At 44.5% G+C, this 72,089-nt stretch overlaps 2 protein-coding genes across 8 annotated transcripts in view; one reads left to right on the top strand and one right to left on the bottom strand.

Moving 5' to 3' along the window:
* Positions 1-4,861, top strand: part of nfixb (nuclear factor I/Xb) — a 342,103-nt gene extending 337,242 nt beyond the window's left edge. For all 7 annotated transcript variants that reach the window (XM_068021133.1, XM_068021132.1, XM_068021135.1 and 4 more), the window contains one exon: positions 1-4,861. This exon is cut by the window's left edge and continues 4,688 nt beyond it. The gene's annotated coding sequence lies outside the window, so the exon portion shown is untranslated.
* Positions 4,862-22,419: 17,558 nt separating this feature from the next.
* LOC137355696 (protein lyl-1-like) lies at positions 22,420-65,787 on the bottom strand. Its single transcript, XM_068021130.1, has 4 exons — positions 65,579-65,787; positions 53,283-53,841; positions 27,832-27,926; positions 22,420-26,609 (listed from the first exon to the last, which is right to left on the bottom strand). Exons 2-4 carry the CDS (start codon positions 53,753-53,755, stop codon positions 26,071-26,073), a joined length of 1,107 nt encoding a protein of 368 aa, XP_067877231.1. The 5' UTR covers positions 53,756-53,841; positions 65,579-65,787; the 3' UTR covers positions 22,420-26,070.
* Between the last annotated feature and the right edge of the window lie 6,302 nt (positions 65,788-72,089).

The raw sequence follows: 72,089 nt of genomic DNA, 5'->3' as shown, positions 1-72,089 counted from the left end.
CGGTCAATCTTCACCACACCCAAAAGAGACACCCAGTAGAGTACCCTCTTCATTTTCATCTGGTAGCAGCTCTCATCCCCTCGCCAGGGAACCTTTGAAGAGATTGACGTTTGGATTTTGTGTTGTGAATATTTCAATTTGTAGAACCTTTGGAATACGGTGTGCAAAGATGGACAAAAGGGATAATGTCTCTCCATACAACTCAGTCAAAAGCTGAAGACTGTAATGCCAACTGACACATTTGCCTAAATTCATTCTTTAATGCCAGCCTATGCCACCCTCTTACATGTAACCCTCTCCGTTCCAATGGTTGAGATGATCCAATCAGCAGACATTATTCTGGATCCCAAAGGATCGGTCTGCTTTTCAGCCAGTCTTGTAGGAGGAGGACTTTAGAGGCATGGGAATAAACCCCTCCTTCCTCAGTCAGTTTTTTTTCCCTTCCTCATTTTTTAAACAAGTCATTAAGACTAACTAGCCATGCCTTGGGTAGCCTAAGGAAATGTGCCAGTTAAGTTCCAATCTTAGGTTGGCCTTAAAACTTACTTTCTATTGCAAAACAAGGGTTTGACAACCCACAAGGGGATTCCTGTAGGAATCTCATAGGATCAAGCTAGGTCCTGAATGGTAGATTACAATGTTTCACAGGGTTTACTGAACACCTCATTTCAAAACCATTGCGTTCACAGTGATAACCTTTTTATAGCTGCTACGTTTTTGCCAGGGCTCTTTCTCCTGGGATGAGGGCAGCATTGGGCTGGGCTGATATTTCTTTAATTGGATTGTCTACCGTCCAATCTAAGAACAGTATCCAAATGGTAGGGTAGCTAGGGAACAATTATCCAATCAGAAGTCCACACCTTTAGAAGAGAAGGGAAGAAAATTGGAGTATTTTGTTTTAAGCTCTTTTTTCAGTAATGGAAAAACTTTATGCGCAAGGTATTAAGTCTATCCCAATAAGCTAAATAGTGAAGAAAGCTCAGTAGTCAGAATTTTGATAGAAAAAAGTGATCCTATTCTATTACTCCCTTGATTTTTGAGTTGTCAATTAATGCATTCGACCCCTGCTTGCTCTGAATGTGTGGATGGCCAACTTGAAGCTAGTGGCATGCTGAAACCAAGTGCTAGAAGGGTAACTCAGTGTCTGACTTACCTCTGGGAAAGCCTTTGTCCTCTTTCTGGTTACCCCATAATGTTTAACTCAACTTCTTAGGGAGGCCATTCATAATTTTGTTGGTCCTCCCCATAAACAATTGGTTGAGTGCGGTGAGCATGATGGTGTGGGAATTTTCTCCGCTTCCTCTCCCAAGCAAAAGAGCACAGATACCCCAGGACTGTTACTAGCCTGTCAAGGGTTGCGAACGCTGGTCAGACATAGTCCTGGAGTTTTCATCACGTGACCTCCCTCCTCCTGCCCATGCACTACTCTCCTGCCATTGGCTATCCGACATGTCATCTCACACCAACTGGAAAGTGAACAAACTCTGTTACCCAATTGGATGATTCTTGAAAGTCAGTCAAATAGTCCTTTGTCCCTCAATCCCTAATAACTTGATAATATTCGAAGAAAATGAAAAAAAAAACACAATTATTTTTAACGCCCTCTGAATTTTCTCCTGGGTTGCTCACAGATGTGTCCTGGAGATTAACTTTTAATTTCTGGAGCCTCCTGGAGGCTTGTTAACCCTAAGCCTGTCCTGATGGGGGTAGGTTGGTTAGTCTGGACAAATAATTAACTGGTACTGGCATACGTACCGTACATTTCTCAGTTGCCATTACAGTCTTCACCTCACACTATAACAGATAATATCTCCATAGCAATCTCTCACACACAAAAAAAATTAAAAAACAGAAAAAAAAACAGCCGCTTAAAAAGAATGTCGCCCGGTGACAGGAAAATGTTCTTAAGCACAGCAGATATTATAAGAGGGATGTGCAAACAAGGAGGGAAACCTACAGGAAGAAAGTACACTACAGAATAACCCCTTTAGAAGTCATCCACAAATCACATATACAAATCCTAGCAAAGCTATTTTTCCAGGATTTGTATAGGATATACTGAGATCTAATAGTGCAGATGTCACCTATAAGGATTCTCTCTGTAAGGAATCATTGATATACAACTGAGATGAGATGATGCACCCTCAAATATCAAATTAGGGATAAGTTCAGTTAACTTGGCAGTGTCGCCTCAAACACATCAATTTAGAGATGACTTCAGTTTCCTAGGCAATGTCCGCAAAATAATGTCAACTTAGGGATAGTTTTAGTTGGCCATTGGTTTCCCACCTTGGTTCTATCTGCACGCACCCTCCTCACGCAGTAAAAAGTCAGTACAACACAATCCACTGCTTCAGCACAATAGCTGATTGCGCTAAATAATTTTTTTTTATTTTTTTTTAAATTAAGAAATGAATCAAATCTAAAGGAAAATTTATGAAGGCCAGCCTGCTTTTTCTTTCATGATGGAGATTGACAAGTATTTTGTCGAAAGAAAAAGTAACAGTTGTCGATTGAAACCAAGTGCAATGCATTGGATAGTTGAATATCTTTGTATGTTAGAGATTGTTAAAAAAAGAGAATTTTTTTTCTATTTTTTTTTAAAAAGGTCTGCCTTTTTTTTTTAAGTCCAGTTGCCCCGGGACTCTAAACGAAAAAGGGGCAATACTATCCCAGCCTTTATAAGTGTGGGGGAGCTATTAAATTTCTTCTCTTCTGATTGTGGTTTTTTTCCGCGTTTTTATTTTTTTATTATGAATGAATCTGTACCCCTTGGGGGAGGGCTGAAGGAGAGAATTAAAAAAACAAATAATTATAAATAAAATGGTGCTTTTTATGATATAAAGTACATTCAATTCTACGATTACAGTATATAGGTAATGAAACAATTAATTGTTATTGACGCTCACTGTAGGGAGAAAAAGAAATCATTATTGTTTATCTTTTTTGTTATTTCTTTTGGAACAAGTCTCTCTCTAGGCTGAGATATACAGTGTAGTACTAATGGAGTTTGGTGTTTTTTCCCTGTTTAATCGCTTTCCACTGCAATGGAGTACAGTAATCATATATGTTATTCTAAGGGTTTCTGTGTTGTAGCGGAATGCAGTAATCACATATGTTATCTCATTGTCTTATAACCTCACATGGTATCCATGCCGATCTCTTCAGCTTATCCATCAAACAGCTAAATAATTAAAAAAAAAATGTAATATTAAAAAAAATGTTTTAAAAAGAGAAACTCCAAGCAAAGAAAAAAGAAATCCTTACATACCATGTTCATTGGCGTGTTCAAGGGGTGGGAGGCTGGTTGAAAAGATGGGGATGGCAGGAGTGCGGAGGGCAGTGGGTAATGCCCCTGTGCTTATTGGCGTGGCAACGCAAATGGCAATGAGGCCGCCAATGCTACATACAGTCTTAGCCCCCGCCTCTCCTCCTTTCCCACACACACAAAGGGTGGGTAAGATATTATGCACCTGGTTAGCAACTTGCAGACTGTACCTGAATCGAAAATCGGAGCCATGGCCTGCTTAATTATTTCACTGTGGCATTGTGATAGGAGCAGCTCCTAGCCTGCGTATTGCGTATTCATCATGTCTTACAATGGTCGTCCTTTGCTGATACGACTCTTTTTAAAATCCATTTCCCTACCATCCCTACCCCTTCATTCATGGATCTCTCCCATTCCAAAATTCAATCTCTGTCAATATCCAACCTCCTCTCAAGTCTCTCCTGGTGCTGCTTTTGGTACGAGAAAAGGGATGAGAGATAAATTTGAGACCTTCTAGGGTTTCTCTCTCCCTCTGTGGGGCAAACACCTGGCCTTTGTTTGATGAATGTGGCCGAGATAGGGAACTCCGATTTCTGCCCTAGTCTTCCCTCAATCCTTTAGAGCCTGTTGTGCCAGCATTACTGAGCTAGAAGATCGTGGGATCAAGTTCCACCCAAGAGAGTCGGGAACAAAATCCAGGCTAACGCTCTAGTGCAGTACTGAAGGAGCACTGCACTGTCAGAGGTGCCGTCTTTTGGATGTGATGTTAAAGCAAGACCCCATCTGCTCTCTTAGATGGATGTAAAAGATCCCATGGCACCATTCAAAAAAGAGCAGGGGAGTTCTCCCTAATGTCCTGGCCAATATTAATCCCACAACCAACATCACAAAAACAAATAATATGGTCAATATTTCATTGCTGTTTGTTGGAGCGTGCTGTGCACAAAGTGGCTTCCACAGTTCCTACATTACAACAATGACTACACTTCAGTTGTACTTCATTAGCTGTAAAACACTTTGGGATGTCCTGAAGCCGTGAAAGGCGCTATATAAATGCAAGTCCCTGTACTGCAACAGTGAAGGATTATTTCACTTCCAGACTGCTTAAGAGGAAACAGTTAATGTCACAGTGAAATGCTTAAGTCCAGGAGGAATAAACAGGCACACCTCCTAAATGTACACGTTTAAAACAATGCAGAGCAAACTGGATTGTTGATGAATATTAAATTATGATCTAATGAATATTAATTTGTGACCTATAATGTGTCAAATTTGGATCTGGTATTTTTGTTTAACACATTGAAGTATTGTATCCACACAGGCTCGAAGGTCATGTTGCGGGGGGGGGGTGGGTGGGGCCGGGGAGGCATGGTGAGGGGCATGAGATTTAAACCTGGGTCAAAGTCAAGCGGCTGGGACACTAGAATGTTGTTTGGTTTTGAGCCTAATCCTGGTCGGTGTAATCAAGCCTTAATCCGAACTACGACTATGCAATTATCGGGGATTTCAGCACCTTATGAAAAAGATAAGAGACCAGAATAAATACGTTTTGTTAGGTTACGCGTGGTTCACAGCAAGGGGGCTATTCAGAGGTGGGTGTTGGGGGGTGGCTTGGCTGGGGGGAGGGGGGGTGGCGGGGGAAGGGGGGGGGTGGGGGAGTGGGAAGGTGAAAGGGTTAACCCCTTCAGCACCAGACGAGTCTTTGATGCAAGTCAGTGGGCACAGTGAGTGAGGGCAGTCTGGGTCAAGAATGCCATCTATCACAGATTGGCGAGAGTGCCTGCCCCCCGACACTGCTGGGCATGGGGATTTTTGAGTCACAGACCCTGCCTGATACTTGAGTATATTGCAATGCTGAATGTGAGGGAGTTAGTGGGATGGGCAAGGATTTGAGAAGGTGGTGGGGGGGAGGGGCAGTGTTAAATTTGATCCATTCTCAACTTGATAATTGGAGGGTTTCTGCCATGGGGAGGATACACTGGCACCTGCAAGGCCCCTTCTTTCAAGGATAGCCAATGTGCCGGCCTAACCACAGAACAGGCAAGGAGACGTCACCTCTGAGAGTCAGTTCTGTTTGTGGCTCCAGAGGCCTGTGCACCAATAACAACAGGACCAGCTTTTCTTTGAAGTGAATACATTACATATTGCATTCAGTATATTCAGGTATGCTGCATGCTGAAGAGCTTGTGGTCTATGGTGCAGGTGTCAGGATACTCCTCTCGCCCCAAGGCAAACCCAGACCCAGGCTCTTGCTGATGTTCCCGTCAACCAGACAAGGCCGAGAGGCTGATCTGAGTCAGGCCTTAGATGGGCTTTGGAGTTGAGAGAACCACATGGAGGCACATCAACCTTCCTGGTCTCGAGGGTGGATTTGAGCTGACCTGGAACTGTCCTGCAAGGGTTGTTGGGGGAGGCAATGGAGATTGGGCAATGGATTACTGGAGGGGGGGAGGGGGGGTGGGTGGTGGTAGGGGGAGAAATTGGCTGAGGTAAATTCACCCAAATCTAATCGGAGTTAATTCTAGGGAGGGCGAGTTCTTGATATTTTCCTTCGATTCAACTCTTCTTTGATCCCTGCACTTGGGGCTTGTTGGCGAGTGGCTGCTCCTCACTGATTGTCACCATCCTATCCCAATGGACAGGAAACTCAATGATTATAAGCTGAGCATTGTGAGGGCTGGGTGGAGAGGGGGAGGGGGGGAGGAGAACCTACCACTTGCCAACCCACCCTCTCTCCCTAACTGAAGGTCATTGATACCCATGGGGCGGTGGTGAAGGGGGTGGGAAGAAACAAAAACACAAAAATAAAACAAAGGAAATTTGGACTTTAATGCAACTTGAAATTGTACCAACGTTTCCCTAATGATGAAGCATAGTGCTTGACCAGTGCTATCCCAGGAACCCCCTGTGCACGCCTATTTCCATGGTTTAATGCATGTTTAATTACAATTTCTTTCTCCATAATAAAACAATTTTATAGATCAACACTTGTTTAACTGATTGAATAAAAAAGATGTTCTTGACTGTATAAAACTGTGTGTCAGTGATTTGCAAAAGCGTCGCGTCTTCTGGGTGGTTTGCTGCTGTTGCCGGACTCCGGTTGCTGTCTTTCTTCTTTACTCTCCTCGTCCAATTTGGTTGCCTCCACAACCAACAGAACATAAGAGCAGGGGGAGGCCATTCAGTCCCTCACACCTGTTCTACCATTCTATGAGATCAAGGCTGATCTGCGATCTGACTCCATATACCCGCCTTTGCCCCAAATCCCTTAATACGTCTGCTTAACAGGAATCTATCAATCTCAGATTGAAGGCTAACAATAGAGCGAGAGTCATCTGCCATTGCGGAAGTGTAAGAGTGTTGCAAACTTCTACCACCCTTTGTGTGCAGAAGTGTTTCCTTAGGCTGCTGCCTGGAGGTGAAGACTCTTTAGTTACTATACCTCATGTCTAAGCCTAAACACCCAAACTTCAACAAGGCTTTGACTGCTTGAGAATCATCGCCAACCTCAATCCTGACTTTGCCAGTGGGCCACCAACTTTGCACAGGGTTGGGGGCAGGGGGTGGGGGGGGGGTGATGCAGTGGGTCACTCGATTGGCTATTTTTTCTTTCCCAAGTAAACCAGGTCTTTGTGGCAAACTGCAACACCTAACTTCTTCAATGACGAGGATTAGTCAACTTAGCACAGGTCAGAGATTGAACCAGGGACATTGCCGAGTATCGCAGCAGATGATAGTACTCCACTTAACTACTTTTTAACTTGTTTTCTGGGTTTCAAGACACCTGAAACACGTGACCACCAATGCAGCTGATTGGCTGGGCTCCGAGTTACCAGTTACCACCAATGCAGCTGATTGGCTGGTCTCCTAGTTATCCTTTGGTTGCCACTAACGCACTCAGAAGTCCTCGAGGCGGCCAACATCCCCAGCTTATACACACTACTGAGTCAGTGGCGCTTGAGATGGCTTGGCCATGTGAGCCGCATGGAAGATGGCAGGATCCCCAAAGACACATTGTACAGCGAGCTCGCCACTGGTATCAGACCCACCGGCCGTCCATGTCTCCGCTTTAAAGACGTCTGCAAACGCGACATGAAATCCTGTGACATTGATCACAAGTCGTGGGAGTCAGTTGCCAGCGTCCGCCAGAGCTGGCGGGCAGCCATAAAGGCGGGGCTAAAGTGTGGCGAGTCGAAGAGACTTAGTAGTTGGCAGGGAAAAAGACAGAGGCGCAAGGGGAGAGCCAACTGTGTAACGGCCCCGACAAACAAATTTCTCTGCAGCACCTGTGGAAGAGCCTGTCACTCTAGAATTGGCCTTTATAGCCACTCCAAGCGCTGCTTCACAAACCACTGACCACCTCCAGGCGCTTACCCCATTGTCTCTCGAGATAAGGAGGCCAAAGAAGAACGCACTCAGTAGCCAGTTAGGATGAGGCACCATGGACTGCTCAGATGTGGCTCTTCTCTACATATGATACTTCCCAATGCTGAGAATTGTCACAGTCTTTGTTCAATCGCAAAAAACAGCAGAGTTTCCAACCTGCATCAGTCCCTGATCTGGGATCCTGAGGTGTCAAGAGCAAATGCTTGGTACCACTGCAGCACGCACATTTATTTTTATTTTTTGGGGGTGGGGGGGGCAGTTTTGAGGGCATTAAGGTGCCAGCTGTGGCTCAGTGAGTCGCACGCTTGCTTCTGAGTCAGAAGATTGTGGGTTCAAGTTCCACTCCAGAGACTTCAGCACAGAGATCTCGGCTGACAACCCAGTGCAGTACTGAGGGAGTGCTTTACTGCAGAATGTGATGTGTTAAAGTGAGGCCCCGTCTGCACTCTCAGATGGATGTAAAAGATCTGTGACACTATTTCGACGATGAGGAGGGGAGTTCTGATTGGTTTTAAAGTGCTTTGGGACCTCCTAAGGCCTGGAAGAGCACTAGTTCTCTCTTATAATTTTAGTGGCATCACTCCACCTCAGTGTCCATAAGTTGAGGGCCATCACTGCAGCCAGAGATATCACAGGGTAAAGACAGCTAATGGTATACTAAACTCTGCAAGCTAATCACACTTGAACACATGATCTTTATGGGGATAGCCTTGTGCATTTAACTGAATGAAGGCAGGTGTGCTTAAATATAAGTTGATTTGATGACAAGAGTTGATCACAGGCACGTGAAAGACAGCTCAGAGGTCTTCATGGTTGCTAAGGAAGCGAACAAAGGATATGCTTTGAACTTGGTTGTCTTGAGCCTATGCACTCAACAACTTCAAAGACTCTTTCAAATCTCTTTGATTGCCCCTTGGTCCATTCACTCAAATTCCCTCTTACACCTGCCTGGGTTTTGTGAGATGCTTTGCCGTATTGAAGATTTTTTTTTACAAATAGAGTCACCGTGTACGGCAACGGGCCCAGTTCACGTTCCACTCAGGTGGCCACACTTCTCACAGGAAGATTAAAAAAAAAAAATAACACGTGCGCTTTTTGCTCAGGAAATGCACCCCGTGTAGAAAACTGCAATCGTTAGCTGGTTGCTCATATGAGGCAGTCCAGGCACTGGGCTCAACTACTACTCCCAGTTCCCACGGTAATATCAGTAGAAAAACAAAAGGATGTCCATCTCATGCAGAAGACTTTTAGCATCTGCACATGAGTTTCAATGAGGGAATCACAGTACTAACAAAGAACATCAAAGCCAAAGCAAATTTATAAAATTAAACAATAATAATGTTATTCCTATTATCCACAATCCATTCCAGTCCCTATGGTACCCACTAGATGTGGCAGGGTCTCTTCTACCTGATTGCTTTAAGTGTCAAATGAAATGAGCCTTGGCCAATTTCCAATGTTAATCCTGTAGCCATCCTACAAGACAAACCTGGCCTGAATTTAGTGCTTAATTGGTACCAAAGTGGCATTGTGCATTGGAGGACTTATCAACAGTACTGATTAGGGAATTGGGAATGATCCACTGGTATAGTTGGGGGCTTCTTGCTTAAGGCTCTGGGAAGAGCAGAGACAGATTTACTCTATCACCTGCGTGTATTTGAAATTGCTCAGTACAATTTGTGTGGAGTACATTATAAAATACTGATATCCTGCAACTTCATGGAAATTCTTCAATATAATAGTTGCTATAATTTTAAAAAAAGAGGCTTCTGTTTTCAATATTTAAGTGGAAAATGATAATTGGTCAAGGCTGATGGACTTTTCACTACGTTCCTCGCACCCGCACTCATTCAGCAAATGCAAGGCATCTTTGTCTGTAGGTTGCCATGGATATACTGTTGCATCTTGGAAAGTCTACCATCATTCGCAGGAAGTTCTGAGTCGACCGTGAAGAGAAGAGGGTGGGACATCTTCAAGTAAGTTGGGTTTTTCCAATTTCTTCAATGAATCAACACCTATCTGGGTGGATGCCTATATGATTTTGCTGTTTCATTTTCACCTGAGTGGTCCTCAGGTTGGTGTGTGACTTTTATTTCCCTTATGTACAAAGTCTGTGGTCCTAGGCTGGTGCTAATAATGAGTTCAAACACAAATGCCTGTAGGTTTATTAAGGATTAGATGCCATGAATGAACAATACCAAAACTACATAGGATGCTGCTGCAGAAGAATAGTTCATTATCGTCAGCTGAGTTCAATTCACTTGCTCCAATTTACCCCCCTGCCTCAGCCCCCACTACATTTCTATCGTACACACGCCACTGTTTAAACTGGGTCACTGACCAGGCCATTGTTGTATAGATATTCTGGGCTATTGCCTATCACAGTATCCATAGGTATAGATTCAGGATAGGGGCAAACTTCCATTTCATTTCTTACACTGCATAGTTTTTAACCATGCTGGCCATTTTTATAAAGACGGAAGGAAAATACCACAGACAGGAATCCAACCCAAATTCTAAGGATGGTGCACAGAGCAAATGAAATGTAACACTAGAACTCATCAGGAAGCAGGAAGAAATTGCCATAATCTGGGCCATGTGTGGGGTTTTGTTTTTATTTGTTTGTTTGGTGGTTGGGGTGAGGAGCCCATTCCAACATTTAAAGGGACAGTGTCTCTGGAAAGAAAAGGACAAACCTTTTCTTGTCTGAGGAGGGAAAAGAGCAACACGAGTGAATTTTGCAATAATGCTGGCACACACGAGTTATTTCATTGCGTGCTTGTTGACGGTTCCACTCTTCATCACGATTGGAAGAAACTAAACAAGGAACAACATGTTAAAGGTGTTTAATTGAATGGATCCCATTGACCATGAGGCAATGTCACTGTTCTCCTGGAGAGGGCAGTGTAAGCTTCTTTTCTCAGGTTGACCGCAATTGGAATCAGCAATTGAATCAAACTGCTCTACATAAACATCAGTCTCAATCAGTGGGTGGGAATCAGAAAGTTTCCCGATCCAATCTGGAGTCAGACAGGGCTGTCCTTGCTCCCCTGTCTTGTTTGTTTGCTGTATCGAACCTTTTTCTGAGTCCATTAGGAAGGATGCGGGCATAAGAGGGGTGACAATCCCAGGCAGCGGAGGCACTCAGGTTAAAACCTCCCTGTACATTAATGACGTCGCCGTCTTCTGCTTGGATCCGCTGTTCGTTTGCAGACTGATGAGCATCTGCGACCAGTTCGAACTGTCCTCAGGAGCCAAAGTTAACCACGGCAAGAGTGAGGCCATGTTCTTTGAAAACTGGGCTGATCGATCCTTTGTCCCTTTCACCGTCCGGTCAGACTACCTGAAGGTGCAAGGGATATGGTTCAGAAGTGCCGGGGCATGTGCCAAAACCTGGGAGGAGGGAGTAGCCAGGGTACACCATAAACTGTGCATGTGGGGGCAGCGATCTCTCTCCATTGTGGTAAGAACCTGGTCATCAGGCGCGAGGCGCTCACCTTGTTGCTGTATGTGGCACAAGTGTGGTACATACCCCACTCCTGCATCGTGGTGGTCACCCGAGCCAATTTCCGCTTTATCTGGAGATGGACCGGGTCCGGAGGGAAACGATGTTCAAACCTCTGGAAAAGGGCGGGAAAAATGTACCCAATGTCATCCTCATCCTGATGACCACTTTTGTGTGCGACTGTATCAAGCTGTGTGTACAGCCCCAGTATGCAAACACCAAGTGTCACTACATGCTGAGGTTCTATCTATCCCTGGTGCCGCAAAACGCTCCAAGCAATTGGACCGTGCCGTACCACCTATTCTTCGTGGAAAAGTTTCTGCGGAAAAACACCTTTGACCACCAATCCATCAGGCAGTAGTCTGCACGGAATGCCCTCAAGGCCCTACAGGAAAAGGGGATGGTGGACCCTGTCGGATGGTTCCCCGAGCAGACCGCCAAAGTCATTTGGCAAAATGCCTCATCACCAGAACTTTCAAACAAGCACCAAGACATAGCTTGGCTGGTGGTGAGAAGGGCCCTCCCCATCAGATCCTTTCTGCACGCCCAGAGTCTCACCCCCTCTGCATAATACCCTTGAGGTGGCTGTAGTGGGGAAGAGACAGTTGCCCACCTCCTTCTGGAATGTGTCTTTGCAAAGCAGGTGTGGAAAGAGATGCAGTGGTTTTAGCCGAGGTTCATCCCAATCAGCTCGGTAACACAGGAGTCTGTGCTCTACGGGCTGTTCCCAGGGACGCACACCGAGACAAACATCAACTGCTGTTGGAGGACCATCAATTTGGTGAAAGACACCCTTTGGTCTGCCTGAAACTTGCTGGTCTTCCAGCGCAAAGAGTTGTCCACCACCGAGTGTTGCAGACTAGCACATTCCAAGGTCCGGGACTACGTGCTGAGGGACGCAGTAAAGCTTGGGGCAGCCGCTGCAAAAGCTCAATGGGGAAAAACCACTGTGTGAGGTCCTCCCACCATAGTGAACTGAGGGGCTGGAACCCATGGGAAACCCTTCGGGCTGTATACACCAAATATGGGTTTGCTGTAAAATGTACATGGCATGTAAAATGGAATGGAAGGGTTGTGAGGCAACTCACTCCTGTATTGAAGAAAACTGATTTCCTTTGCACTTTTTGGAATGTCAACTTGGTGCTGTTTTGTAATGCATTTTTTTGCAGATTTTTATGAATAAAGTATATTTTTGGGAAAAAATATTAACCATCTTGCTTGTTGCTTGGGTGATGCTTGAATAGTTCCAGGAAAGTTAATCTTGCTATCTCCCAATCTAAACAACAAGTTTACTCAAATGGATACCTCTTTAATAACAGTTTGAAGGCCATTTGCACAAGAATTAAGTGAGTAAGCTATGCTCCAAAATCCTTCAGCCATTGCTCAGGAACTTCCTGACAAGAATTTACTGTAAATGTCAGCGATTATCCTTTGTCCAGAGAAAATTAAATTGTCGACCAATGTTTAAAGTGACCCTGGAGGAATACAATTGTACAGGCACTTATAAAGATGTGTTTTTTTTCCATTGAACAATTCTGTTCATTAATGACAAAAGTATTGGGGATGAGGGAAAGGAAGACTATTTGACTGACAGTCGAAAACCGTCAACTGGGGAAATGGAGAATCTATTCGCTTTCCAAATGGTGTGTGGATTGACATGTTGGGGGACCAATGGCGGGAGAGTTGGGGAGGGGGTGGCTGACTGGAGGCAGGAGAACATTGGGCATATTCCTAAAGGAAATGTCTCAATCAGAGTTGGTAACCTACTCCTCATTTATGATAAGCATTCGGCATGAATTTCTAGCTTGCAAGCCATAATTCTGGTAGTATGGTGTCCTTAACCCACTCGGCCACTTCACCCCTATGTGAAAGTGTCATCGATTCAGGATTGGGACAGCACTCGATATTAGCGGCACTCTGAGAAAAGGGGCTCGATACAAAGCCTCGCTTCGGCAGATGGATAACAGCTGCACCTTGGAGATAATTTGAAGGCACTGCCCTGTGGAGAGCTATCAAAACAAAGCAGTATTGAGTATTTAAGGGGACGGTTCTAAAGCAGGAATGAATAAGCCCTTTCTTCAGTTCTCTAATTCATTGAAAAACAAGTTGTTTTTTTCCATTCAACCCACTCATTAAATGTTGAGGGCATGGATAATTTTGTAGCCCAGGACAAGGCAGGTCTGAGTCTTCCTTGTGAGGCATGATGGAGCACTCCTGCTACTCAAGAAAATGAGAAGAATACATTTTAAACTTGTCTTCTGGCCCAGGATCCAGCTGTCGGCAGGTTTTGTCTGACAGGGAAGCCAACACTGCCCCCCCATCCCCATATTGTGTTTGTCCTCAGCTCGATATTGGTAAGGTTGGGCCCCGATTGCCTCCTCCTGATCACGGTTTGAACAGAGCACCCATTCCCTCCTGCAGGGGTCCCATCCGAGGTCAATGTGGGGACATGCAGGAAGGAAGCGGGGTAAGTGACTCTCAAATTCCAGCAGGTGGGGACAGTTAAAATCGGGACCATCGCATCTTGTTGCATTGCGGTATGCGTTGAGATACGCAGTTGCTTCCTGCCTAGGTTTGTGCGTTGGATCTCCCCTCCCAGCTTCTAAAAAAACACTTTCATTTCTGTAGGACCCCCTCAAAGGGCTTCACAGTTCAGTGGATTACACTTGGTGTAGTCACTGTCCACATAATGTAGGTCAATTTGTACACAGCAAGATCCCACAAACAGCAACTGAGCTGAATAACCTGATAACCTGTTTTTGGTGGTGTTGGTGGAGACGGCTCCTTCCTCTTCAGTTAATGCCTTCCTATGAGACCTTTCACGTTCACCTGATTTAACACCTCATCCACAATGCCCTCCCTTTTGACAGAGCAGCACTCCCTCAGCACTGCACTGATATTAGCCTCGATTATGTGTTATCGACCTTGGAGTGGGGCTTGAACCCATGACATTAGCAACGAGAGGTGAAAGTGCTGCTAACTGAATGCAAGCTGACTGAGATTGCCCATCCATGATGGGACCTTTGCCATTTTCCTTCCACATTAATGCCATTATGGTGAAAATGCAAATGTATTCTCATCTCCAATGGGAAACTCATTGTAGATCCTCCAAATATCCTCCCTAGTTGAGTATATGCATCATGTGGTGTGATTCAAGTGCTGTGCCCTACGGAGCAGGAGGATGCCATAGGAGTTGCATAGAGTCTACAGTGAAAAATGCAGGCCATTCGGCCCATCCCAGGGTTTATATTCCACTCAACACTCTTCATCTAACCCTATCAGCATAATCTTCTATTCCTGTCCCAACTACTCCGTGTGGCAGTGAGCTCCACATTCTATCCACTTTCTGGTTAAAACGTTTCTCCTGAATTCCCCAGTGGCTTTAATAGCAACTCTTTTATATTTGTGTGCTCTACCTTTGGATTCCCAACAAGTGGAAACATCTTCTCCACCTTTACCCTATTGAACACTTTCACAATTGTAAAGGTGTCTGTCAGGTCACCCCTCAGACGTCACTGTTCTAGACAAAAGAGCCACAGCCAGTTCCTGATAAGTAGGTTCGGAATCACAACTAAGCCAGCAGTGGAGTCGCTGGAGTTGACTTTAACATTCACACACTAAGGAGAGGAGAGTGTTCACTCTGATTCCTGCACCTAATTGCTGGAAGTGCATATGTGCAGATCATTGGTGATGTGTGCCTATAGCTGTGTTCCTGCTATGTGACTGAATTGTTTGTCATCACACATTCACATGTTTAAGAACATACTTTTCTTTGTTACGGTATAGGGGTATATGGAACCTAGGCGGATGGAGATAAGATACGGATCAGCCATGATGAAATAAATGGCGGAACAGGCTCAAAAGGGCTGAATGGCCTCCTCCTGTCACCTGTAGAGACTGTAGGAGGGTCGGGAATAAAATCAATCTTAGCCCTCAACACAAAATGGCGACGTCTGCAAATTCTTTGCAATTTGCACAGACTCCACCAGTAATCCTGTAGGAACCCTACTATTGTGTGATGCCAAATAGAACACTTTCTGTTTGAGTATTTTCTTTGGGGCTGAGGAAGTTGTTGCGATGACAAAGCAGTACTGTTGACAGCTTTGGTCGCTGGTGCCAGTGGTATAACGGCCCTCAGCGAGTACCCACCCTCCAGGTGGCCCGGGCTCCTCGGGAAAACGGCCTTGTCATTTTTTTTTGTTGTAACATTTGGTGCACTCTGTTCCATGTTTAAACTCTTCAGCTGCCTGCTCGCTCACATGGAAAATGGCTCTTGAGAGCGGGGCCTGGGAGGAGCTGGCGACAGAAAGCCATGATTTGCAAGAAGGTTTTCGGAACAAAAGCTGGGGCAATGTGGCAGATAAGAAGATCTGCCGATTGCAGAATTGCAACGACAAAGAGCAGTAACAAGTCCTGTAGCTGTGTCTCCTTTTAAGAGGCCCTGTTGGAAAATAAAATCCTCTTTGCCCAGGTTTTGGTTACGCCGTCCTTATCTCCTTATGTGGCTTGGTGTCAAATTTTGTTTGTTAACACTCCTGTGTAATGCCTTGTGAGGTTTTACTATGTTAAAAGTGCTATTGTCTAAACTGTTAGAATGGCTAGTGACAGTGTAAATATCTTCCCGATGCTGTCTCCTGTTTTATATTTGCAATATAATCTGAAGCATACAAGATGTGGAAAAAGCATGGAGATACAAACACGTTACTGATGTCACTCCCACTGCATTACAGTTTATTCCTAGTGGTTTCATCCTCTGTGGGATGAATGATTGAGGGGACGGGGAGATGGGATGCTCCGAAATCTACGTTGGATACACAAACGTGTGACTTTTAAAATACAAGTCCATTTTCTCCACTCGTTCATGTGTTTTGTGCTAATTATCAAAGATATTTAGTTCACTTTCATCGGCTAAATCAATATTAAAACTCTCTCCCTCTGCACTGCCCCAACCCGTTGTTCAATTTTGAAGTTAAATGATATGGGAGGGCGGGTGGGGGGGAGTCGGTGGGGGGAAGCTCAGGAAGGGGAAAGGGAAAACAACCAGTAGTCTTGGCAAGGTAGCCATCATTGGTTCATGGGATAGGGGAGCCTGGAGTTGCAGTGTAGGGACCTCGCGATCAGGAGTCAGGACCAGTGGAGGGGGGTGATTTGGGGCCGGGAGCATTGAGAAATGTAGGATCTTGGGGTCAGTGAGGGAGGGAGATTCAGGGCTTTGGGGATGGAGGGAGGAAGGTGATCTCTGGGCTGGAAGTGATGGGGACTGGAAGAGTGGCAAACTGAACCAAAAAAAATTTCTATTTGTTCAACTTACCTGGAGATGGTGGGAGCAGCAGAATAAGCCTGACTGGATAGGCCCGATTGCCAACTAGAATGATATGCTGATGGGGTGAGATGAAGTATGGTGGGAGGGGGGTTTGTGAGGAGTATGAACCCCAGCATGGACCAGTTGGGCCGAATGGCCTGTTTCTGTGCTGCAAAATACTATGGAATTAATATTTCTAAAGTTAAACACATGCACCGATGGGTGACCTTCTGTATCTGGTCACCCGACTTCTGCATTCTGATATTCTTGGCCATTTCACTGCGTCTAAGTAAAGCTTGCGGGAGGGGGAGTGTAAAAACAAGAATGCATTCAGCAGAATCCTTTATTTTTATTTTTATTGCAAAAGAGGAAGTTCTCGGCAGAATTATCCTGACCAGCGGCAATTTATAAAACCCGGAGCTTGGAGTAGAGTCATGGTCATTTATGGCACAGAAGGAGGCCAATCAGCCCATCGTGTTCATGCCAGCCCACCGAGGAGCTACCCAGTCAGTCACACTTGTTACCATTTCAGTGGAGACCAACAGCTTTTTAAACTCCCTGTTACTAACTGAAAGAATTACGCCAGAAGATTGCACGTTTTGAACAAAAATCTTTACAAGAGTTAAACAAGGCAAGCACTATTAACACTATATTTGTAATAACTTATATTTTAAACCCAAACTCTCAATAGAACACTCCCCGTTTGACTTGTACTTCCACCCCAAGAGTCCCCCTGTACTTTACAGAATCTTGAGGGTCCATTCACATCTCCTGGGACCAATCCAAGGCATACCATCCCAGGAATTCACTTTGTCTCTCCTTAGTCTTACAGCTATCCTCTGTGGTATGATATAAGACTGTGTATTGTCACCAGATCTGTTCATTTTTGTTTCATTGCAGTTTGGGCACCTCTGCCAGTAAACCTCTTATGACCCCAAAGCTCACTCAAACCTATTATCTCCCCTCCTCTGCTGCTGGTGTACATGTCCCCAGAGATGAGCAGCCCCCTTGCTCCCCCAAGTTGTAATTCTTTCCCATGGCAGTCTCGACGGCGAATGTTGACGGGATATTCGTCCATGGGAGGAATTGCAGGCAAGTCCATTGAAAAAAAAATTATTCACCCAATAAGCACTTTCCAGCAGAGTTTTACGGGACTGTGACTACAAGTGAGAACTCTGCCTTAGGGGCTTTTTTCTCCCCTTTCTCTTCCTACAACTAGGAACATTGAGGCAAATTCTGCCATCTCCCAGCAGCTGTCCCTGTCAATACAGATCAGGGATCCGATCTAGACTGCATGGTTCAGTACCACAGTAGGCAGTGCATTTACACACCAACACATTTGGACATTTATACTACTCGTGCTAGTAATAGTGCAAGAATGTTTTAGAGGGCTTGTGTGATGCACTGACTGTTTATAGCCTAACATCATGCACAGTAATTCTAATCTTGAATGAGTTTAAGTCTTGGTTGCATTCTTATAGTACCTTTTTACAACCTCAGGACATCCCAATGTGCTTTACAGCCAATGAAGTGCTTTTGATGTGTAGCCACTGTTGTAATGTAGGAATCGTGGCAGCCAATTTACGCACAGCAAGCTCCCACAGATAGAAACGTGACAATGACCAGATCATCTGATTAATTTTACCTAGGCCAGAAAGTTTGTGGACTCGCTTCAGAGACTTGAGCAGAAAGTCTAGGCTGTTACTCCCAGTGCAGTACTGAGGGAGTGCTGCACTGTGGGAGATGCCATGTTTTGGATAAGACCCCGTCTGCTCTCAGGTGAAAGTAAAAGACCCCCATGGCACTATTTCAAAGAAGAGCAGGGGAGTTCCCCCTGGTGTCCTGGGCCAATATTTATCCCTCCACCAACATCATTGAAACAGATGATCTGGTTGCTATCACATTGGCTCCCATGTTTCCCGTATGGCAACTTTATTGGCTGTGAAGCACATTGGGCCTACGGAGGTTGTAATGGGTGCAATTTAAATTACCATTTGCTCTTTCTTTGCTCAAAAGCAATTTGGAACCTTTTTATAGAGGCTGTAATGATATTTGTCCTCATGAGCAGCCCCTATTTTTTTTTTTTTAAGGTGGCCTATAAATTGGACAGACATCGAGATTCTCCACATTCCCCATTCGGCTAATTTCTGGCACGAGGCCCAAACTCTGCTGGGAGTTTATACTGATTATTGAATTTACCTGACCCCCCCCCCCCCCCCCCCCCGCCCCCCCCAAACCCCACAACACTGGGCAGTTAGTTTGTTTGTGGATTAAAGAAATAACTTCCAGTTATGTGGCATTTTTTCAGACCCTCAAGACATTCTTAAAGTAACTTGCAGCCAATGAATTAATTTTGAAGTGTGCTCCCCGGTTGCTTTTGGGCAAATAAAACGGCTAATCTGTGTACAACAAGGTCCTGAAAATAGCAAATTGGAAGACGAGTAGGCCATTCAGCCCCTTGATCCTGTTCCACCAGGTAGATCATGGCTGATCTGTATGTTAATTCCATGTACCTGTTTTGGTTCCCTATCCCTAACAATTACCTAACAAATCTAGCTCAGTTTTTTTATTAACAATTTCAATTGACACCGCAAACCCCCTTCCTCACCACGCCTCAACAGCATTCCTATTGGGTGGGGAAGGGGGAAGAGGGCGTTGTAAATTTCAACTACCAATGAGCTACAGGATCAGTTAGTCGGCTTTTTGGATGGTGGTTTCAGAATGTCCAGAACAACTCGCCTTTTGCAGCCATCTGACATGATGACATGGCCTCGGCTTAACATCTCATCTAAAGTCAGCACCTGTGACAATGCTGCACTCCCTCACTACTGCCCTAAAGTGTCAGCCTGGGTTATATACTGAAGGCTCTGGTGTGGGACTTGACTCTTCAAACCTTCTGACTCCAGAGCCAAGAAAGCTGATGTTTTAGCTTTGCCCTGGCAACAAACCATTGCTAAGCCTGCACAATTGGGTCTTTCAGCTTATTGCTATTATTATCCCCTTTGTTTGTTCTGCTCAGTTCTATAAAGGGTTCTCCTCCTTGAGTCCATTCCCATTCTGGTGAAATTGTCCCATTGAAATGTTAACCATAGTCCCCCAGTGACTGGCTCAAGGAGACCTGCTCACCCACGGGCACTGATCAACTAGTTCAGAGGAAGCAGCTCACTCAAGCATTGGAGCAACCAGTCTATTTGTGTGTTGTTTTCTCTGGACGTATTTGTCTGGTGCTTAGAAAGTCTAATCTTTTCATTGCTCTTTTCCTGTCTAAGAATTTATGAAGTCGAAATTGGGAATGAGTGACTGGCCTGCGAGCCAATCCGCTTTCTAAAATTAAGAATGAATGTTATGTTCCAGGTCCACTAACATCTTGATTTTAAAATTCTGAACCTTGTGTTCAAATCTCTAAGTGGCCTTGCCTCCTCCCTATCTCCGTAATCTCCTCCAGCCCTACAACCCTCTGAGATATCTGTGCTCCTCCAATTCTGGCCTCTTGAGCATTCCCGATTTTAATAACTCTACCACTGGCACAATGGCTGGAATTTTACACCGGGCAGACGGGAGCCGGACTCCGACGTAAATGTCGGTGACGACCCCGCTTCCGCCCAGCCTGGGGATCTGTCCCGTATTTTACAGATCCCCAGGCTTTAATTGGCCCGAGGCGGGACTTCCATCCACTTGAGGGAGGAGGTCCCGCCTCAGTGAGCTGCTGGCCAATCAGCGGGCCAGCAGCTCTTAGTCTCAGCGCCACTGGGAGCAGTGGCCACTGCTGGGACTGCAGCGCAGCTGACCTGATGGAGCTGAGAGTGGGTAAGTTTGGGTTGCCTCACCAGGGGGATCGGTCGTGCCGATCGAATGTCATGCTCCCCCCTCCCCCCGGGGCCGTGGGAAGGCTGGCAGTTATCGCTGGGCCTTTCACATCCCCGGCACATCCGCTTGCCATGGGTAAAATACCAGTGGAGGCGGGCGAGGGTCCTTAAGTGGCCGTTAAGTGGCCACTTAAGGGTCCTGATTGGCCCTAGGCGGGCGGGTTGTTTCTCACCCCCACTCCCCCTCCCTTGCCGGACCTCTAAACTTGTCCGGAGGCGGAATCGGGGCGGGTAGGCCTCCCGCAGCCTGCTGCTCAATTTTACGCCGCCCCCACGCCACCATCTGACCCACTGGGGCGGTGTAAAATTCCGGCCAATGTCTTCAACTGTCTAGACCCTAAGCTCTGGAATTCTCTCCCTAAACCCCTCTGCCTGTCAACCATCTTCCTTTAAGACGCTGCTTAAAACATATCTCTTTAACCAAGCTTTTATTCAGCACCTGCCCAAATATCTCCTCCTTTGGCTCAGTGTCAATTTCCCCTATGGAGCATTTTGAGATGTTTTACTGTATTAACAGAGCTACATAAGTACAAGTTGTTGTTGAATTGGAGGGAAATTGCACAGAGAGCTAGAGATTTTCAAAAAGCTTTTTTATTTTAGTGTTTCGAACTCTTTACTGCAGCTCACACAGCCTATGTTTTATGCCCAATGCAATTTTTTTTTCAAAGTACAGCCAGCTATTTTGCACAAGGAAGGATCATGCTAACAGTAATGGGATGAGTGAGTAACTAGTTGTTCTACTTTTTGCTGGTGTAATCTGACGGTGAAATGTCGAGCAGAACATGGGGAGAAATCCCTTCTCTTTTTCAAATACTGCCATGGGATCTTCAATATCCACCTACACCACCAGAATAGGAAGATAGGATGTTAGGTTTACTGCCTCATCCAAGAACAGCAACTGTAGCAATGCAACACCTCTTGGGTACAGCATGGGATGTCGTGCTCAAGCCCAAGGTTGGGGTCTGAAGCCTCTGCCTTCTGACCAAGAGGGAAGGTCAGGGTGGGGAAAGCTGACCTCTTGAACTTCTTTTGTGCCATAGTTGACCCTGGCATATTTTGAAGTGGTGGGTGAGTCAACAGCTGGTAAAATGGCCCCACTTCTCAGCACTTCCACGTGACAGAAAAGTAGCCGCAGAGGTAAAAGTAAATCAAAGAAAGATTGCGCTGTAGGTAGAGGTTAGAGGTGAGAGAATTATCAAGCAGATAACTCCTTATAAAGGGGTGAATGTTCCTCAGAAATGAGATGCACGTCTTAGTCATAACTCCCTATTCTGATTTTATTTATGTATTTTCCAATAGAGTGCATTTTATTTCATTATTGTGGGGAATATTGGTAAAGTGCCTGAGTCGACAGTTGAGGACATCATCTAAATTCAAGAGTATGAGAAAAGGTGAGGTGAAGCAAGACTTGGGAAAGCCTGAGAGGGTGAGGAGAGAGGGAAGGAAATAAGGAATCTTGGGTGCTGGGGGTGGTGGGGAAATGAGGCAGAGTACGAGATACTATATAACAATTTGCATTTATATTGTGCTTTTAAGTTATTAAAACTTGACAAGGCATTTCACAAGAGCGTAATCAGACCAAATTTGACACCAAGCCACGTAAGGAGATATTAGGATAGACAGCTTGGTCAAGAGATAAGTTTTAAGGAGCCTGTCTAAAAGGAAGAGAGATGGTGAGGTTTAGGGAGGGAATTTCAGTCCGCCAGCACCTCGGCAGCTGAAGCTACGGCCACCAGTGGTGGAGTGAAGGTGGATGCTTGAGAGGAGGAAGTGCCAACTATTCCTCTTCTTCCACCTACTTAACTTTGGAAGGTGCAGTGGAGAGCAGGTCTGCAACGTACAATTCTCTCCCCATGTTCCTTAATGCTACCTTCCTCCTCACGGTGGGATAGGGAAGTAAGTTCCTGATCTCCGGCTGGTGTCTCCCAATGAGGGCTGAGGTCAGTTGCTCATTGTACAATTGGGAGCCTTGGAAAAGGCTGGAGATCTCATTGCAATGTCACTGCTTATAGTTATGTATCGAATTATTAACTAACCATCTGATATGGCAGCACAAGTCAGAACTTTAAAAACAAAGTGAGAACCACCAGCATTATGAATAGCTTGTTTTTTTTAATTTTTAAAACACTTCACACATAATAAATAGAACAGTAGGTGACGACAAGTGTGATATTGATGACAATATATATTATGTACATCTGCGGAGAGAGGAAGGTTCTAGAGTTCACTCATCATTCAGCAGATACAAGACTGCAGATGATAGGATACACAGCATGTGATGCCATTTATGTTTAGTTTAGTTTAGTTTAGAGATCCAGCACTGAAACAGGCCCTTCGGCCCACCGAGTCTGTGCCGACCATCAACCACCCATTTTATACTAATCCTACACTAATCCATATTCCTACCACATCCCCACCCGTCCCTATATTTCCCTACCACCTACCTACACTAGGGGCAATTTATAATGGCCAATTAACCTATCAACCTGTCTTTGGCATGTGGGAGGAAACCGGAGCACCCGGCGGAAACCCACGCAGACACAGGGAGAACTTGCAAACTCCGCACAGGCAGTATCCAGAATTGAACCCGGGTCGCTGGAGCTGTGAGGCTGCGGTGCTAACCACTGCGCCACTGTGCCGCCCGTATATGAATATGTTTTCTATTTTATGGAAAGTTTATCAAATTGGAACACTTTTTTTTTTCCTGTAGAAAGTTGTTTGTAACATACCCCAAGAATAATCAGCACTGCCACTTGGCTATAGCCAAGTCACGATGAACTGAAGCATACCAATGAACCCAGCTGTTGGTTGCCTCTTTCCTCAGTTTATTTTTACCTCCAACTCTGGTCAGCATTGGAAGTGTCTTTCAGTGTGACTTTGGCACTTTACCTTGCTGAACCTTTATTGGGACATTTTTTTTAAGCAAGTGATACGAACTGGCTACATTACAAAGGTCCCTGAGCTACGATTTAGGGCCCATTTGTGGTTGTGTCCATAACTAGTGTGATGCTACTTGTGAGTTGTCCTTGTGAAGTTGTCTTCCTCAAACATGAGGAAAACCGCGTAACATATTCACTCACTCATTCATCAGGCTTAACCCTGTTCCACCTTTTAACAAATAGAAATATTGTGAATTTTTTTGCTGTTGAGGATAATCTTAGGTATAAGACTGTGATTTATAGTTGAGGACACCATTGAGCTGATGAGAGAAAAAGAAGGGGAGGCAAATCTAGCATTTATAACTGGGTGATGCTGAAGGCCTTAAAGCATATAGAGAGGGTAAGAAAGGTGGAGTTTTGAATCCTAGAAAAGAATGAGGTAGAATGGGAGACAGTGAATTTGTCGTCTTTTCAACCCAGTAATGACATAGAGAGGAGGAAGGGAATTTCAGATGGTATATTTGAATTTTGGAAGGGAAATGACAATAATGGGAAAAATAAATATCAGAAAGAGGCTGAAGGCCAGAGGTTAGAGAAGAATTGCCAATTAGCTGACAAGATTTACCTTGGATCTTTTAAAAGAGTCAAGTGAGTTGTAAAGGTGCTCTTCAGAAATGTGATATCCATCTTATCCAACTGATACAAATGTTATTTACATGTGCCTGACTTTTGTGTGGTTTAGGTAAACTCAAAAGCAAAATAATTGTCGACATCAAGGTAAGAAAATAAAACACTCTCTCATTTCAGGTACCCAAATCTTGGCACCAATGGCTCCCAAGTGAGGTATTGAAATTCCAGACTCTAGTCTGTGCAATGATGGCCCCAATCATAGCTGAAAACTAAATACCCCACCAGCATGCTGGTCTTTGAGCTGATGGCCAACGTAGTGCTGTGGACCAATGCTCAGTAGGAATTAGGTTTGGCCTGTCCTGATAGAGATTATGTAGGACCTTTAAATACAACAAAGACTCCACTCACCATTCTGGGCAGCATTTCATTGCGCAGTTCATAGGTATGAGGTCAGACTGAAAGACCAGTGTGCGAGGACGTCTATCTTTTCAGATTCCTAGTAGAAAATAAAACGAGCAAAGAGAAGATATAGTCCCAGGAGGGAGCCTTTCCTGTTGAGTGTTACTAACTTATGTGTACCAGCACCTTCCAGGTGTTTGCAGGGTTTTGTCATTCCCAGGAGCTCATGCAATTGGCAGAAGAGGACATAATGTGTGTGTGTGTGTGTGTATGGGCAACAGTTTGTAAGATCTGACTTTAGGCAACGAGTGCACTATGGTTCTGGTGATGCATGTCTGAAGCTTTGCTGGGGGAGCAGTGAGGTGCTAATGAGACATGTTTGTACTGTAGAGGCTCCTGAATGGAGTGCAGTGCTCACTGATTCATTAAATTCCTTCAAGTGAGAGCTGGACCGTTTTCTGGCTGGAGTGGAGACCACCTCATACAGCATGGCATTAATCAGGGATCTCTGGACCAGTTTGGATTACCTGAAAGGGGGGGGGGGGGAATTTCCCAGACATTTCTCCCCCCCCCCCCTAAACTGGCATGGATTCTATCTGGTTTTCCACCTCTCCCAGGAGATCTTTTTGGTGGCATGTATATATTGTGCTGCACAAGGCATCAAACGTGGAATAGGCTGGATTAACCAGAGGGCTTTTTCCTGTCTCATTGTTTGTACGTCACTTAGAATAAGTAACTAAGGGTTTTGTTACACACGCTGGCTTGTGGAAAAAGTGCTTTAAATTCAGTCACTGGGTGCAAGGCAAGTTGCAACTTTTTTTCCTATCACCTCCCTCACAAGAAAAGGCTACTTCATCTTTTAGTATTGAAATGGCTCGTTGCTTCAGAATATTCAGAGTTGCGTCTAATGGATTTCTATCTGTTAAAATAAGCGTTACGCTATTGGTCCTGTGATGTTCTGTTATAATGTGTGTGTGTGTTTTTTTTTAAGGGTAGTTCCTGTGAGCCTCAACACCCTTGGATGAGGGAGGTGAAAATCAGCATGGGGTCTCTCTCCTGTGGCAGAGAGTGAGTGTGTGTGGACATCAGGTGCCATAACAATGACCTACATGGTCAGTGAGCCTGCTAACTCTTGCCCAGGCTCTTACATGATTAGCCAATGACATGAGCTTTCAGTAGGTGATTGGAGGAAATGGAACCGGGGGTGAGGGTGTGTTTGGGGTGGGGAGGGGGGGCGGGGGGCAGCATGGAGGCTCACTAGGCCGAAGCCAAATCCACAAGTTAGCCAACAGCAAATCTTTAAGCAAGAGTCCTCACACAATCTCACATCTGTGGTTTGTAATACGATATCACACTTGTGTTGACCCAATATCCTCTTCGGGTTACTAACAGGGCTGTTCAAACAACACTGAATGCTTCCCCGTTTAGATACACTGAAACATTCCACTATTTGCTCAAGTTATCCTCCAAATGGTTTCACCTTCACAGACGAGACTTACAGTCGGCAAAACACACGGCATAGTCTGAAATTGATCATCTTGAAACATCCCCCCAACCCCCTTTGGTAGGGTTGCCTGTACAAATTTGCTTCGCCTACTCTAAAGCAACAGGGCCCTGGATTTACAAGGATAGGCTCCACACTAACTGATGCACCACCTCTTCCACAAGGGCAGGAACTGAAGTTATACTTGCATCCTCCCACTTGGCATTAATCACTCAATTCTGAATGCTGTTTGAATCCAGTATAAGTAGGAATAAATCAACAGTGGGAATCGTGATCACGAGACTATATTCACTTTCTCTCTCATTGTCCTCTGGTTCACCCTTATTGTTCATCATCGGTGAGCTGCAGCCACTGTGGAGACTAAGGTTGGTTCCCGTGTTTCAGGCTCTGTTTTTATTAAATGCTCCTCCTCCTCCTCAGTGTTTGGACTTCCTCCGTCGCCATAACAACTGGACGACGGTGATGTTGTGGTGGTGACAGAGGACAGTTGCCTTCTCAGGGCCACTGCTGGCATCGCCATTAGCCCCAGCTTTTGCGGAATGGTTAAAGTTTCCGGAGTGGGCGCTGCCTCTGCCCCTGTGTCTCGTGACGGCGGGTCCACGGCGAGGGTACTGCACACCCCGTTCTTCTTGATGGGCAGGCACAGTTTTTCATCCGGCTCCTGCTGCAGCGTCTGGTCGTTGAGTAGCTTCACCAAGAAGTTGATGTACTTCATGGCCAGGCGCAGGATCTCGTTCTTGCTGAGCTTTTTGTCCGGAGGGTGGGTTGGGATGAGCTTGCGCAGATCCGAGAAGGCCCCGTTGACATTTTGTTGCCTCCAGCGCTCCCGACTGTTGGTGAACATTCGCCGGACGACCTTCTGAGGAGGGCCTGAAAAGACACAGACAACCCCTTCAGTCAGGAGGCAAAACAGCTTTTGCGAACAATGGGTCCTCTGTACCCGCCTGCATGTGGAATCTGAATAGTACAGTGCAGAAGGAGGCCATTTGCCCCATTGAGTCTGTGCTGGCTCTTTCTAAAAGCAATCCAGTTAATCCCACTCTTTTCCATCTATCCCTGGAACTTTATCCCCTTGAAGTATATATCCAATTCCCTACAGAAGCTGTCTCCATCATCCCATCAAGAAGTACATTCCAAATCCAAATCATTTTTTGCATTTAAAAAAAAGTTTAAGGGTTTTTGCTTTTTTTTTCTGTGCCCTCTTGTTATTGACACTTCCGACATTGAAAACAGTTTCTCGTTATTTACTCTATCTAACCACTTTGTGATTTTTATTTTTAAACACCTCAGTCAAATCTCCTCTTTACCCCAAAAACCCAGCTTAAAGGCTGCAGATCCAAATCTGATTGGAAGGTGTATGATCATTCTGGAGTCAAAGCTCCAATCAGTGACTGCACATTCACCAATCTTCTCTTCCACTGCAACCCACTCACCGCTGTATATAAAGGCCTGAGGCACACTCAATCTTGGGCCTCATTTAAATTGAGCTGTCGATGATCGCTGGGTGCTCCCAGGTAGTTCACTGCCCAAAGCAGATTTAAATATCAAGCCACCAGCGAGGGAGGAAGGAGGAGGTGGGGAGGGGGGAAACGGAGGAGCGATCAGGTGACGTGGCTCTCTATGGCCTTAAAAAGGACTGCCAAGAAGCCGAGAGGAGCACTACCGGAGCTCTGCATTTACATCCCTTAAAGGGTCACTATCTAGGCCGCATGTAGACTTGGTTATCCTGGACACCGCCCATTTTGGGAAGGAGAAAGCATTAGGCCCCTTATTTACATATGTAAAGGACCTACCACCCACGTCAGGACGGAGCCGAGACGTTTGTACTTCGGCCTTTAGCAATATGATGAGCGGCCTACTTCGAGCCTAGAATGTGCGCAAACGCCTGCCACATTAAACACTTCTGTCGTACGCCTGTAAGATAAGTGCGGCATCGAAAAGTTCCTAAGCTGCTTTAATTCACATCAGGTGGAACTTGAGGGGCAGTCAAAACATCTTAATAGAATTGCAACGCAATGCAGATCCCACAAATACACACAAACTCACTGTATGACTATCTGTAGGTATATGTAGATAGACAAGCTTCACCCACCATCGTGCACCTCCATTTCATAATGGCTTGAAGGCCTTCTCTTGATCCTGTTATTTGAGAACATGCTGAATGTGCTTGTTGCTCCAATATATGCACTAGAATGGGAACAGAATAGATTATGAGCTTTTGCTAACCATGAAATCAGAGATCTTCAAATTGGCTAAGTCAGCCTGACCTCTTAAAAAGAGGCATTTGTTTGAATGTTTCTTTTATGTGTAGCTCTGGAAAATAAGAACTTGCATTTATATAGCACCTTTCATGACCTCAAGACCTCTCAGTGCTTTACAGCCAATGAAGTACTTTTTGCAGTGTGGTAGGAAATGCAGCAGCCAGTATGTGCACAGCAAGCTCCCACAAACAGTAATGCGATAATGACCAGATAAATCTGTTTTTGTGATGCTGGTTGAGGCATAAATATTGGCCAGGACACCAAGAAGAACTCCCTGCACTTCTTCGAAATAGTGCCATGGAATCTTTTGCATCCATGGGATGCAGGCAGACGGGTCCTCAGTTCAACGTCTCATCTGAAAGACAGCACCCCCGACAGTGCAGCACTCCCTCAGAACCGCGCTATAGTATCGGCCTTGATTTCTGTGCTCAAGCCCTGAAGTGGGACTTGAACCCAGAACCTTGTGGTACAGAGGAGAGTGTGCTACCTGCTGAGCCACAGCTGACACACAGTCAGTCTGTCCAGCGAGGTACCATGTAAAGCAAAATGGTAAGGTCATCTCGCTGGGATTGACCCGAGGGATCGGTATTGGTCAGGACACCAGGAGAACTTGCTGCTCTTTGAACATCAGGTCTTTTAAAGTTCACCTGAGCAGGAATTTGGTGCCTCAGTTTAATGTCACATGCAGCAGACCACGTTTTCTATAGTGCAGCACTCCCTCGATTTCTGTAATAATGGTTGAGTCAGAATTACATGCTCAGGTCCTGGAATGGGACTTGAATGCTGAACCTTCTGAATTAGGGGTGTTCTCTCTCCCCCTGCTGCCACCATCACCAACACCAACAAAGTCACTGGGTCACCATCTTGACCCCGAAGACAAGTCAACTGACTTTATGCAACCTGTGGTCGAGGATCATGTGACATTTTATGCAAAACTACTTGAATATTTGAATTACTGAAAAAACAAAGGGACAAAGGAACATCAAAAAGCAAATGGAAAAATGCAGACGTTTTCAACCTTTTCTCCCTTGGTGACCACCAGTGAATATTGGTGAACTCCAGTTACTAGGATCTAACTTCCGAAAGATAGTGTTAGCTAACCAAAGGAAAACAGTGGGATCACTATATAAAATGTTTTAGTACACAGCGCCAAAAATATTGGCTCGAATATAACTTCCAAGAGGACGAGTGCCGGGCAGTGGGATTATTTTTTGGATTGCATTCGAAAAAGAGCCAACATAGAGGTGGCTGAACCCGCCTCCCCCCACCCCTTCCCCTCGGTGGTGTGAATGCAGTTTTCATGGAATAAATAGGATCTCAGGCTTGAACAGGTTGGTGGGATTTGCATCCATTTGGTGAACGAATAGTTAAATAAATGCATCAAGCTTCTATGTTATTTGAGCAACAAAAGGGAAGTACAGACCTTTTTTTCTCTTCACATGGGGTTCTTTTCAGAGAAAGGCAATTTAAGAAAGCTCCAGATTTTCCCACGCTGCACACCATGTGCTAAACAGACTGCTACCAAATTCATGCTAGGGGACAGAGCTTCACTCCAGCAGTGGCTCAGTTGGGAGCACACTCGTCTTTGAGTCACAGGGTTCTGGGTTCAAGTCCCACTCCAGGACCTGAGCACAAAAATCAAGGCTGGTACTCCCAGTGCAGTACTGAGGGAGTGCTGCACTGTCTGAGGTGCCATCTTTAAACTGAGGCTCCCATCTGCTCTCTCAGGTAGATAAAAAAGATCCCATGGCACTATTTAAGTAGGGGTGTTCTGATCAATAATTATCTCTCAATCAACATCACAAAAACAGATGATCTGGTCATTATCACATTGCAGTTTGTGGGATCGTGCTGTGCGCAAATTGGCTACTGCGTTTCCTACATTACAACAGTGACACGTCTAAATTACTTCATTGGTTGCAATGCGCTTTGAGTCGTCCAGCGGTCGTGCAAGGTGCTATATAAAGGCAAGTCTGTCTTTTTATTTCTTCTTTCCTGATGTCCGCCCTCTGGTTGTGGTCCAATACAAGAACAATTTTCCTTTATATAGCATCTTTTAACATAGTAAACCATCCCTAAACCCTCCACAGGAGTGTAAATAGACAAAACATAGGCATTGAAGGGGGCATTAGGATAGGTGCCCAAAAATTTGGTCAAGGGAGTTTTTTTTTCCGAATTCATTCATGAGATGTGGGCCTCACTGGCAAGGTCAGCATTTATTGCCCATCCTTAATTTCCTTTGAGTGGCTTGCTCAGCCATTTCAGAGAGCATTTAAGAGTCGACTACATTGCTGTAGGTCCAGAGTCAAATTTAGGCCAGACCGGTAAGGATGGCAGATTTCCTTCCCTTAAAAGGACATTAATGAACCAGATGGCTTTTTAATAACAATCCAGTAGTTTCATGTCATCGTTACTGATATTAGCTTTTTATTCCAGTTTTATTTAATTGAATTTACATTGCCTAGTTGTCATGGTGGAATTTGAACTCATGTCTCTAGATTATTAGTCCAGTAATCCACTATGCCTCTGCGACTGGCACTGGACACTGGAGCACTTCTCATACCTTGCAAGCCTCCGCTCAGCAAGGGCAGACATTGACAATGAAACTCAGCGTCGCCTCCAGTGTGCCAGCGCAGCCTTCGGTCGTTTGAGGGAAAGAGTGTTTGATGACAAAGACCTCAAACCTGGCACCAAGCTCATGGTCTACAGGGTCAGAGTGTTACCTGCTCTCCTGTATACGCTGGAAACAAGGACACTGTAAAGCAAACATCTCAAAGCCCCGCAGAGATATCACCAGCGGTGCATCCACAAGATCCTGGGAATTCAGTGTCAGGACAGGCGCTCCAATATCAGCATCCTCTCTCAGGCCAACATCCCCAGTATCGAGACACTGGTCATAGCTAGTCAATTACGCTGGGCGGGCCACATCATCTGCACGCCAGACTCCCAAAACGAGCTTTCTACTCCGAGCTCCGTCATGGCAAGAGGCTACCAGGAGGGCAGAGGAAACACTACAAGGATGTCCTTAAAGCCTCCCTGAAAAAATGTGACATGCCCACCGATTCGTGGGAATCTTTTCCCCGAGACCGTTTAAAAGTGGAGAAGAAGCATCTGCGAAGGTGCCAGCCAGTTCGAACAACGTCGACCTGCCCAGGCAGCGACCAAGTGCAAACAACGGAAGAAGTGTTCGGAAATTCCAGCATCCCTTTCATTCGCGTCACCAAACCCCACCTGTAGCAGAGTGTGTGGATCCAGAATTGGACTATTCAGTCACCTCAGGACCCACAACCCTGGAGTGGGAGAAAGTCATCCTTGTTCCCGAGGGCCTGCCTAAGAAGATGATGATGCCTCCGCCCCTCCCCCCACCATAGGTTTGGAGGAGAGAGGGTTGGAGAGGTTTAGGGATGGTATTTCAGAGCACTGTGTAAATGGTTATGATGGCACCTCCTCCCAATCGCACTGCACGGCAATGCAATAGATTACTGCCTAGCCCTTCATGACAGAGCATGGAGTCCCACCCATGCCACTACAATTGCCACTGTGCTGGTAGCAACCCTCATCGTGCCAACTTCTACTGTTCTTTCCTAGACTTTCCCTGTCTCAGTCTCCTTTCTCCCACAATTGCCAAGGCTCTATTTCTTCCATCATCTGATATTCCCTCCATCCCGATTACCCTAATCATGACTCAACAACCTTGATCTTTCAGCGTGGGATGTTTCTCAATCAAACAAGCTCCCTGTACATCGTAGACTGGCATGGTTTGGATTAGCTCAATCTGCTTTTGGACAGTATTGTCGCAAAACTGCCCCTAACCCTGCACCAGAGATCAGAGCAGAATGTATAGATGTTAATACAACTTTCAATTACATTTCACTTTAAGTGGAATAAAATAAGATGCAGATTCAAAGCAATTACCAGACTAAATTATCTTTGTTATTGTGCAGTCTATTTGAGATCCCTGACAAAACAAAACTACGTCGATAGCATTTGTAATTTACATCCTCATTCATATTGCTTAAGATTACAACACTGGGATTGTGAAGATGCTAAGAATTTGCATTTTTAAAAGGACAATTCTGCAATTCCCCCGGCGGTTGTCAGGCTGGTAGGAAAGCAAGTCGGAGGATGCAAGAACCCTATCTCCACCCTGTATCATCATGGTGCTGTCCATGGGAGCTTGCTGTGTGCAAATTGGCTGCCATGTTTCCTATAATGATGACACTTCAAAACTACTTCATTGGTTGTAAAGCACTTTGAGACGTTCTGACGTCATGAGCTATGTCTTATATCCTTTGTACTCACCATGAGCATGGCTCCTCATTGGGAGCACAAGGTCACAGAAATACCCCTTCACTGAGTGAAACTATCACCAGTTATTTGGATTTTTTTTTGTTGTTGAAATTTCTTAGCTCATAACCTGCTTCTGGTTTGAAATATCCACTGGAGGTCATTGCATAACAGACAGCGTGGGAGAGAAAATTACAGCAAATTAAATTCCATGGCCTTCGAATTGGAATTCATTCCTCTCACTTGCCTTTTTTGTGGGTACAATCCCTGCAAAGATATTGTTAATCTTTGTATTCACTCCTCTGTTCCTTTTTTTTTTTATCTCCCTTCAACTCTGGCCAAATTGGTCAGCAGGTCAGTTGTGCTTGGTGCCTCCTGCTATTCCTCGAGCTTCTCAACTCAACCTCTTCCTGGGCATTCTGCCAGTGTGGCTCTGAGTCAACCACTGCAAGCTCATCTTCCAATTTTTGTTCTCCCGCCGCGTCCAATGAAACAGCACAACCTCTTTATGAAGAAGAGCAGGGAAGTCATAGAGTCGTACAGCATAGAAACAGGCCCTTCGGCCCACCGCGTCCATGCCAACCATAATGCCTATCTATACTAATCTCACCTGCCTGCATTAATTCCATATCCCTCTATGCCTTGCTCATTCAAGTACCTGTCCAGAAGCCTCTTGAATGTTGCTACTGTTCCTGCCTCCACCACCACCTCAGGCAGCTCATTCCAGATACCCACTATTCTTTGTGTGAAAAATTTACCCCTTTGATCCCCTTTAAACCTCCTCCCTCTCACCTTAAATCTATGCCCTCTAACCTTAGTCACCCCTACCATGGGGAACAAAGTCTAGCTATCTACCCTATCTATGCCTCTCATAATTTTATATACCTCTATCGTGTCCCCTCTCAGCCTCCTTCGCTCCAGGAAAACAGACCCAGCCTATCCAATCTCTCTTTATAACTCAAGCCCTCCAAGCCAGGCAGCATTCTTGTGAATCTTTTCTGCACCCTCTCTAGCTTAATCACATCTTTCCTGCAGTGCGGCGACCAGAACTGCACACAGTACTCCAAATGCAGCCTAACCAACGTTATGTACAACTGTAACATGACGTCCCAACTCTTGTACTCAATGCCTCAGCCGATGAAGGCAAGCATGTCATACGCCTTCTTCACCACCCTGTCTAACTGTGTTGCCACTTTCAGGGAGCTATGTACTTGCACACCAAGGTCTCTCTGCTCAAGAACACTCCCCAGGGCTCTGCCAATCACTGTATATGTCCTGCCCTGGTTTAACTTCCCAAAATGCATCACTTCGCACTTGGCTGTGTTAAATTCCATTTGCCAATCTCTTGCCCACTTTCCCAGTTTATCTATATCCTGTTGTAACCTTAGACAACCTTCTTCACTGTCCACTATACCACCAATTTTGGTGTCACCTGCAAGCTTACTAATCATGCCCCCTACATTCTCATCTAAGTCATTAATATATATGACAAGCAACAGAGGGCCCAGCACCAATCCCTGCGGCACACCACTGGTCACCGCCCTCCAGTCTGAAAAACAACCCTCCACTACCACCCTCTGCCTCCTATCACCAAGCCAATTTTGTATCCAATTGGCTGACTCACCCTGGATCCCATGTGTTCGAACCTTCTGAACCAGCCTACCATGTGGGACCTTGTCAAAGGCCTTGCTAAAGTCCATGTAGACAACGTCCATCACCCTGCTCTCGTCAATCCTCTTGGTCACCTCCTCAAAAAACTCAAATCAAATTTGTCAGACATGATTTCCCACGCACAAAGCCATGCTGACTATCCCTAATCAGACCTTGCCTTTCCAAATGCATATAAGTCCTGTCTCTCAGAATCCCTTTCAATAACTTTCCCGCCACTGATGTAAGGCTCACCGGCCTGTAGTTCCCTGGCTTATCCCTGCTGCTCTTCTTAAATAAAGGCACACCATTAGCTATCCTCCAGTCTTCCGGTACCTCACCCATGGCTAACAATGATACAAAAATCTCTGCCAGGGCCCCAGCAATCTCCTCCCTTGCTTCCCATAGCATCCTAGGATACACTTGGTCAGGCCCTGGCGATTTATCCACCTTAATGCGCTTCAAAACCTCCAACACCACCTCCTTTGTAATGTTGATATGCTTCAGGATATCACTGTTCCCTCCCTTGAACTCACTTGCTTCCATGACCTTCTCCACGGTAAATACAGACGAGAAATATTCATTTAAGACCTTGCCCATATCCCGTGGCTCCACACACAGATTACCACACTGATCCTTAAGGGGACCTACTGTCTCCCTAGCTACCCTTTTACTCTTAATATACTTATAGAATCTTTTAGGATTCTCCTTTATTTTATCTGCCAGGGAAATCTGATGGCCCCTTTTCTATTTTATTTTTTATTTATTTATTTTTTTATTTTATTTTTTTTATTTAGAGATACAGCACTGAAACAGGCCCTTCGGCCCACCAAGTCTGTGCCGACCATCAACCACCCATTTATACTAATCCGACACTAATACCATATTCCTACCACATCCCCACCTGTTCCTATATTCTCCAACCACCTACCTATACTAGGGGCAATTTATAATGGCCAATTTACCTATCAACCTGCAAGTCTTTTGGTGGTAGGTTGAAACCGGAGCACCCGGCGAAAACCCACGCAGACACAGGGAGAACTTGCAAACTCCACACAGGCAGTACCCAGAATTGAACCCGGGTCGCTGGAGCTGTGAGGCTGCGGTGCTAACCACTGCGCCACTGTGCTGCCCAATTTCCTCCTAATTTCCTTCTTTAGTGAACTCCTACATCCCCTATACTCCTCGAGGGACTCGCTTGATCCCAGTTGCCTATACCTGACACCTGCCTCCTCCTTTGTCCTGACCAGACCCTCAATATCCCTCGTCAACCAAGGTTCCCTGAACTTGCCAGCCTTGCCCTTCCATCTAACAGGAACATGCCAGCAATGTACTCTTCCTATCTCACTTTTAAAAGCCTCCCACTTGCCAGACGTCCCTTTACCTGTAAAGAGCCTCTCCCATTCAACTTTTGAGTGTTCCTGTCTGATGCCATCGAAATTAGCCTTCCCCCAAATTAGGACTTCAAACCTGAGGACCAGTCCTATCCTTTTCCATAACTATCTTGAAGCTAATAGAGTTATGGTCACTGGTCCCAAAGTGCTCCCCCACTGACATATCAACCACCTGCCCAGCCTCATTTCCTAAGAGGAGGTGGAGTGTAGCCCCTTCTCTAGTAGGGCCATCCACATACTGCTTCAGAAAACTATCCTGGACACACTTAACAAATTATTCCCCATCTGATCCCTTAGCACTAAGGCAGTCCCAGTCAATATTAGGGAAGTTAAAATCACCTACTATTACAACCCTATAAATCCTACACCTATATGTGATTTCCCTACAATTATACAGGAAAGTGTTGAAATCACACCTGGAGTACTGTGTACAGTACTGGTCTTTGAAGGAAGGGTATATTTGCCTTTGAGGGGTGCAACGAAAGTTCACTACATTATTTCCTGGGATGAGAGGCCTATCCAAGAAGAGATCGAGTAGAATGAGTCTATATTTTCTGGAGTTTAGAAGAATGAGAGGTGATCTCATTGAAACACATACAATTCTTAAGAGGGCTTCACAGGGTAGATGCTGACAGGCTGTTTCTCCTAACTGGAGAATCCAGAACTAGGGGTCATAGTCTCAGGATAAGGGATCAGCAACTTACGACTGTGGTGATCAGAAATTTCTTCAGAGGGTTGTGACTCTTCGGAATTCTCTACCCCAGTGAGCTGTGGCTGTGCAGTCATTGAGTATATTCAAAACGGAGATCGATAGATCTTTGGGTACTCCGAGAATCAAGGGATATGAGGGATAGGGCAGGAAAGTGGAGTTGATGTAGAAGATCAGCCATGATCACGTTGAATGGTAAAGCAAGCTTGAAGGGCCGAGTGGCCCATTCCTGCTCCTATTTCTTATGCTATGTGGCTAAGCTGAGGAACCCAGAACTTTGCAGGGATCCGGCACAAATCTCAATGTGCTGTGCCAATGCAATGCCCTCCCAACTTCTGCTCCCAAGCCGACCTACCTAAATAAATTTTGTATCCACGCATTTTATTTTTCATTTCATTCAATAGGAAGGGAAAGATTCTTGAAGATAAAATCAAGAGGAGATTTGGGAAGGAGTAGTTTTGATAGGCTGACAGACCTGTTCTCCATTCATGTTATCTTACATTCTTTCTCTTCCTGTGATTGGTGTTGTGACGATATAGTTTGAGCATTTAGTTTGTTGGGGTACGGGTTGGGGAGAGGGGTGACATTAAAAGGCCATTTTTTCGTGTGATTCTTTGGATCAAATATATGTGATCATGAGAAATAGGAGCCATTTGGCCTTTTTATCCTGCTCCGCCATTCAACAAGATCATGAACTATCTTGTACCTCAACTCTACCTTCCCACATTATCCTCATTTCCCCTAATTTACGCTAGAGGGGTAGACGAACAGGACCATTATTTTATAGACTCAGCCGTTTGAATTAGATATGGTCAAATGTTTTTTGTGCTTTCGTTTCATTTCAAAGCCAACTCCTTCGAAAACAAGCATCTAATTAGTGTAAAACGCACAGAAGGATCTGCATAAAGAAATTTCTCATCTTTCCCTCTGGTTCTTTTGCTGGGTGCTGGGCGAGAATAGGCCAGATCTCAGGTGTGAAGAGTTAAATAACTTGTTGGCACTCCCTTGCCTGTGAGGAATATCCACTCGGACAAGCTATCTGAGGAATACAGGTGGCCACAGCAGGACTCCCAACCTTCAGGAGAGATGCAGAGAAAACTTACAGAACAGGGCAGGTTGTCTGGAGTAGTATTTTTGCCCTAAGTTACGTGTGCAGTCTGTCAGTAAAAATACAATACTGATTTTTCACCAAGACTAGATTGACACTAAATTCAATTAGCATTGCTCCCGGCTGTTAGTATAATAGACCATGCCATACCATGTGTTCGAAACAATTAATAGCATCAAAAAAATCTATTCAGTCCTCTTAATACCACATTTAATTCAAATCCAAATGATGCCTATTACCCCACTAGAAAATAGCACTGCATGTTTCTTCTGAATTTCTATTGCCCCATTTAAAACAGTAATACTTTTATTTTATTTTAGATTAAATACTTCTTCCATTACCTTACTACTTTAGATCCTTTTTCTTTTCTTCATTTAGCTGTTCTTTTCTCCTTCTGCTAAATCTTTATCTTCTACCCTTCATCTCCCTCCCTCTTCAACCAGCTATCTTGTGTCTTTCTGCCCTTTTATTCCTCGTTTATTTCCTGTTGTCTCCTTCGTCTTTTCCCCTTCCTCTCATCTACCTGCTTTTCTTTGTGTTATCTGGATTCCTCATTCTTTTCTCATGTCCTTTTTCTCTCACTTCCTCATATTTATTTCCTCCTTGTCGCTCTATTCTGTTCACCCTTTTCTATCTTTCTCCTTAATCTCGTCCTTCCCCCCCCACCACCAACCACCGCCCCCCCAACTATAAAGCTTTCTGACCTCTCATACCCCATGTCTCTCTCTCTCTCTTTATCTAAACTTCTGCCAGTTTTCTCCTCCGTTTCTCTTCAGACTGTTGCCATCAGTGCTTCTCCCCTTCGCTTCCCTCCAGGCTGCTCATTCCTGCGTTCTGGCTCCTCTCTTCCAATCTATCATTTTCCAGCTCCCTCCTGCTTCCATTTCCACCGCCCCCCGCCGCCCCCCCCCCCCCACCCCACACACACATCTCAGCTGTCCATCGTTCTCGCCAACAGACAGCTGAAAAACAAAATTAAAAAAACAAAAAAAAAAAAAACAGGAGTTTGTGCTCAGCAGATGCGCTCTGTGCATCGATTCCAGCCTGGCATCTTGCGATCCCGTGCCTAACAGATGTCCTCAGTTCACTGCGGCACCATCAGCACCTCTCTGCCATCTTCTGATGAGAGAGGAAACAACAAGGACTGCTGCTCGCAGCTCTTGGCTGCTGGTCGAGCAGCTTGTTTACTTATTAGGCGGTGGCAGTCGATTACCCAAGTCCATTGAGGTTTCCTAGCAAACACCATTTGGTCTCCGAATGCAAATTCAGAATGAGTAACACCAAGCCTACTTTATTAAACATTTCAAGCCATATAAAACATTGGAAGATATTTCCAAACTAAAAGCTCTTCTACATCTGAGGAGCGATCAGTTTTTCTTCCACTTCCTCCTCCGTTGTTGTTTCCACATTTACTGACTACCATCTGCACACCTCAATATGGCAGCTGAGGTGCCCGTGTAATTGCCTGAAAAACATAGTTTCTATAATTTACATTGAAAATATAATGGGCTGATCACATCGTCGAAGGATATTGCAATCAATCCAAGAAACAATACTGCTTAAAAGCAAATGATTAAATTACGGTTGAGAAAAGTCAGTCATGAGGATCTTTTATGGATGATAATTTATGTTGCCATGGTGACTGTGCATCTTCATTAGATCAGGGCACAGAACAGGATTTCTAATATACACCCTTCGTGACTGCAAACTTAGAGAGAGAGCTGGACAAAGTACTAACATAATTCTCAATATTCCTTGTTTTATTTTTTTGTGGGAGGGATCATTACAGCCTTGTAAAAATTGTGCACATGCAGCGAGACCTACACTCCTAAAAGATCACGTCAGAGGTGCAGCTGCAGGGTTATACCCTGTTGCCCTCTCCCCACCACCTTCAAATCATGCTTCATTCAAGCATAGCTTTCCTTCTAGGAGGGTGAGGCTGCTGAACGTGCCCTCGTATTCCACCCCTAATTGAGTCAGCAGGCCACACTTTCTAACTCGCCACCCATACCTTCAAACTCACCCTCATTTTGGAACTGTCACCTGCCTTATTCTTTCATGTGTATGTAGGGTTGCCTGTATTGACCACGGAATTACCTGTCAATCATCCCTGGAGCCCACATTGCTGAGAGTGACTGGAGTTGAGACCTTGTGTACATAACCTGTGCTATGTGACTATCCTCCACTCACTGCATTTTTCATGGAAAATTAAACCCTGCTTTTAATTGGGAGACTTTGCTATAGTTTTGGTCAGGTGTTCTGTTTGCTGCAGTTCGTAGAACCTCTCTCTGTTTATTGTGCCAGTAGATTTTGTTAGCCACAATATAGGCTACATTTGCTGGAAGTGCTGCCCTAAGTCCTGCCTCCACCTACAAGTCCTTAACTGACACAGTGGTGTCGGTACTCACTTCATATATATACTTACATTTATTGCATTACTTAGTTTACTGGTATGGTTTCTATCCAGCAAAATCAATGAAGGGTTTGTGGGAACTGTTACGACCAGGTGAGAAAGGGGTCTAGGGCTTCCCTCTCAGCCTTTGCCTGGTTTGACCGTAACAGGGTTTAACTATTAAAACACTTTTAGCTCCCCCTCAGTGAACCCTTGTTCACTGCTCTCCAATTGTAAGGCAAAGAAATAAACTAGGCTGGTTTTCTTAGATTTAAACAAGAAAGGTGTAAGTTTATTAACCTTAAAACTCTAATTCGGTTAAAACGACTACAAATACGTGATGCGACCACGCTAGCATGCATACACGATAAACAAGCAGAGACAGAAAAGGAGCAAGAAGAAAGGGGAAAAGTCAATAGCTGAAGGTAATTTACTGTCCTTTGAGTTCAATGTAGAGTCTTTGATTGCAGTTAAATCTTGCCGTTTCGTTGGGGCCCAGTGCATGCTTTCAAACTTGTTTTGATGTAGGAGTCTTCTCTCCTGAGGTTTAAATGACTTCAGTGGATCTGGAAATTTGAGAGAGAGAGAGAGAGAGAGAGAGAGAGAGCCAGGCAGGAGAGAGGCTCTTTCTTCAAGTTCAATTGCAGTCTGACCCAAACTGTTCTGTGAGCAGTTCAAAACCAAACCTGGGCCAGCAGGTTAGTCATGTGACTAGTTGTTTTTAAACAAACTCTCTCAATTTTTGTGGATTTCTTTCATCTTAGCAAGCACCTGCAATGAGGGGTGGAAATGAAATGCTGGTTTGTTCCACATTCAATGTCTGGTGATCAAAATCCATTTGGGTTAATTGGATCAGGGAGCAGTTCTATTGTCTCTCCAGGCAACAAACTGTCTCATAGTATGCAAAAATGTTTCCAGCCACTGCTATGATTTCTTTCACAAGTTATTTTTTCAGTCCAGCAACAGTTTAAAATTAATGTTCATATGATGAAATTAATATGCCTCATTCTTGGCAAGTGGGGTCTTCATGACACCTCGAGCAGAATGAAAAGCAATTTTTAAAAGAGCATTTCATTAAAAGACTAGAGAGAAGAGTAAGTACAAAAACATACATGCATCTCTCTCATTCATTCAGAAATCCTGAAAATTGTTACCGCCTGTCTTTTCTTGGTAGCAGTGCTGCATTAAACTGCGCTTTTTGGCATCTCAATAAACATATGATTTTTGGCAAAGTTTTTTTTCAGGTTGCACATTTCCATGACTGCCTAGGGTGTCTTTGTTCCTGTTGAGGTCTGCAGGGGGAGGGTTAGATTTAATTAGCCCTAGGTTGGAGTTCTGCTCATGGGCATCAGCAGTGAGTGGATCCACTCTGAACTCTCTTTCAGTGCTTTGATGAGTCATGCAAGGGCTTTTCACCTTTGGGGATGGTTGGTTCCCTTTTCTCCTGACTGTGAGGATGGATTCTCTGCTAATCTTCCCTTTATCCTCTGGGACACTCCTGCTACCAGGTATTTGTCCAGGTTCTACTGCACTCCCCTGTGGCATTTCGATTAGGTGAGGCATCACCCTCACTGTTTCTCTGTCCTCTTGAGGACTTTCTTTGTCTCTGCAGGTTCCTGTAAATGCTGTTAGCAATTCTGCTGGGGTGCTTCTAGTGTCTGCATTAACATAGGAGGATGTGGGGTCTAACTTTGCAAACATTTTGGGGTTGGCTGACTGGACAGTAGGGGTTTTTATCTGGGATTCCTCCCGGACTTCCTTTAACCTGCCCTCTTTGTCCCTTTTCCCCCTTTCTTCTCCAACCTTTTGCCAGCCTTGTGCCTACCTGTCCCCTTTTGTTCTCGGCAGGGGTCCATAACAGTTCACCAGCCCTCTGCTGGAGGGTCCTCCAAACACCGATACAGGACTTAGGGGTGTAGATTCACTGTAGGTTGGGGTTTCCCCTCAACCTGGCACATGTGGCAACTCCTGCAGTATTCCACCACATCAGTGTGGAGTTTTGGCCAGTCAAACTGCTGCCTTATGCGGGCTTTGGTTTTTCGTATACTGACATGTACAGCCACTGTAATCTCATGGGCCATTCTTAATATTTCTCTCCGGTACCACTAACTGGTCAACCAATGTCCACTCCTTGCCCTCAGGTCTGCGAGGAGAACTCCACTTCCTCATCAGTACCTCATTCTTTCAATAGTGGCCATCAGGGACTCGCAGAATAATACAGTGTAGAAGAAGCCCTTCGGCCCATCGAGTCTGCACCGATGCATTAAAACACCTGACCTGTCTACCTAATCCCATTTGCCAGCACTTGGCCCATAGCCTTGAATGTTATGACGTGCCAAGTGCTCATCCAGGTACTTTTTAAAGGATGTGAGGCAACTTGCCTCTAACACCCTCCCAGGCAGGGCATTCCAGACCGTCACCACCCTCTGGGTAAAAAAAGTTCTTCCTCAAATCCCCCTTAAACCTCCTGCCCCTCACCTTAAACTTGTGACCCCTCGTAACTGACCCTTCAACTAAGGGGAACAGCTGCTCCCTAGCCACCCTGTCAATGCCCCTCATAATCTTGTACACCTCGATCAGGTCACTCTTCAGTCTTCTCTGCTCCAGTGAAAACAACCCAAGCCTATCCAACCTCTCTTCATAGCTTAAATGTTCCATCCCAGGCAACATCCTGGTGAATCGCCTCTGCACCCCCTCCAATGCAATCACATCCTTCCTATAATGTGGCAACCAGAATTGCACACAGTACTCCAGCTGTGGCCTTACCAAAGTTCTGTACAACTCCAACATGACCTCCCTGCTTTTGTAATCTATGCCTCGATTGATAAAAGCAAGTGTCCCATATTCCTTTTTCACCACCCTATTAACGTGCCCTTCTGCCTTCAGAGATATATGGACAGACTCGCCAAGGTCCCTTTGTTCCTCGGAACTTCCCAGTGTCAGGCATTTCATTGAATACTTCCGTGTCACATTACTCCTTCCAAAGTGTATCTCACACCTTTCAAGGTTAAATTCCATCTGCCACTTTTCTGCCCATTTGACCATCCCGTCTATATCTTCCTGTAACCTAAGACACTCCACCTCACTGTTAACCACTCGGCCAATCTTTGTGTCATCCGCGAACTTACTGATCCTATCCCCCACATAGTCATCTATGTCGTTTATATTAATGACAAACAATAGGGGACCCAGCACAGATCCCTGTGGTACGCCACTGGACACTGGCTTCCAGTCACTAAAACAGCCGTCTGTCATCACTCTCTGTCTCCTACAGCTAAGCCAATTATCAAGTTACCTTGTATCCCATGTGCATTTGCTTTCTTGATAAGTCTCCCATGTGGGACCTTTTCAAAGGCTTTGCTGAAATCCATGTGAACTACATCAACTGCACTACCCTCATCTACACACCTGGTCACATGCTCAAAAAATACAATCAAATTTGTTAGGCATGACCTCCCTCTGACAAAGCCATGCTAACTATTCCTAATCAAATTTTGCCTCTCAAAATGGTGATAGATTCTCTCCTTCATAATGTTCTCCAATAGTTTACCTACCACTGACGTGAGACTCACTGGTCTGTAGTTCCCTGGCTTATCTCTACAACCTTTCTTAAATAGTGGGACCACATTAGCTGTTCTCCAGTCCTCTGGCACCTCCCCCGTGGCCAGAGAGGAATTAAAAATTAGGGTCAGAGCCCCTGCAATCTCCACCCTCGCCTCCCACAGCATCCTGGGACACAAATCGTCCAGACCTGGAGATTTGTCCACTTTTAAGCCTTCCAAAACCTCCAATACCTTGTCACTCCCTATGACAATTTGCTCAAGAACCTCACTGTCTCTCTCTCTAAGTTCCATATCTACATCCTCTTTCTCTTGGGTGAAGACAGATGTGAAGTATTCGTTCAACACCCTACCAATGTCCTCTGGCTCCACCCACAAATTTCCCCCTTGGTCCCTAATGGCTCCTACTCTTTCCCTGGTTATCCTCTTCCCATTGATATACTTATAGAATATCTTGGGATTTTCCCTACTTTTACCAGCCAGAGCTTTCTCATATCCCCTCTTTGCTCTCCTAATTGCTTTCTTAAGCTCCATCCTACACTTTCTGTACTCCACTAATGCTTCCATTGATTTGCTCTCCTTGTATTTGCTAAAAGCCTCTCGTTTCCTTCTCATCGTACCCTGAATGTTTCCGGTCATCCATGGTTCTCTGGGCTTGTTGCTCCTACCTATTATCCTAGAGCGAAAATGTTGGGCCTCCCATTTCCTTTTTGAATGCCCCCCACTGCTCTTCTGTAGATTTCCAGTCAAGTAACTCTTTCCAGTCTACCTTGGCCAGATCCTGCCTTATTTTACTAAAATTCGCTCTTCCCCCAGTCCAAAATCTTTTTTTGCAACTTGTCTATTTCTTTCTCTATAAAAAGCATAAATTGTTCTCCCTCTGCTTCAATTTGAGACTGGGCAGCCTGTGCTAACTCTTGCAATACTGGGTCGGCTCGCTGAGCCTCAGCTAGGGAAGATTCATTTAATTCATTCCCTGGGTCTCCTAACTTTCCAAAGAAAGTATCAGACAGACAGACCTGGTCATCTGCCTGCAGTGTTAATGCAGTCTCCTCTGCAGGAGCTGGTTTGATCATGGCCTGATCTACTACTCATTCAGGGAAACTGCAGGGGACCGTCTCCTGCCACTGCCCTGTCTCTCTGATCTCCTGTGGTCTCTCTTTCACTACTGGGGAGGCTACCACCTTCTCCCCCACCAGATCATTACCTAGGAGCAGGTCATCTCCATCCACAGGCAAACTAGGGACAATCCCTACAGTCACCGGTCCCGAAACTAGGTTGCACTCCAAGTGCACCCAGTGCAGGCATACACTGCCCTCCAATACCATTCACCACCATTCTGGTGTTCACTGCACTCTCTGGGGAAAAGGTCAGGCCTTTTCCCAGTAAAAGGGATCTAGAGGTCCCTGTGTTCCTGAGGATTACTATGGGCTTGCTTGCCCCACTTGAGGGGTATGAGGTTACTCTCCCTTCAGACACAAAATCCTGAAAACCTTCAGGAACCCTAATAAATTTTCCTGTACTTGCAACAGTCTGCTTTCTGGGTCTTACAACTGCTGCAGTTAAAGATACAGCTTGTTCTGCTGTGCGTTCCATCAGGGTCCCTTCTCCTTCACTGAGCGGGTGTGCCCTGATTAACCCTACAGGCTTTCCCCGCAGTTTCCAGCAGTCAGCTCTTAGATGCCCTGCTTTATTACAATGGAAGCACACAGGTCTCTGGATCTCACTCCTACCTATAGCACTATCCTTTTTGGCTGGAGGAGGGCCCCCTGTGTCTCCTGAATTTCTTTCTCTCCCTGGACTGCTTGGGCTCCTATCACCTTCCCACCCTTTGTCCTTTTCGGATTTGTGGGGGTGACTAGGAAAGGTTTACCCCTGGGGAACCGACTTGTATATTAGAGCAAACTCATCAGCCACATTGCAGCTTGCCGGGCTCTATGAACTTTCTGTTCCTCTACATGTGTCTTTATGCAGAGTGGGAGAGAGTGTTTAAATTCCTCTAACAGAATTATTTCTCTGAGATTCTCATAGCTGAGCTGTACTTTAAGAGCCTTCAGCCACTGGTCAAAAGCCAGCTGCTTATTTCCCTCAAACTCCAGATAAGTTTGATTAGCTTGCTTCTTGAGGGTTCTAAACTTTTGGCGATAGGCTTCGGGTACTAACTCATATGCCCCAAGAGTAGCATTTTTTGTCAGTTCATAATTTGATGAACTCTCACCTGGCAACACGGAATAAACCTCATGGGCTTTTCCAGTTAGCTTGCTTTGCAGTAAAAGAGGCCAGGTCTCAGCTGGCCATTTTAACTGCCTTGCTAGTTTCTCAAAGGATACAAAAACTTCTTCTACATCCTCCTCATTGAATCTTGGAATTAGTTGAGCCAGTTTTAACAATTCTGTACCCAGCCCTGAATTACGCTTATCCATATTGGCCATGCTTTCACTGGGGTTACTCTGTCACCCCCCCTAGTTAACTCAAGCCATTTCAACTTTCTCTCTTTGCATTCTTTCTGGAAGGTTCTTTCTCTTTCTCTCTCCTCTCTTGCTTTCTCTCTCTCCTCTCTTTTTTTTCTTCATGTTTCTTCTGGAAGGCTCTTTCTTTCTCCCTCTTCTACCTCTCTCTCTCTCTCTTTTTCCCTTTCCTCAAATTCAAGTTTCCTCTGTTCCAATTGTACCTTTGCTTGCAATACTTTGTCAGAGTCCATTTCTAATCCTGTTTCTGCTTCTCAGATTCAAGGGAAAAATGGTTGGCCACTAGTCTTAGGAGTTCACACTTTCTAGCCTTGGCACGGACAGTGATCCCACATGGCTCAGCCATTTTCCTCAACTCTTCCATAGACGGTTCTTTTAACTTGTCGCAAGTTACTTCACCCTGGCTTGGGGAGTTACTGGCTTCAGTCGCAGACATGTTAGTATTCTAGCTCACACAATCACAAGAAAACCTGTATTGGAATCGTTCCTTTTTGATTGGGGATCAATTTGACTTCCCACTTCCAATTTCTTGTTTGTCTGTGGGTTGAATCCGGACGCTCGCCCCAAATTTCTGTTACGACCAGGTGAGAAAGGAGTCTAGGGGTTCCCTCTCTGCCTTTGCCTAGTTTGACCGTAACAGGGTTTAACTTTTAAAGCATCATGTTTTCAGCTCCCCCTTAGTGAATCCTTGTTCACTGCTCTCCAATTGTAAGGCAAAGAAATCAACCAGACAGGTTTTCTTAGATTTAAACAAGTTTATTAACCTTAAAACTCTAATTCGGTTAAAACTACTATGAATATGTGGCGCAACCACGGATACGCGATAAACACATACAGATAGAGACATAAAAGGAACAAGAATAAAGGGGAAAAGTTTGAAGCAATGGCTGGAGGTAATTTATTGTCCTTTGAGTTCAATGTAGAGTCTTTGATTGCAGTTAAATCTTGCCATTTCGTTGGGGCCCAGTGGATGTTTTCAAACTTGTTTCGATGTAGGAGTCTTCTCTCTTGAGGTTTAAGTGACTTCAGTGGATCTGGAAATTTGAGAGAGAGAGAGCGCCAGGCAGCAGAGAGGCTCTTTCTTCAAGTTCAGTTGTAGTCTGACCCAAACTGTTCTATGAGCAGTTCAAAACCAAACCTGGGCCAGCAGGTTAGTCATGTGACTAGTTGTTTTTTTTAAAAAAAACAAACTCCTGCATTTTTGTGGATTCCTTTCATCTTAACAGACACCCGCATTGGGGGTGGGTGAGGGGGTGGTGAAGAATGGAATGCCAGCTTGTTCCACATTTAATGACTGGTGATCAAATTCCATTTGGGTTAATTGGATCAGGGAGCAGTTCTCTTGTCTCTCCAGGCAACTATCTTAGTATGCAAAAATGTTTCCAGCCACTGCGGTGACTTCTTTCAACAGGTCATTTTTTTCCAGCCCAGCAACAGTTTAAAATTAATGTTCGTATGACAAAATTAATATGCCTCATTCTTGGCAGACGGGATCTTCATGACACAACACATTCTTGGAGGCCTAAAGGGGTCCCTGAATCATCCGTCACAACACAGCCCCGATATGCTTGGCAGAGTTTCCACCTTCATAAATGTTTGAGCTGGAAGATCTGCCTGTAGACTGCACAATACAGTAGGACTCATTTGTCGGGCAAGGATATTGAGGGATATGGAGCAGGAAAATAGAGTTAAGATGGAGATTATCCCTGATCCCATTTAATGCTGGAGCAGGCCCAAGGGGCTGAATGGCATCTTTCTGTTCCTTTGATGTTCTTGTGAATACTGCAGCTAGGAGATGAGCGGAAGTGGCCTGGAATGATGTCCCTCCCTTCTTCCATGGAAACCCTGTGCCTCCTTTGCATCATCTCCAAGAATGGCACAGCTCAGATGAGAAACTCATCTTGAGATCAACCTTGGGCACAAACTCCAAAACACGGGCACAATGGGCGGCACAGTGGCGCAGTGGTTAGCACCGCAGCCTCACAGCTCCAGGGACCCGGGTTCGATTCTGGGTACCGCCTGTGCGGAGTTTGTAAGTTCTCCCTGTGACCGCTTGGGTTTTCGCCGGGTGCTCCGGCTTCCTCCCACAGCCAAAGACTTGCAGGTTGATAGGTAAATTGGCCATTGTAAATTGCCCCTAGTGTAGGGAGGTGATAGGGAATGTGGGATTACTGTAGGGTTAGTATAAATGGGTGGTTGTTGGTCGGCACAGACTCAGTGGGCCGAAGGGCCTGTTTCAGTGCTGTATCTCTAAATAAATAAATGTCAATCAAATAAACTTTCAGAAGGCTTTCTGCCTTCTGTTCTCCACGTAAGCCTGTGTCTGTGCAAATGCATAAGTGCCAACACCTTCTCCTTGCCTACTATTGAACAGCTTGTACTAAGTTTAGGTCATCAGTTGTATCATCCTTTCAAAGAAGTTATGAACTTTGCAGGGAAACCACTTCCCTAACGTCTGAATTAGACAGGATCCCACTACATGTAATGGCAGAAACCTAGCCTGAACCTGGAGCAGCTTTCTCCATTTATCATAGAAGTTTATACTTTGTTAGAAACAAAATAGCAGAACATTTCTCAAAGAATTAGTAGATAAGTATGGGACATTCAGCCATCAGATCTGTTCGCTCTGTTGACTATGTTCACAAGAAGTTCACAAGAACTTCTGCACTGGCTACTTGTTGTCAGGGTGGCCAGTGATGTAAATATGAGTCGTAAGTTTTGCCATGCTAGTCAGTTGCTCACAATATCTAATGATTGTCACTGTCACTCAGTTTAAGACTGATCTTCAATAGGACCAGACCATTAATCCAAACTTATAGCCCACAATTCAGTTTTGACTCATTGCATTCTACAGATAGCTGACTCAGCGGCCCTGATTTTAACTCCCCTCCACCTCAGTGGAAACTGGATTGGGACGGGGAAAGTGGACAATTAAAATAAGGGCATTCACTTACTCCCACCACCGCTCCCCCCACCCCGACCCGCCCCCTCTTGATCTTGCTGCCTTTCCACCGTGCCTCAATCTTAATCAGCTCTTTTCAGCGGACGAGTATGACATCTGGAGGAAGGCTGCAGGATCCTTCTTTAAAGATGCAGATCGGGTCTCAATGACTGATAGGAGTCAGAGGCCTGAGTGGAGGGAGCTGAAAGAGGCCTTCCCTGTCAGGCCAGGCCTCCTGGGAAGGAGAGTAAGAGACGGACGCAGCAAGAATGCTTCTTCAGGCTTCTTGGAAGCCTTGGGCCTCCTTTGTCCTGGCCTTCCCTCCTTCATCTGACCAGAGCCAGAGCACTCCTCCCTTCAAATGATTTCCATTGCTACTCATGCTTATCCCTTATCCAAGGCAAATTTCCAATTTGGGACAATTAGTGTTGAGCAGTGACCCATATTCATTTGGAACAAAATTGACAATAGTGAACAACATTACATTTGCTCCCAGCTCAGTTTAGCAGAAAGGAGAGACTTTCATCCCAACTGTGTGAGTTGGATTTGAACCCTGGTTACAGGAGATCTGATGGCAATATGCTAAATCACTGCACTATCCAGTTTCCAATTGGTCAACATTTCTGCTTGGCTGTAAATTATGACAATCTGTGAAGCTATAATGATAGAAGGTTAAGCTTCACCTGATGAATAAAGTCATCTTGTGGTTTATATCTCCTCTGGAACTTCCAACTGTGCCATTCCTTACAATGTGTTACCATCTGTATCTTCCATCTAATTCACTGTGGTACATCCAGTATGATTCTCCTTCTCTACATTATAATAGTGAAAATTAGGAGTTAGGACAAAGCACTAACCTAATACTCTCCTGTGCCAAATCACCCTCACCACTGGTTAGGTCTCTACTGTTGCTGAGTGGGTAGCATGCTTGCCTTGGAATCAGAAGGTTGTGGGTTCAAGACCTATTTCAGACACTTAGCACAAAAATCATTTATCACATTTCTGTTTGTGGGAGTTCGCTGTGTGTAATTGGCTTCATGTTTCCTACATTCCAACAGTGACTACACTTCAAGGCCAGAATTTTTCATTGGGCAGCAGGCCCCGTCCACTCGCTGAAAAGTCAGTGGCGAGCCCAGCTCCGCCGAGCCTGGGGAGTCAGACTGGGATTTTTCGCTCCCCAAGTCTTTAATCGGTCTTGGGTGGGACGGCCACCTCCTTGAGGCAGGAAGTCCCGCCTATTGGAGCTGCCAGCCAATCAGCGGGCCGGCAGCTCTTCATCCCAGCCGTGCCACCGGGAGCGCTGGCCACCACTGGGACTGCACCCAGCCATCGGAAGATGATAAAGGACGGCCCGGAAAAAAGGTACGTTTTTAGGGCCTCGCCGGGGATCATTCGGGCCCCGGCGAGGCAAGTGAAGGCGTCGGTTAGGGGTCGGGGCGAGTGTTGTGTGTTGGGGGCAGTTGGGGCGTCGGGGGCGGCCCACTATGGGGCACAGGGTGCCTGATCAAGAGGGCCCCCAACCAGCCCGCAAGAAAGCTGCCTGGTTTCACCGGGCGGGTTTTTGGAGGCATCAGCTGTCCGCCAGCCAAGGGTAAAATACCCGTCAACAGCCCGCTTGTTTAGCGGGGCTGTAAAACTCTAGCCCAAAAGTACCGCATTGGGTGTAAAGTGCTTTGGGATGTCTTGGGCTCGAGAAAGGTGCTGTATTTTTCTTAAACTTTGTGTAAAGCTGAAGTCTGTCCAAGAATCGACCCAAATCCAGGTTAGCTCTTCTGGGATCGCTCTCTCTTAATCCTAAAAGGCATGCTGCCTGATAAATGATCCTTCTACCCCTTTGGTTTTCCTGTTTTTGAAACCTTTCTCATCTCTAGTTTAATTAATACTACAATGCTTATTGGTCCTATGAACTTCCTCATTCCTGTTAAGCTCCATGCTGCCCTACCCCTTCCTATTCGCTGAGCCCCCTCTCTATTGAAAGATTTAAGACTTACTGAACTGTTCCCGATTAAAAAGGACCTCAGTTCCTTATTTGCCTCAGTTTTCTCTTCCTCCAATAATCTGTAGCCTTCTGAAACCCAAACATAGTGTCAACTAATCAATACTTGATTTGTTTCATTGGCCATGAGGATTGAGGCAGAGCAGGCCAGTGGGGCTGACAGGCCTTCTCCTGTTCCAACGTCTCTGTCTCCTCTTCCACCCTACTCTTTACAAACTTGGCAATTCTGCCTGAAGCTCTGTTTCAGCAATGAAAATACTACATAGACTTTAATGCTGGCATCGCTTAGATTAGTTGAATTTCCCTTTAGTGTTGCTATAGATACCAGTAAATCTCTTCCAAGCCGAGAGGAAGGAAACAAAGATATTTTCAATTATGTTTTCAATTTCTCTCAAAAAAAATGCAATGAAGAGGTGCTATGAACATAAACATATTTTATAAGAGTTAGCGACAGCCATCAATTAGATTACAACCTTCTACTAGTCCCTGTTCTAATTTGTGATATAAACTGTTGTTGGGCGGGTTTGTGCCAACAATGCAAGTTTGTTTTGATACCAACTGGCTCGACACTGCCAATATGTTCACCCTGAAGGATCAATGATTTTGGCATTATTACACTAACTTTTTGGGGAAATAATCTGTGTTAATTAAGGAAAATTCTACATCTGGTATTGCAATCAGATTACTGTATGTAGCATATACTGACTGCATTACCTCTTGAACTGAGATCCATACTGTTAATGGCTCAACACAAAACTCTCAACTGAACTCCTTAAAATATTGACAGTATATTAAGTACACACACACACACACTCTCATATATATATATAACAGATAAGAGAAACATGGCATTGATTTCAAGGCAATAACGTCATCTGTCCTCACTGTTCACAATAGTTATACTTCCCACCAGTAAGCTCCCCTGGTGTCTCCTTGGCTATATACTCTGCCCCTTATCATACAGATAGGATGCAAAGTGATACTGGGGCTAAAAGGGTTAAATTATGAGTACAGGTTGCATAACCTCGGCTTGTATTCCCAGAGGATAGATTAGGGGGGTGATCTAACCGAGGTGTTTAAGATGATTAAAGGGGGAATTGCTAGGGGGAGAGAGAGAGAGAGAGAGAGAGAGAGAGAGGGGGGGGGGATTTCGTGTGGTGGGGGAGAGAAGTCCAGAAGAAGGACACAACCCTAAAATTAGAGATAGGCCATTCATATGAACATACGAACTAGGAGCAGGAGTAGGCCACTCGGCCCCTCGTGCCTGCTCCACCATTCAATAAGATCGTGGCTGATCTGATGGTAACCTCGACTCCACATTCCCGCCTACCCCCAATAACCTTTCACCCCATTCCTTGTCAAGAATCTACCTACTTCTGCCTTAAAAGAATATTTAAAGACTCTGTTTCCACTGCCTTTTGAGGAAGAGAGTGCCAAAGACTCACGACCCTCAGAGAGAAAAGAATTCTCCTCATCTCTGTCTTTAATGGGCGACCCCTTATTTTTAAACAGTGACCCCTAGTTCTATATTCTCCCACAAGGGGGAAACATCCTTTCCACATCCACCCTATCAAGACCCCTCAGGATCTTTTATGTTTCAATCAATTCAGGGGTGATGTCAGGAAGCACTTCTTCTTTCAAAGTGGAAAGTTGTTAAGGCGGGGCCGGGCAATTGAAAATTTCAAAACTGGGATGGATAGATTTTTAGGTAAGGATATTAAAGGTTATTGAACCAAGGCAGTAGATGGAGTGAAGTTCATCATCAGCCATGATCTAATTAAATGGTGGAACAGACTTGAGGGGCTGAATGGCCTCGTCCTGCAGCTATGAAGCTTGTTTTCCGCTCCCTTATGATGCGTTGGTTGATCTCTGATAGCGTGTTGGTAGCTGGGTAGATACAATTGGCCTCAGTACATCTTGCTAAGGATTTATAAGAATCATCTAGGTCCTGCTCCTAATCTAAAACCTCTGCTGGAAAAGCAGCTTGAGTGAACGATGGGGTTTGAGCTCAGCCTTGACCAAGAGGCCCCTGCTCTCCTGCGAAGGTATTTTGCTGATTGCCACTTGGGTAGAGGAGATTTAGATTTTTAGAGATACAGCACTGAAACAGGCCCTTCGGCCCACCGAGTCTGTGCCGACCATTAACCACCCATTTATACTAATCCTACACTAATCCCATATTCCTACCACATCCTCACCCGTCCCTATATTCCCCTACCACCTACCTATACTAGGGGCAGTTTATAATGGCCAATTCACCTACCAACCTGCAAGTCTTTTGGCTTGTGGGAGGAAACCGGAGCACCCGGAGGAAACCCACGCAGACACAGGGGGAACTTGCAAACTCCACACAGGCAGTACCCAGAATTGAACCTGGGTCGCTGGAGCTGTGAGGCTGCGGTGCTAACCACTGCGCCACTGTGCCAGAGGCAATGAAGAAATTGCTAAAACTTTGATCTCCTGCCCTGAGATCAGGCTCCTGTATTGAAAGTGTCCCCGTTAACTTGCATTACTTAATAGCCATTTTATAATTCTATTGGGCCTAGCTAAATTGCTCTTGCAGAGAGCTGGCATGGGTTTGAAGGGCCAAATGGCCTCCGCCTGTGCTGTAACCATTCTACAAATACCAGATACTTTCATGCAGGGGACTTAAAACACAACCTGACTGAAAGGTGGAGGCTTACGCAGACTGCGACCAATTTAGAAACAGCAACCAGCACCAAAGTGGTTAAAGGATCAATCGTTCATCCGCAAATAGAAGGATTAAGAAACAAACTGACCTGTTGATGAGGGGGTGAGGGTGGTACTGGGAGGCGAGGAGAGGGCTCGGAATCGGCAGGGATGTAACTGGGTGGTTTGAGAGCTGCACCATCCTATTGTCGGAGCACTGCATGAGAGATGGGATGGGGTGCAGGGCTGTCAGCTCTGTGGTCTGAATGATCCTGCCCCCTCCGTTGATCTGGTGGCTGTCAGTCGCTGTGTGGAGCTTGCTGTGTCCCAGGCTTATCACCGGCATGTCCAAAGGCAGGTTTTCCGAAGATCTCAAAGGGGTTTCTATGGAAACTGGTTCAGATGTGTCTTGTTTGCTTGACTGAGTGGCCTCCCTGGGGGTAGAGTCGGGAGCTCGGGTCGTGATTTCCCCTCTGTCTCCCTCGTTAGTAGGGGACTCACTAATTTGTCCTGGCTCAGTCTTCACGGGACTGCGAGCGTCTCCAGTACTCGGGGAAGAATGGGACTCGACTTTCTCCATCATCTTTCTCCTTTAGCCAGTGTACCTCTCATCGAATTGAAGTGCACCACACCAGCAATCTAATGCTCTGGCAATCCACTGTGGTTTAGCTGTGGTGAAGAGAGACAGGTATGAAAAGAAACTGTAAAAAGAGGGGTAAATAGCATGGAAGACGATACTTTAACCGTTTAAAGACTGTACTTGTTTTATTACCTGAGATCAACGTACTGGATGACAAAGCACAAATATTGGAGCAGCAGTAGGCCATTCAGCCCATCGAGGCTCGTCTGCCATTCAATTAGATCAAAGCTGAACTATATGTTGACCTGGACTAGCCACCTTAGCTCCATTATCCCTCAATGCCCTTACCTAACAAAAAATCTATCAAACTCGTTCTTGAAAGCACCAATGGGCCCAGCATTCTCACACTTTTTGGAGGAGAGTGTCCCAGATTTTTACTACCCTTTGTGTGGGGAAAAAAAAGTTTCATAATTTTACTCCGAAAATGGTTTAGGCATTTTTTTTTTTTCAATTTGAACTTGCATCTCTGTAGCGCCTTTCACAAGAACAGGTCATCCCAAAGTACCTTAAGCATAAAAATGCAACAGCAGATTTGTGCATAGCAAGATCCCACAAACCACAATGTAATAACAACCGGCTAATCTGTTTTTAGGGGTTGCTTGAGGGATAAATATTGGCCAGGAAACCGGCATGAACATCACTGCTCTTCTTCAAAGAGTACCAGGGGATATTTTGCATCTACCCAAGTGGATTTAAGCCCGAGACTTGAGCACAAGATCCAGGCTGACATATCGGTGCAGTATCGCACAAGGGCTGTCTTTCAGATGAATCATCAAATCAAGGACCCATCTGCCCTCTCAGATGGCATTATTTTGAAGAAAAGCAGGGGAGTTCTCCCTGGCGTCCTCGCCAAAATTTATCCCTCTATCAACATCACTCAAACAATCTGGTCTTTAACACACTGATGTCTGAGTGAGCTTGAAGCGTGCAAATTGGTTGCCACATCTCCTGCATTACAGCAACAACTACATTGCAAAATTACTTCATTGTTGTGAAGTGCTGTGGTGGTGGAGAGCACTAGATAGACACCAGTTCTTTCTTAATTAAATGAGCAATAGCAACGGTACAAGAACAGGCCAAAGACTTGTCCATGAGGGAAAACTGGACCTAACAGCGTTAGGATGCGGTTTAAATAATATTAGAGGTATTCTCTGATTGGGCTTCCATGCAGAGGGAAGGTATATGTGCCCCAGACAGTCAGTAACTTTATTTAAATTTAGATTCCCCCCCCCCTCTATTCCCCCTCATGGTTGGGTCGTGATTTTCTGGGAAGGAGATGGGAGTTCTCCAGCTGTAAAACTCGGTGGCTTAGACCTCGGGTCGGCCTAAACCTGAGTTGTCACTTTGCCCTCTCGAGCTTTTAGTCAGGTTCTTTATTCATCTAAACCAAGTGCTTCTGATCCGTTAGGACATTCCAATCTTCAGCTAGAACCCTCTCTAGCTGCTGGGAACAAGCACCAGAATTCCCAATTTCAGCAAGGGTCAACAAACTTCCAGGATTGTCCTGGGAGTCCCACAGAATTGTAGATTGATCTCCAGGGTGCTGCTTTGAGCAATCTGGCAGAAAAATTATCAGGACGTTAAAAAAAAAATTGTATGTTGCATTTAAATTCTTTGAACACTTTCAATTAGTTATTAAAAAAATCAGTGATGGGAAATAGAGCTGGTTGACTGAAGCTGAGAATCATCCAAGTAAAAGCCTGTTCCCTTCTTAATTGGCTGTTTGGAAGGCGATGCAAAGGGACCGACAAGTTAGTCGCCCAATGGTGAAGACAGAAGGTCATGTGATGAAACTATTCGGAATACATCCATCCAGAGTTGACCACCCCAATTCCTTAATGTGGGAGGTTCTGAGACAGCAGCATCTTTTGTAAAAGGATCCTGGTATTCTTGACAATTCTGCTAGAAATACTGAGCAGAGGCAAATTTCACAAAGTACCATGCCATTGCATACAGCCCCCGCACTCCCTCTTGTTGCTATAGTTCATAGAAATTTACAGCCTGGGAAGAGGCTATTCGGCCCATCATGTCCGTGCCGGCTGTCAAGCAGCCATCCAGCCTAATCCCACTTTTGGGCTCTTGGTGTGTAGCCTTGTAGATTATGGTACTTCAAATTCACATCCAGGTACTTTTTAAGTGCTATGAGGGTTTTGCCTCTACCACCCTTTCCAACAGTGAGTTCCAGACCCCCTCCACCCTCTGGGTAAAAAGATATCCCCTCGAATCCCCTCCAAACATACGAATTAGGAGCTGTAGTAGGCCACTCGGCCCCTCAAACCTACTCCACCATTCAATAAGATCAGGGCTGATCTGATTGTAACCTTAACTCCACATTTCTGCCTACCCTCTGTAACCTTCCACCCCCTTGCTCATCAAGAATCTATCTACCTCTGCCTTAAAAATATTCAAAGACTCTCTTCCTCAAAAGGCAGTGGAAGCAAAGTTCCAAAGACTCACGACCTGAGAGAAAGAAATTCTCCTCATCTCTGTCTTAAATGGGTGACCGCTTATTTTTAAAGAGTGGCTCCAAGTTCTAGATTCTCTCACAAGAGGAAACATTCTTTCCATATCCACCCTGTCAAGACCCCTCAGGATCTTTTAAGTTTCAATCAAGTCGCCTCTCACTCTTCTAAACTCCAGTGGATACAAGCCTAGCCTGTCCAACCTTTCCTCATAAGACAACCCGCCCATTCCAGGTATTAGTCTAGTAAACCTTCTCTGAACTGCTTCCAATGCATTTACATCTTTCCTTAAATAAGGAGACCAATGTTGTACACAGTACTCCAGATGTGGTCTCACCAATGCCCTGTATAGCTGAAGCATAACCTCCCTATTTTTGTATTCAATTCTCCATGCAATAAATGATGACATTCTATTAACTTTCCTAATTATTTGCTGCACCTGCATACTAACCTTTTGAGATTCATGGACTAGGACACCCAGATCCCTCTGCATCCCTCTAATCATACCTCCCATATTCAAGTCTAAATCAATGATATTTGCCCTTGGATATATTTTTCCACATTCCCCCAAACCAATGAAAACAAAAATGTTCGATTAAATAGGCGAAACTGTTTCTGCTAGCAGGAGGGTCAGTAACCAGAGGATGTGGATTTAAGGTAATTAGTTGCTCTGCCAGAGGTGAGATGAGGAGAAATCTCAGAGCTCTGCAATCTCACCATTTAGATAATATGCTTCTTTTTTTTATTCTTCCTGCCAAAATGGACAATTTCACATTTTTCCACATTATACTCCATTTGCCAGATCTTTGCCCACTCACTTAACCTATCCATATCCCTTTGCAGCCTCCTTTTGTCCTCTTCACAACTTACTTTTCCACTTATCTTTGTGTCATCAGCAAATTTAGCAACCATACCTTCGGTCCCTTCATCCAAGTCATTTATATAAATTGTGAAAAGTTGAGGCCCCAACACCACTCGTTACATCTTGCCAACCAGAAAATGACCCATTTATGCCTACTCTCTGTTTTCTGTTAGCTAGCCAATCTTCTATCCATGTCAAAATGTTACCCCCACAACATGAGCTTTTATTTTCCGCAATAACCTTTGATATGACACCTTATCTGAAAATCGAAATACAGTACATCCATTGGTCCCCCCTTTATCCACAGCACATGTACCTCCCTCAATGAACTCCAATAAATGGGTTAAACATGATTTCCTTTTCACAAAACCATGTTGACTCTGCCTGATTACCTTGAATTTTACTAAGTGCCCTGCTACAACATTTTTAATAATAGCTCCTAACATTTTCCCTAAACCTCCTACCTCTTATCCTAAATCTATGGCCCTGCTTATGGACTCCTCAACCAAGGGGAATAGAGCCTTCCTATCCACTCTATCTAGACCTCTCATGGGCGGCGCAGTGGTTAGCACTGCAGCCTCACAGCTCCAGGGACCCGGGTTCGATTCTGGGTACTGCCTGTGCGGAGTTTGCAAGTTCTCCCTGTGTCTGCGTGGGTTTTTGCCGGGTGCTCCGGTTTCCTCCCACATCCAAAGACATGCAGGTGATAGGTAAATTGGCTGTTGTAAATTGCCCCCAGTGTAGGGAGGTGATAGGGAATATGGGATTACTGTAGGGTTAGTATAAATGGGTGGTTGTTGGTCGGCACAGACTCGGTGTGCCGAAGGGCCTGTTTCAGTGCTGTATCTCTAAATAAAATTAAATAAAAAATAACTTTATACACTTTAATTAGGTCTCCCCTCGGCCTCCTTTGTTCCAAAGAATACAACCTGAGCCTATCCAATCTTCCCTCAGAACTAAAATTCTCAAATCCAGGCAACATCCTTGTCAATCTCTCCTGTACCCTGTCTCGTGCAATCATATCTTTCCTACAGTGCGGTGGCCAGAAATGCGTGCAGTACTCCAGCTGTGGCCTAACTAGTGTTTTATACAATTCCCAGCTCTTATATTCTATGCCTCGGCTAGTATCCCATATATCTTCTTGACCACCTACCTGCCCATCCACCTTCAGGGATCTGTGGATATTCAATCCAAGGCCCCTCTATTCCTCTATACTTCTCAGTATCCTAACATTTATTGTGTATTCCCTTGCCTTGTTAGCCTTCCATAAATGCATTACCTCACACTTCTCCAGACTGAACTCCATTTACCACTGTTCCAGCCAACTGACTGATATCTTCCTATAGTCTACAGCTTTCTTCTTCATTATCAACCACGTGGCCAATTTTTGTATCATCTTCAAATTTCTTAATCATACCCCCTATATTCAAGTCCAAATCATTGACATATACATTGGGGAAACCCAACGCAGACTGGGTGACTGCTTTGCGGAACACCTCTGGCTCAGTCCGAAAGCACAACCCCAAGCTTCCGGTTGCTTGCCATTTCAACACACCCCACTGCTCTCATGCTCACATCTTTGTCCTGGGACTACTGCAGTGTTCCAGTGAACATCAACGCAAGCTCGAGGAACAGCATCTCATTTACTGATTAGGCACGCTACAGCCTGCCGGACTGAACATTGAGTTCAATAATTTCAGAGCATGACGGGCCCCCCTTTTTTATTTTCAGCTATTTTTTCTATTTATTTTATTCTAGTTTGTTTCATCATTTGTTTTTCTTACCCTGTGCCTGCCCACTGTTTTTTTCATGTTTGTGCTTGGGGCCAGGGCTGTTCATTTTTCTGTCCATTAACACCCTCTCTGCACTAACGCTTTGTCTTTCAACACACCATTAACATACTGTTTGCCTTTGCTCCATGACCTTCTGGTCAGTTATTCTCTGTGACCCTATCCTATCAACACCTTGTCTTTTGTTGTCTCTTGCCCCACCCCTGCTTTATTTGCTTAAAACCTATTACATTTCTAACCTTTGCCAATGAAAGGTCACAGACCTCAAACGCTAACTCTGCTTCTCTCTTCACAGATGCTGCCAGACCTGCTGAGTATTTCCAGCACTTCTTGTTTTTACTTCAGATTTCCAGCATCTGCAGTATTTTGCTTTTATTGATATATACCATTGGATATATTTTCCCGTATTCCCCCAAACCAATGAAAACAAAAATGATCGATTAAATAAGAGAATTTGTTTCTACTAGCAGCAGGGCCATTAACAATGGGGACATAGATTTAAGGTAATTGGTTCCTTTGCCAGAGGCGAGATGAGGAGAAATTGTTTTGTGCAGTAAGCTGTTAGGATCTGAAATACACTGCCTGAAAGGGCAGTGAAAGCAAGTTCAATAATTACTTTCAAAAGGGAATTGGATAAATACTTGAAGGGGAAATATTTACAAGGCTACGGAGAAAGTGGGGAGTGGGACCATCTGGATAGCTCTCTCAGAGACATGATGGGCTGAATGGCCTCATTCTGTACCATAATTAGTCTTGATGTTGTTCCGGAGATTGTGTTCCTGAAACAATATTTTTGCTTTGGAAAGCTGCCAATCCCTTGTTTTCACTGGTCTCCTCGTTTTTCCCTGCAAATATTTGCGAAGAGGTTTCCTTGAAAGGTTTAAATGCTGACTCACCCTTAAGGGGAAGAATGTATCAAAAGATGTGTGAGAGGAACAAGATGGGGATATCTGTGTGTGGTAGCATTGTCTATCAAATAGCTCAGTGTGGCTGACACCTTGGTGACTTTTGACCACAACAGTGCAAAACCACCATTCCACACTAAAGGTTTCTCTCCGATACCAAGGCAGATATCTTAACCCTGATGATAGAATAGTTCTGTCCAAATAAGATTGAGAAACTTGAGGAGTATACTGCGTTCTAAGAGGCCGCACAACTGAAGCTTGGGGAACTCGAGGACATCCTAGAAAAACTGCGACTAAATTTCAGCTTCGGGTAGATGCACAGACTAGAGAGTTTAGAATTTGTTTCTTGGTCTGTGCTGATCTCAGCCGAATAGAGGTTGCTAACACTCCAGGATCTTCCTGGAATCTTCAGGAATTAAAGATTAGTTATCTTGGACGCTGCTGCAGGTCATCCCAGCAGAAAAATGGTAGGGGAATTAAAAGTAAGTGTTTTATTTTTCCAAACTTTAATTTATGCTCGTTTAAAAAAAAAACGGAGATGGGGTCGAAAGCCATTTTGACTTGGAATGTCATGTGATCAAAACTTCCGAAATAAGTTGGGAACCTCACAGCTGAGGGATGAATTGAGTGTTACACAGTCTGTAAATTTAAGATTAATTTTAATATTGACCATATTAGATTGTAATTAATTGACTCGTCTTGCGCATCAGGACCCTCATGGCCAAAACTGTTTTTTTAAAATTCACTATCGGGATATGGCCGTTCCTGGCTAGGCCAGCATTTATTGCCCATCCCTCGTTGCTGTTGAGAAGGTGGTGGTGAGCTGCCTTCTTGAACCGCTGCCGTCCATGTGCTGTAGGTGCAACCACTGTCTGATAGGGAGGGAGTTCCAGGATTATGATGCAGCAATCATGAATAAACTTTAAGGTGCTCAGCCATTTACAATTTGGGCTCTGGCATGAAGAATGATTGCTTGGGCAAGGTACCAGAAGGCCACTGGTGCTGAGGGATAGAAAGCCCATCGCAAGTCAGGAGTAATGGGGGAAAAGGGGAGCGAACAGAACAAACTGACACCTTATAAAGATTAGAGAACATTTATATAGTGCCTTTCATAAACTCAAGACATCCCAAAGTGCATTACAGCCAGTGAAGCACTTTTAAAGTTTTTTTCTTATTCATTCATGGGATGTGGGCATCGCTGACTAGGCCAGCATTTATTGCCCATCCCTAATTGCCCTTGAGAAGGTGGTGGTGAGCCGCCTGCAGTCCACGTGGGGTAGGTACAGCCACAGTGCTGTTAGGAAGGGAGTTCCAGGATTTTGACCCAGCGACAGTGAAGGAACGGCGATATAGTTCCAAGTCAGGATTGTTGTGTGACTTGGAGGGGAACTTGCAGGTGGTGGTGTTCCCATGCGACTGCTGCCCTTGTCCTTCTAGTTGGTAGAGGTCACGGGTTTGGAAGGTGCTGCCTGAGTAGCCTTGGTGCATTGCTGCAGTGCATCCTGTAGATGGTACACACTGCTGCCACTGTGCTTTGGTGGTGGAGGGAGTGAATGTTTGTGGATGGGGTGCTAATCAAGTGGGCTGCTTTGTCCTGGATGGTGTCGAGTTTCTTGAATGTTGTTGGAGCTGCACCCATCCAGGCAAGTGGAGAGTATTCCATCACACTCCTGACTTGTGGCTTGGAGATGGTGGACAGGCTTTGGGGGGTCAGGGGGTGAGTTACTCACCACAGGATTCCTAGCCTCTGACCTGCTCTTGTAGCCACTGTATTTATATGGCTACTCCAGTTCAATTTCTAGTCAATGGTAGTCCCCAGGATGTTGATAGTGGGGGATTCAGCGATCATAATGCCACTGAATGTCAAGGGGAGATGGTTAGATTCTCTCTTGTTTGAGACGGTCATTGCCTGTGTAGTCACTATTACAATGTAGGGAATTACTAACATGTCTGATATGCGTACACAAAGATATTCAGATTGCAAGTACAGGCATACATGTGTTTTGTTTTACAAACATATGACAGACAAACATATATCTAGAAAACTAATATTATACACATGCTACCACCTCCTTCAGGTGTTTATCCAAATTCCCTTCAAATTTAATGTGACTATCACGGTGGGACCAAATTCATTCTGTTTTGAGCATGCTGCCTGTGGCTGGTCCAGGATCTGAGCCCATAAAGGAACTCTCTGCGGTTGATAATGTAGAGAAATGTCACAGCACGATCATATTTTGTGGATGAACTTCCTCCACTGGTTAATGAGTCCATGTAAAATTCCTCTACGTAGCACAGTAATGCCTCAATATTAAAATTCTCATCTGTGATTTTAAATCCTTCCATATCTCTGTAAACGCCTCCTGTCCTACAACCCTCCAAGATCTCTGTGCTCCTCCAATTCTGGCCTCTTATGCATCTCTGATCTTAATTGTTCCACCATCGGTGGAAGTTCCTTCAGCTGCCTAGGCCCTAAGGCCTAACATTCACTCCGAAAACACACCTCTCTCCCTCTCTCCCCTTCTTTAAGACGCTCCTTAAAACAAGTATTCTGACCCAACTGTAATGGAGGATTTTTGCTGTACGTCCTCCATTGAGCTCTCTCCTCGTGTCTTAACAGCTGGGATCATCCGCCTGCATCTCCCACTGTCAACATTTCGCTATTACTGAGACAATCTCAAATCGTTTATTGCAGTATTCATTTCAGAAAATACTGACTAGCATGAGTGCTCCTATTACTTTCAAAGTCAGCTTTTATTGCCTATTTAAAGAATCAGGGTTTTTTTCAGGTTTTTATTTTTAGCTTCGCAAACATCAGGGGAGAAAAATAACAGCCCCTCCACCCCCCCCCCCCCCCCAAAAAAATAGGGCAAATTCAGAGAAAAATCAATTTTGAACATCACTGAACCACAGCAAAAACAAGTAAGGGACTAACAAGGCACAGTTGAGCTAAATGACAACCCACAATTATTTATACAGTTTATAGTCGTCACTTGTTCTGGGCCTCGCTAGCACTTCTAAAAGTAACAGTCTACAGTCGAGCCATTTTTTTTGTGCTATAAATTACATTGTAGCACAGTACTTGTGAATGGACTGTGCACTGGCACGAGGAACAGGAGGAGGATATTTAACTCCTTCAGCCTATTCTGAAATTCAATGAGATCATGGCTGATCATGGACCTAACTCCATATTTGCTTTTGTCGCATATCCCTCAATACAAAATAATAACAAAAATCCATCAAAATCTTTAAAATGGCATCAACTGCCATTTGTGGAAGAGAGCTTCATACCTCTATCACCCTTTACGCACAGAAGTTTCCCAATTTCATTCCTCCTAGATCTGGCTCTAACCCTTAGACTACACCTCTCGTCCCAGACTCCCAACCAGCAGAAATAGGTTAGAGAGACAGAAACTATCTGTTCCCCTTTAACATCTTGAAAACTTTGATCAAATCACCCCTTAACCTTCCAAATTCCAGGGAATAGAACCCTGGTTTGTATAATCCTTCCTCGTAATTTAACCCTTGGAATCCAGGTATCATATCTGGTAAACCTACTCTCTCCAAGGCCAATATATCCTTCCTAAGGTGTAGGAACTACTCTCAGTCACTCCAGATGTGGTCTAATCAGGGCTTTGTATAGTGGAATACATGACTTTGACCCCCTCTAGAATAAAGGACAGCATTTCATTAGGTTTACTAGGTGAGATTTGGATGACAAAGCACATCACTGCTATTGTATCGTGAAACACTTTTTTTTTTAAAAAAAAGGTCTGACTGGGATGTGAAATAGTTAAATGCTAAACTTTAATTTTGCTGTGTCTGCTCTGTATGGTTTGTCTGATCAAATGCAGTGTCTACATTTTCCTAATTGCACAACAGCAGTCAGAGTCCAAATGCATCAACATGTGCAGATGTGATGCACACCAATCTCTAAACCAGACTGCGGGTAATAAAATATTGGGACATTTCAGGGGGCTTTCCTCAACGTTGGGGGGAAAAATCAGCTTCAATTGAAACAAAGCTATAAATCAGGCAGTAGGGAGGTCCGTAATTATAAGACATGAGTGATTAGTTATATTTAATTACTGATGTATTTGCCCAGGTTTTCTGTGACGAGCTGAGGTTTGATGTTTAGGTGAGATTCCAGGGTGTATTTGAATATGTCAGTTTCCAGTGTTTGCCAGATCAGAATTATAAATTTAATATATACTAAATAACCTCGATATTTTTGTAATTAGTGGCTTCTGCACACAATATGAAATATTCAGGTTAATTTTAGTCACAGCCGTTCCTTCTAATAATTTCCTGATCTATAAACCATCTCTATAACCAGAATCACCGAGCGGATTTCACCCGCAATTAATTCATTATCGAAAGTGTTATTTTTTTTTAAACAAAGCTTTTGTTGGTTAAATACAATTGTAATCCCCACCCATCGACTGAGCGATTCTAAACCATTCCTCAGTTTTGCTGCTGTGCAACCCATTTCAAAGTAGGACATTTTCTGTCCTGGGACTACACAACTACAAGGCTTGTATTTTTAGAGATCACTTGGAAATATTATGAGTTATTTTTTGTAAGGTGAAATGTTTTTCAGTTGCAACTCGTTAGCGCACAAAACTTCTCTTTTGCAACGGTCCCATGTGCATGGCTTCACGGTGACTCAAGTAAAGCAAAATTAGAGTGACAAAAAAAGTTTCTCCCCGTCTTCGAAACCAATTCCCCTCCCGTTTTTCAAATAAAACCTTAACACTGGGGGCTCAATCGTTCACACGCCCGCCTAAAATAAATCCCACTTCTTAAACATACAAGCAGCAAAGTCATCTTTTAAAAAAGAAACAAAAGCCCCAAAAGAAATTGATCATCAAATCTCACAATCTATTCAACGAGCTGCTACGGTGTTGTTCTAAATATGAGGAACAATACTAGAAACAATTAGCTATAGGATTTTTTCAATTACCATCACAAACTCTTCAAAACCTGCGGAATTGGTCCAATGGGGAATTATCCACATTGTAATAGGATTTCACTAGAATAATACAGCTCCCAATCCGTTTAAAGGTTCTGATTTCTACGGAATTACATATAATATAAAATACATTAGATATTGTCTATATATATATATTTTAGACCCATAATAAAATATATCGTTCTGACAATAACGGGCCGTTCTGCACCGTTAGATTTCGCCATTCATTTAAAATCGTCTCATTGATACAATTGCCTCGATTTTTTTCCAAACCAAAAATGCAGAACAACCTGCGACTTCACAGATTCTACAAACACGTCTTTATCATTTGCAGTCTGCAATTCATCGAAACAATACAACACATTGCAACTTTGCTTTCTAACTCAACCCCAAAGCTCCAATTTACAGTTTGCAAAATTATTTTTAAAAAAAGAAATTCTGCACATATAGTGCAACATTAATCCTCTCTGCCTTCTTGAATTGTGGTTTAATGCGCACTGTTTTTTTTTTGTAAGATCTAGGAGACACTGCGTTCAAGCGATCTTGCAATCTTACACATAATTAACCTTGGCCTGTTATGAAAAAAAAAATACATTTCAACTCGATTAGTTTTTTTTTTCAATGTTTAATTCTCTCATTTGTTTTAAGCTGAGTGGGTAGAATTTACTCGTCCTGCTCCCACATTCGCCCCGAGTCTGCAGCCCAAAGGGACTCTTGAAATGGTGTATTTTTTTTAAACTGAGTGAGTGGGTATGAAAGGTAAATTACAGCTTACCCTCTCTGTGCTGAGGGGATCTGGAAGGAACCATTTTCTTCAGCCTCCATTTGTGGCTGTTGTGCTTTTAAGTTTTTTTTTTGGAATGCCTGGTCTGTGTAGATTTCCTATTTAAGGCTAGGAGAGGATGTACTCCTGCAAGGTGCCGCTCCGGATAAGAACTCTGAGCAGCCTGTGGAGTCCTGATAAGGAAGCGACACGTTCAGTCCCAGCCAACCCTGCCTATTTGGCCGTTCTATTGAACATAAGAGGAAACGATTACATAGGAATAGTTTTGCAGCAATTTTTTTTTTGCTCTCTCTCTCCCTCTTTAAAAACCCATTTGAGGTCTGGGATCTGCACGTTTTCTGGCCCCAAGTTTCCATTTTCTAATATTTATAGACTGGTATTGTTTAATAACCAAATCGACATTGACACTGAGAAAGTGAAAGCTTTTTTTCTTCTCAAAATGAAGTATCGCCCCTTTTTCTTCAGATAAATGTCTAATTATAATCCCCATCAGTTGCAAAATGTTTTATTTTCGGACAGACATGAAATACATTCGGGATAACTTGCTCACTTATTGAATCATTTCAAATAATTGCTGGGCTTTTTTTTTATTTTTGATTAGCACACTCTTTGTTGCGGTCAATTTGCAAAATGTCACAGCCGGGATTATTATAAATGCTATCTTAATTATAGTTGCCTCTCCCGTTTTGTTGCTTACAGTGAGTCAGGCTGTAAAAGCTACCCGCAAGAAGTGGGCAGCGAAGGAATACAGTCGCTGAAAGGAGTTGGAGTGTAGTTTGAGAGAAGCTAAGTGTGTAGAAGCTAAGTGTTAACAGTATTTGCCTCAAATGTTAATTGTGCTATTTTGTCAGTTTAGTGGATGGGGTACATACTAAATGCAGCAATAATTAAGGTGAACTTTATGATGATGGTTGTGTCATTTGCAAATTGAACACAAAGTACAGAACAAATACTTAAAATTATTCAATAAAAATACAATGTGGGGATATCAACATAGGTGACAACAGATCTCTTCGTGACTTTAGCCCATGGTCAGTCAAAGATTTCTTTGGCCTCCTTGTCTCGAGAGACAATGGGTAAGCGCCTGGAGGTGGTCAGTGGTTTGTGAAGCAGTGCCTGGAGTGGCTATAAAGGCCAATTCTAGAGTGACGGGCTCTTCCACAGGTGCTGCAGAGAAATTTGTTTGTCGGGGCTGTTGCACAGTTGGCTCTCCCCTTGCGCCTCTGTCTTTTTTCCTGCCAACTGCTAAGTCTCTTCGACTCGCCACACTTTAGCCCCGCCTTTATGGCTGCCCGCCAGCTCTGGCGAACGCTGGCAACTGACTCCCACGACTTGTGATCAATGTCACAGGATTTCATGTCACGTTTGCAGACGTCTTTAAAGCGGAGACATGGACGGCCGGTGGGTCTGATACCAGTGGCGAGCTCGCTGTACAACGTGTCTTTGGGGATCTTGCCATCTTCCATGTGGCTCACATGGCCAAGCCAGAGATACTCCCTTGCAAAGCGGGAGGTTCTGAGCTATGAGGTTGCTCATCTCCAATGGAAGAGTTAGGAAGAGGGGCTTGCATTTGTATGCCGCCTGTCACGTCCTCAGGACCTCCCAAAGCCCCTTACAACCAATAAAGCAATCTTCACTGTTTCGATGTCAGGGGCACAGTGGTCAACAAGAACCCACAAGCAGCAAATATGATAGTGACCAGATAAGCTGTTTTTGGTCATATTGGTTGAGGGATAAATATTGTCCAGGACAATGGAGAGGTATTCTTTGCTCTTCGAAATAGTGCCATAGGACCTTTTAAGTCCACCAGAGAGGGGCAAATGGGGCCTCAGCTTAACATCTCAATCCAAAAAGACAACACCTCTGATAGTACATCACCAGCAATGCAGAATCAGCCTGGACTATGTGCTCAAGTTGCCCAGAGTGGGATTTGAACCCTGAACCCTTTTAACCAAGAGGACTGTTGAATACTTTACAGGGCTGCCCAGAGGCAATGAAGTCGGTGTTTTTTTTTTAAATTAGCCAGTAGAAAACAAATAAATCCCATTTCCTCACCACTGCAGGTGAATAAATGTTTTTTTTATTGTCATACTTCTTACGAAAAGAATTCAGAACCTTTACACAGAACCTCCAACCAACAAACTTGAACAAAATGGTACTGTATTTGTTGCAGAAGTTACCACTGTTTGGAGACGCCATCCTTGTTTTGTGAACCCTGAATATAAATATGAATACAGACCAGCATAACCATTTAGAATATGCATTTCATATTATAAAAACCTGCTTTAGGTTATTGCAGTCCTTCCCTAATTCCTAGATTTCTCTTCAGCTTGACTGTCGTGCAACACTCAGCAACTGTAGTTGTTGCAATCTGCAATGTCGAATACAAATCCTTCTTCAACTTTCAAAGTTACAGCAGAATAAAATATCAGGTTTTACCTTGTCTGGATGGATTATCCAAAAATAAAAAGTTCTAATTGTTTTGCTGATGATTTTCAGTAATTTTTTGATGGGGGAGGTGGGGCTTGCAAACAGCAAGTCCTGTCACAGCCTGTCAACAGCCAGTTTGGCTGTTCTACAATTTGTAGGCATCCAATGCAGGCTGGGAGCTGTCACAATACTTTGGTCAATCTCTTAAACTGATGATAATGTGTCTTGGAATTTGCCAGGATTAGTCTTTACACCGTGGTACTGGTCCTCGACACAGAGCTATTTCAGATACTTCAGAGCACAGAAAAGACTGTTGTGCAGGAATGTTTAATAATTACCTCGTAAATTTAGTATTTCCTTACATTACACTTACTTATTGCAGGCAAAGTTTGTAATGGAGAAACCAAGACAGTAGTTCAAAGTGCAATGAAATCCTTAATTGCCCTTCATTTGTGGGTAGATTTTGCTGACTGCTCATATTTGATCTATTGTTTTCTATACTATGTCTAATATGGATGGCTCATGGTAACTCAGGTGCAAAGGTATTTTATTACATTATACCATGTAAACTACAATGTATTCACCCATTGGCTAATTCTAATGTTGCCTCTTTGTGGCCATAAGGTCTAATTTCTGTTAAGTGGACTCTTAATGAGATTAAAGTTTAATTGCTCTTCATGTTGCTGTTCAAACCAGGATTTCTTTCTTTATCAAGTGTGATATGTTCAGATTAATCAAGAGTTGTGGATATTCTGAACGCTGCGCCTGTTAAAGTGCTTTCAATTGCTGGAGGACTTTGTACATGAAAATTCTGAGTCAAGTTGAAGGCTGATTGCAGTCGGTGATGAAGGTTCATGGATTGGTGGAGGCTGATAAATTTCTCGTTCTAGGTCAGGATAAACAAGCACAATCTGACAACCTCTCCTCTTCTTTTTGATATTTGTTTGAAGTGTGACAAATGGTCTCAAAATGTTTCATATCTGTAACATCATAAAAACAGTTTGTTTGTGGATTGTATGTCAGCCACATTTCTTGTGCCACAATTCCCTTTTATTTTAAATTTGTTCATGGGATGTGGACATCACTGGCATTTATTGTCCATTCCTAATTGCCCATGAGAAGGTTGTTGCAGTACACGTGGTATAGGTACAGCAACAGTGCTGGTAGGGAGGAAGTTCCAGGACTTTGACGCAGCGACAGTGAAGGAACAATGATATAGTTCCAAGTCAGGATGGTGTGTGGTTTGGAGAGGAACTTGCCAGTGGTGGTGTTCCCATGTGCCTACTGCTCTTGTCCATCTAGGTGGTAGAGGTTGCGGGTTTGGAAGGTGCTGTTGAAGGAGCCTTGGCGAGATGCTGCAGTGCATCTTGTACATGGTACACACTGTGCGCCAGTGCTGGAGGGAGTGAATGTTTAAGGTGCCGATCAAGTGGGCTGCTTTGTCCAGGATGGTGTCGAGCTTCTAGAGTATTGTTGGAGCTGCATTCATCCTGGTAAGTAGCGAGCATTCCATCACACTCGTGACTTGTGTGTTATAGCTGGTGGACTGGTGTTGGGAAGTCAGAGGGTGAGTTACTCACTACAGAATTCCCAACCTCTGACCAGCTCTTGTAGCCACAGTATTGATATAGCTGGTCCAGTTAAATTTCTGGTCAATGGTAATCCCTAATGTTGATAGTGGGCGATTCAGTGAACACCAAGGAGAGATGGTTAGATTCTTTCTTGTTGGAGATGGTCATTGCCTGGAACTTGTATGGTAGAAATGTTACTTGCCACTTAGCAGCCCAAGCCTGAATGTTGTCCAGCTCTTGCTACATGCAGTCACAAATTGCTTCAGTATCTGAGGAGTTGCGAATGGTACTGACCGTTGTGCAATCATTAGTAAACATCCCTACTTCTGACCTTTATGGAGGTAATGTCATTGATGAAGCAGCTGAAAATGGTTGGGCCTCGGACATAGCCCTGAGGCACCCCTGTAGTGAAGTCCTGGGGCTGAGATGATTGGCTTCCAACAACCAGAACCATCTTCCTTAGTGCTAGGTATGATGCCAACCAGTGGGGAGTTTACCTGAAGTTGAAGAGAAATGAATTTTATTTGTCGTACTTTTAGTATACCTGCACTTCAGTGTTAGGAGCGTAAGACTGAGCAAAGCATTAGAAACTTTTTATATTTATCATTTAATCTAAACAAAACTAGCCTGGTAATGTTTGTTTTCAATGTTGTGGAAACCAGAGCAGCAGTTGACTGGTCCCCACATGTAACTATTGCACGATAGGCTTCCTCATGTCAAAAAATAAAAAGAGGAAGTCAAAGAGGCTACTGATCTAAATTCAGTAGCCTGCCTGATAGCTTTGAATTTCTCTGACTCAGAATAGATGTTAATTCTGTTGCTTAGCACAGAAAGGTTGAGCTCTTCTGATTGTCTGGTTGATGCAAGGCATTTTCCCACTGTGACACTAAGATATTCAGATTCCTGTTCATTCCCTTGTCTCAGTCTCACATGTGGAGGTTTGGGGGTTGTTAGCCCCCTGATAATTAGCTGGGAATCTCTTTCTGAGACAGTGGATGTGTTGGATATTGTGATGGTTGGACACTCAATACCATTGTTGGCACTCACCATACAGGCTCACAGTTGGAGAAAATTCACTTCAGTGAAACGTTGGAGGGCCAACTGAACTATATGTCAATGAACATTAACGCCTTCAGGAAAGAAGAATTAAAAAAGTCGTGCATTTCTATCGCACCTTTCACAACCTAGGAAATCTCAAAGTACTTTACAGCCAACGAAGTACTTTTGAAGTGGAGCCACTGTTGTACTGTAGGAGATGTGGCAACCAATTTGCACACAGCAAGCTCCCAAAACCTGCAATGTGATAATGACCAGATCGTTTGTTTTCGCGATATTGGTTGAGGGATAAATATTGGCCAGGACACCAAGGCAAACTCTTTTTGCTTTTCTTCAAATAGTGTTATTGAATATTTTATGCCCACTTGAGAGGGTAGACATGTCCTGGGTTTAACGTCTCATCTGACCATAAAAACATAAGAAATAGGAGCAGGAGTAACCATATAGCCCTGCTCGCCTGCCCTGCCATTCAATACGATCATGGCTGATCCTCTGCCTCAATTCCACTTTCCTGCCTGTTCCCTACATCCCTTGATTCCTTGAGAGACCAAAAATCTGTCTATCTCAGTCTTAAATATATTCAATGATGGAGCATCCACAACCCTCTGGGGTAGAGAATTCCAAAGATTCACACTCCTTTGAGTGAAGAAATTTCTCCTCATCTCAGTCCTAAATGATCGTCCCCTTATCCTGAGACTGTGGTCCCGTATTCCTGCTTCCCCAGCCAGGGGAAACAACCCCTCAGTGTCTACCCTGTCAAGCTCCTTCAGAATCTTGTATGTTTCAATGAGATCCCCTCTCATTCTTCTAAACTCCAGAGAATACAGACCCAATTTACTCAGCCTCTCATCATAGGACAACCCTCCCATCCCAGGAACCAATTGAGTGAACCTTTGCTGTACCACCACCAAGGCAAATATATCCTTTCTGAGATATGGAGACCAAAACTGCACACATTACTCCAGGTGTGGTCTCACTAAAACCCTGTACAATTGTAGTAAGACTTCCTGCTTCTTGTACTCCAATCCCCTTGCAGTAAAGGTCAACATGCCTTTGCCTTCCTTATCGCTTGCTGTACCTGCACGTTCGCTTTCTGTGTAACTTGTACGAGTACATTCAGGTCTCTCTGAACATCAGCATCAAGATGTTTCATGCCTTTTGAAAAATATTCTGCTTTTCTATTCTTACAACCAAAGTGAATAACTTCACACTGCCCCACAATATACTCCATCTGCTTGCCTTGTTGCCCACTCACCGCCCATCTATATCACTCTGCAGCCTCTTTTGTGTCCTCACAGCTTACATGAAAGATGGAAGAAGATGGAACACTAGGGGAAGGGGGAGAAGCGTAAGAAAATAGAAGATGGAGAAGGCCACTTAACCATAATGGGTACCTCTGTCGAACTTCCTGCTTTCTATTCCAGGTCTTGTGTCATTCACAATTT

The sequence above is a fragment of the Heterodontus francisci genome, chromosome 43 (genome assembly GCF_036365525.1).
Source record: "Heterodontus francisci isolate sHetFra1 chromosome 43, sHetFra1.hap1, whole genome shotgun sequence".
Lineage (NCBI taxonomy): Eukaryota > Metazoa > Chordata > Chondrichthyes > Heterodontiformes > Heterodontidae > Heterodontus > Heterodontus francisci.
The sequence above is the reverse complement of the archived record's forward strand: the minus strand, read 5'-3'. Positions and strand labels throughout refer to the sequence as shown.

Excerpts from the sequence above, each read along its gene's own strand:
- LOC137355696 (XM_068021130.1), bottom strand. The coding sequence starts at position 53,755 with ATGATGGAGAAAGTCGAGTCCCATTCTTCCCCGAGTACTGGAGACGCT. Across the intron at positions 27,927-53,282 it reads CCTCACCCCCTCATCAACAG|TGCATATATTGGAGCAACAA; the intron begins GTCAGTTTGTTT and ends TTCCCATTCTAG. Across the intron at positions 26,610-27,831 it reads TGAAATGGAGGTGCACGATG|GCCCTCCTCAGAAGGTCGTC; the intron begins GTGGGTGAAGCT and ends GTGTCTTTTCAG.